Here is a 60948-nt window from a genome sequence, read left to right on the forward strand (position 1 = left end):
ACCTCCATACTCGACTGTGGGGATAGTGTTCTTCTTGTCATAAGCTGCACCTTTCTTGCACCAGACATACCACTTATCCATGGGTCTAAACAATTCCAGTTTTGTCTCGTCACTCCATAAAATATTCTCCCAAAACTCCATAGACTTATCCAAATGACGTCTTGCATATTCAAGTCGATTTTTCATATGCTTACTGGTTAAGAGTGGAGTGCGGCGAGGTGTCCAGCCATGAAGGACTTGCTTGTTCAATATCCTTCTTATCGTCTGTACTGATACTTTTGTTCCAGCTTTCAAAAGGTCATCCTGTAAGCCTTTGGCAGTAATATGAGTGGTTTTCTCAGCAGTTCTTACGATGTGCCTGATACCAGTTGATGTAACTGTACTCTTCCTTCCACGTCCAGGTAGGTTTACTGCTATTCCATGACTTTTAAACGTCCTTATGATGCTGCCAATTGTGTCTCTTTGAACTTTCAATATCTTGGAGATCTTTTTGTATCCATTGCCTTTTTTATGCAATGAAATAATTTCTTCTCTTAACTTTTGAGAGAGCTCCGTTGTCTTTGGCATGTTTGCTAGTCAGCTTCAAATTTATTTGATTTATGTTTCTCACAGGTGAAGCAAACAGTATCGTTATGGATTTCCTAAGGGCTTAAGTGTGTTTCCACAACATTTAGTCACTCTACAGACCAGCAAATATTTTAAAAATGGTGATATTGAATGGGGGTTGAATATTTATGATATGGCTGAAATACAAAATTTACATGCTACCCAGAAATCTTTAAAAAATACATTTTTATTTTGAATTTTAACAGAACACACAAGTGACATACATGTTGTTTTTTTTGTTTAAAGTGTCCCAAAAAGCATACATTTAAAAATATTTACAGTTTCCACGGGTTGAATAATTTTGATTGCAACTGTATGAAATACGTAGGTTTTCAGGATGAATTACTTTAGATTTCATTTATTTTGACCAGCGTAGCGATTGGGCAACAGGCAACAGACCTCCATGCATCCATCCATTGGGATGGCAGATATGCCATTCTGCCAAGTTACGCCTTGGCGGGGCGGCATGCCCCATACCTATACAGCACTTTTCAGGGTTCCCCACAGAAATAACCGCAACAGCCACAGACTCTCAGCCCTTAAAAACATTAATTTTGGTACATTCTGACTCCATTTCAACAGACAGAATTCATTAACAACTTCACATATCCACACAATAAAGCCCCAAACTAAGGGGATTTTGCATTTTCTCCTCCTTTTTCCTGCCAGAAATGCTCCTAGCCCACAAAGAATGTCTACCCATTGGTCATTTTATGTACACCAGCCAATCAAAATGTTGCATACACACGCAAAATGGACATATCTTTTTACCCAAGAAAATTGCCAGTCACTACAGCTAGCCACTTTGTGGCTGAGTGGTAATGTCATGGTCTATGGATCGTTGAGTCACAGGTTCAAGCCCCACTTGAACTGATTTTCTTTACCATGCTTATTTACTCAATAATAATTGTCTCATTTCTCAACTCTTGCTTTTGCACCACATTTACCCGCCGTTCACTGAACATTTACACTCCATTATGACATACCATCTACACGTTCACTTAACCTCCTACAATATCGCCAGGCCATATGGATACAACCGGAGCTCAGCTGTGCTTACTGACCTGTCGTCTTCTTTAAAACCACAGACACATTTGACCAAAAAAAAATAACACTTCCAGACAGCTACTTGACGGTGGTGCACTGCCGAAGTAAAGGACTGCAAAGTGCAATGTCGGACGATCAAATCCCGCCTTGCCCTCAGGGGCAGATCTTTTTGTATCATAAACTAGCATTTTCTTACACTTATATTGCTAACTAATAATTATCCATTGCTTTTGCACTTTTCAAAATATCAATCTTCAATGCAGATGTTTACCAAAAGTTGCTCATGGCCAGCCATATGCATTTCATTTCAGTCAAGAAATACAGGGCGGTACGGTGGTGCATTTGGTAGCACTGTCGCCTCACAGCAAGAGGGGGTTCGAATCTCGGAAGCCTACTTGCATGTATTTGGACTGTGGGAGGAAACCGGAGTACCCGGAGGGAGAACATACAAACTCCACACAGAAAGGCCCCAAGCCGAGTGCTACCCACTGCACCACACTTATATATACGTGAGAAAAAAAGTTCTGCTGGGTCTCAGAAGGACATGTAAATTTATGTGCAAATAAAACAATGAAATAACACAGGAATATGGCAACATAAATACCTGATCGAGTTGACAATTGTTGCCTCTTGCTGAGGACAGGTACCTGTAAATGTAGTTTTCAAATACAGAGCATACATTTAAACAAATTAAATTGAAATTGCTAAAATATACAGAGTTCCCTTAGATTTAACTTGCAAAGTATATTAATCCTTATGAATTGCTTGATTTTTAATCCATATCCAATCCATAATGGGTGAACCATGCAGGAATTACAGCCCTTGTTATACATCGTTCCTCCATTTTAGCGGACCAAAAGTAATTTGACAGTCGGCTGCTCAGTTATTTCTGGTCCAACTGTGTTTCTTTGCATCATTAATTCATGCACAAGAAAGCTAACAAAAGGTCTAGAGATTATTGTAGGTGTGGCATTTATGTTTTGGAATCTATTACTGTTGTCTCTCAACATGAGGACCAAAGAAGTGTGAATTCCAGTACAGCAGGTCATAATGAAACTGAAAAATCTGAATAAATCGATCACCAACATAGCCAAACATTGGGTGTGGTCACTGTTTGTCAAAATAAATTGTTTATAACATTCTTAAGCAAGAATGCACTGGTGAGTAATGAGCAACAAATTAGATGAGTATTAACCTATATCAACATGATAGAAAGAGGAAAGTGTAGCGAGAGAAAGAAACTGCTCATGATTGACAGCCATACCAATCCACATGGGAAACATGGTGGAGGTAGTGTTATGGCTTGGGTATGTGTGGCTGCTGCTGGAACTGCCTCACTTGAATTTATTGATGATGTGACTGCTGACAACAGAAGTAGGATGAATTATCTTGTACAGAAACATCTTATCTGCTCCAACCAAATGCCTCAAAAAAGTAATTGGACAGCGCTTCACCTTGCAAGGACAGGGCCCCCAAACATACTGCTAAAGCAACCAAGGATTTTTTCAGGGCCAAAAATTGGAATGTTCTTGACTGGCTAAGTCAATCAGGCAACCTGAATCCAACTGAACACTTGTTTCACTTGCTGAAGACAAGACTGAAGGCAAAAAGCCCCTAACAGTAATTGGACAAATCACATAATCTTAAATAAAGTTTTTAGTCCTCGGGTGCAAATCCTTTGTATTTGGTATCTGCCTGAAGTCTGTGAACCATAGACATCACCCGATGACTAAAAATTAGATCTTTATTTAAGATTATGTGATTTGTCCAATTACTTTTGGTCCCATAAAATGGGGGAACTGTGTATAAAAAGGGCTGAAATTCCGACACGAATCACCCGACATGGATGTAAATACTCTCAAAGTGAAGCTGACAGCTTCATGGTTGCATTTCAAATCCAGTGTACTGGAGTGCAATGCCAAAAAAAAAAAATTGTCTCCGTCCCCATACTAAGACTGCACTGTCAAGACTTCTCAAGGTATGACGTTTTGTCCCCACTCTCAAGAATCTGTGATTATTATTGTTGTTGTTATTGTTTTCGGGGAAGCGAGGGGAGAAACACGGAATCCAGAGGTTTGTACGAAACAGAAAACCGTTTTATCCTGGGTCAATTTCAGTGTTCCCGGATGCACCAAGAAAGTGACAACCATGAAAAACATTTTTCACACTATGAATTGCCAGCAATTCTGCGATCAATTTTACTGTCTAAAGACAAAGTTTTCTATGTGAGTGCCTTAATTGACTTTAATCAACATCATACATGCATGGCAGTAAAAAAAAGAAAAGAAAAGAAAAGTATTTTTAACGCCCCCCCCCCCCCCCCCCTCCCCCCTCCCCCCTCCCCCCTCTGGTTTTACTCAAAGATAATAATGATTATTGAGACGAACTGGGTAGCAAACATTCAGGACACTTATTATTGTCCGTTGGGTTCATATGAAAAATAAAAGCTCGGACTTAAAAGTTTCCTCACCGTGTGAAAGACGAATTCCCCACAGACAGCCAATCTACACCCACGTCTTCCATCACGAGTGGACACCCAGATCCACGGCTTCGACCAACCGAGAAGCTTGGTTGCTCTTTTGGGAGGCGGGAGTTCCTGGATTCCTTGGTGCGAGTGTGCGGTGATGATCGGTGCACTCTGAATGAGCGCCTATCCCCTCTCCGCTGCTACCAGCCAAAGTACAAGATTCAGAAACTGGAGAAGAGAAGGGAGTTGGACGATCCGCGTTTTCTGCTTCCCAACTGCATCAATATCCGACGGGAGGAACGAGAATTCGAAGAATAACAGACCCCTAGCAAGGAAGCTAGCTAACCGGCTAAGGCGATTTTTTAATTTTATCCCCAGGAGATTTAAGTTTAAACTTCAAATATAAATGGTCGATTCTCGTAACTCGGAAATATTTGGTTTGAGGAATAACGAAGCTTTCTTCATATTAGGCTAGGACATCGTTGCGGTTTATTTACGTTATTTGAACGATAGCTAACGTTATTGGCAAATAAATGTGTAGCTTTGCTAGCTAGCTAGTTAGACAGCTGAATTGAAGTGCAGTCTGAAATCGACGCGGCCCACAACGGTCACCACCAGCGCCGTACGGTCGACAGGTGAGCAACCAATTAATTTTGTTATATATAGCAAGTGCTAACGTTCAACCATCAGCAACCACGTTATACAGGGTAACCTAGCTAGCCAGCCGACTGTGAACGACATGTGTTTTTCAACAGCGCCTTGACCAAAGGGCTTAGCCTAGCCACATTCAGGTAGGCGACAGTGTGGTGCATCAGCCTAGCTAGCCAGAAGTGCTTGCTATAATAACACCAGCTAGCTATCGCAGTAGCTTGGGCGCCGAAAATACGGTTGGTATCATGGATAGCCTGGTTGAACCTTACTGAATCTGCATTTGGAAGGTTTCTGCAATATCTGATTACGAACGTCGACTTAACCCATGTACTGTAGCTAGCTAGTTAAAACGCTGTAGAGCATGTAGTGATGATATATGGCCTGCTTCAGTATTCCATGGACGGGTGAATGCGTCTGACGGAATTGGAGAAGTAACGTTGTGATAAACGAGGAAACCGGTCGAATATGTCGCCTTGCTTTCTGATTTCAGTGGAATGTTGTAGGCTAACTTGCAAGCTAGCTACGTAACTAAAGTTTACATCCAGTGAGTCTAGCCAAATAGTTCTAACGTTAACTAGTCTAGCGGTGTTGATGCAAACATGAACAAAATTCATAAACAACGTTGAAGGAATAATGACATTTTTGCACATTAGCTAGCTAGTTGAACATTAAAAAGCTGTCCAACCGGGCCTGGCTGGAGTTGTGTAGTCGCTACAGTATGGATTGGCAAAGGGGCTTGGGGATCAAAATCACGGAGGTCGCCATCTTTCACAGGATGCTGTTAACTATCTTATGATGTTTTCAGTTATTAGCTAATTAGCAGAGGATTTTTAAGTTATTGAATGTTCAACTGTACCAAACGAGCGAGCTAGTTAAATATCCAATTGGTTGCTATTTGTTGGAATATTTCTGTGCACTTAGTCATTGAAATTCTGTTAAAATGATAGCTAGGTTGTAGATTAATGAACTCCATACCCGTAAATTGGCAAGTAGCCTTGCTATGTGGATAGACTACTGGTTTTATGTTTTATAGGCTAAGCAAGTTGTTTATAGGGGGAAAAAACTCATTGGAGCAACGTAACACACATTTCCTGTTCGTTTGTTATGTATACTAGTTAACCTCGGAACGTTGGGCTACATATGTTACATACAGCTAGCAACTAGCTGTCTACCTTGCTTTTGCTGCAACTTGCTGTTTGTTGCAGGGACCGCCCACCCAAACAGCAAACGCATGGTGAAATGGCACAAATGGTGGATGCTCTAAAACTGGATTGATAGCTGAATTAACGGCGGCTGTAATGGCAGTATCCTCGCTTACGATTTAGACTCTGGCGAGGAAACTTTTTTTTTGGGTCTTTTGTCATATTGTTGCAGACGTGGTCATATTTTTTAAACCTATATTTCCATTACGCGTTCATTCGGAAGTATCACGTACCATGGATACCCCACTCAACAAAAAGTGATGAGTTAGCTATCCCGCGAAATGTTTGCAAAAAAAGAAAAGCTGGCAAATGTAAATTGAGCAACTGTTCTTTGGCAATATTGTTAATCTAATGTGATTCTAACTCCGTAACTTAATCGGTTGCTCAGCGCGGCCATAACGAATGATTTTTAAGAAGTCATGTATCATCCACTGAGACCGGTTTATTTACAGATGGGTTTATCTCTTTCATGCAGAACAATCACCCTGTCGTGACTCATGAATGAAACGTTATAATCTTTGTTGAGATTAGTGGATGTGCAAAGCGAGAGAGTCCTGTGCACACTTCAGGTGTATTTCTGTGGACCTGCATGATTTTTGTGAGAGAGCCGTGTCTTGTTGCTTCTCAGTCTCCGCTGCAGTCACCTGGTTGTCAATTTGATAATGCTGGAAACTTTACGTTACGTAACTGGGAACCGCATTTTGTCCAAAGCAAGTGCCATTGAAATTTACAATATACGGGGGAACGGGATTTTTGAGATTTGGCGTTATTGTGTGAAAATTCTTATGAAAAAATCATAATCACCTTTCATAATGTACAGTTTTTCGTACTGTTCTGATTATTCACTTGACAGTTAAATGTTTATTTTAAGTTGCTGTATAAAACTGCAAATAAAAATTCAGCATTTTACGCTGCGTTAAAGCAGTTTTTCTTGGACGAAGTTTAGTCACCCCCACAGGTAGTAGTAGTTCCCAGATTAAGCGGAAGTTTAGCTGCCCATTGCTTTCAAAACGGCGAAGAATGTAAAATAATGTCATGAAAATACTTTCGTGGGCGTTATTTACGGACTAGGCCACGTTAGCCTAGTATGGCCAATTTAGAGCCAAACCATTTAAACTTTAATGGCCATTCATGCACGATTTAATGACTTTGGAACAATGTAGCTTCGCTATTTCATGCCAGACCGCGTTAAGTGAGACTGACATAAAAATGGCAGCATAGTTCAATCAACCACTAATTAAGCCAGCGATATTTTTATCTTGAAAAATGAACAGTTTATGTGAATGACATGAGGTTGAATAGGATACCAATGCTCAGTCACACACGCTTGGGGTTTTTGCTTATGGACCTTACATTACAATACATTACATTACAGGCATTTAGCAGACGCTCTTATCCAGGGCTACTTGCATAGCATTTTACATTGAATCCATTTATACAGCTGGATATATACTGAAGCAATGCAGGTTAAGTACCTTGCTCAAGGGTACAATAGCTACCCAGGAATTGGACCTATGACCTTTCTGTTACAAGCCCAGTTCCTTACCCACTGTGCTACAATTTCTGACCTGTCGTAAAGAGGAGTAAAATGGCATTGGGGCAAAAATTAGGGTGTGGACTCCTTAATAATTTTAGTTTTCACCTCGGCTGTTTCCTTTGCCTGTAAATGTGTGTATACTCTGCCAGGGCCAAAAGAGAGGTAGACTCATCTCCCTGCTCAGGCAGCCTGACTCACTTGTGCCAGTACACCCCCTTTCATACTCGTATTAGAGAGAGATTGTCAAGTGTGCAGGAGTAAGCTGAACACACAAGTTCTTCGGTTCTTGTGGAGTGTGGTATCCTTTAAGTTGTGTTTTGTGGGGAATGAACTTGACTCAAAAGGTAGTGTCATGACGGTGTAGCAGTATATTTATCTGTTTTGTAACCTGTACATACTACACATTGTCCCCCTCAAATTTCTTTGGATTAATAGGTAGAATAGCATCAATTCTTGGCGGTGCACTTTTAAATCTCAACAAGATGGTCAAGAGGCTTTAGTCCTAATGTTTTAAGTGACAGAGATACAACTACATTTTGCTTTAGTTTGCAGCCTAATGTCTGCATGCCAAATGCAATTTCCTCATGTACAACCCCAATTCCAAAAAAGTTGGTACAGTATGGAAAATGCTAATAAAACAAAAAGGAGTGATAATGTAAATTCTATTCACTCTGTACTATATTGAAAACACTACAACAGAACAGCATTTGATGTTTCACCTTGTGAATTTAATTGTTTTTTGAAAATATACACTCATTTCAAATCTGATGAATGCAACACGCTCCAAAAAGTTGGGACAGTCGAGTGTTTACCATTGTGCAACATCACCATTTCTTTTAATAACACTTATTAAGCGTTTGGGCACTGAAGACACCAGTTGGTTAAGATTAGCAAGTGGAATTTTCCCTCATTCTTCCATTATGCAGGTCTTCAGCTGCGCAATTGTACAGGGCATTTGTTGCCGTATTTTGCGCTTCATAATGCGCCACACATTCTCAATCGGAGTCAGGACTGCAGGCTATCCAGCTAATCTAGCACCCGTACTCTCTGTTTATGCAGCCATGCACTTGTAATCTGGGCAGATTGTGGTTTGGCATTGTCCTGCTGGAAAATGCAGGGACGTCCCGGGAAAAGACGGCGTCTGGATGGCAGCATATGTTGCTCCAAAATTTGTCCATATCTTTCTGCATTAATGGTGCCCTCACAGATGTGCAAGTTACCCATGCCATGGGCACTGACACACCCCCATACCATGACAGAAGCTGGCTTTTGCACCTGACACTGATAACAAGCTTGGATGGTCCTTTTCCTCTTCGGCCCGGAGGACACGACAGTTGTTTTGTCCAAAAAAACATTTTAAAACAAAAAATTTAAAATGTTGACTCATCGGACCACAAAACACGCTTCCACTGTGCTACTTTCCATCTCAGATGAGACCGAGCCCAGAGAAGTTGGCGGCGCTTCTGGACAGTGTTGATGTATGGCTTCTACTTTGCATAATAAAGCCTTAACTTGCATCTGTAAATGTAGTGGCGAATGGTGTTGACTGACAAAGGTTTACCAAAGTTATGTCAAGATATCCAGTACAGACGCATGACGACTTTTAAGACAGTGACGTCTGAGGGATCAGAGATCACGCTTATTCAGAAGGGGTTTTCGGCCTTTTCCTTTACGCACTGTACTTTGACCGGATTTCTTGAATCTTTTAATTATATTGTGCACTGTAGAAGGTGAAATGCCCAAAATCCTACCAATTTGTCTTTGGGGAACGTTGTTCTCAAAGTGCTGGATGATTCGCTGACGGCTAATTGGCGAGCCTCGACCCATTCTTGCTCACGAAGGGCTAGGCCTTTCATGGAGGCTCCTTATATACTATAACACGATTGCCTCACCTGTTTAACATCACCTGTATCACATCACCGTGATATTTCAACGGGTCACATCATAATTAGTCCTAAATTGCCCCTGTCCCATAGCCACAGGAACATGTTTTGTTTTGAGTACAGGGTGCTGCGCTGTTGACTCGACTGACCCCCCCCCCCCCCCCATAGTATCAGCCTACTTTCCTTTTCTGCTCCACTTGTCGTGCAAAACTGTCACCAGACCACAACATTAGCTAGATAGCCAGCTGACTGCATACAGTGACTGTAACCATAGGCGATTTTAGACAAATCAGTCAGGGGTGGCCAAGTCTGAAGTCAGATCATCACGACGAAAAATATCAGCATAACAGCGCAGTAAAGGGTCGGAGGCTGTACTGTAGGAGCCTCCATACAACATTGTAAATCACATCTTGACAGCCCCATGTCAGCCAAACAGTATGACAATATGAAAACGGCATAGTTAAGAATGTACTTTAATAATCAGGATGAACACACTGGCATAGCGTCGAGTCGTCACCCATGACAATGCACACACAACGTCGCTGTGGGCCGCACAATAACAGCAATATTGCGGGCACCAGTGCATGTAACTTTCAGCTTAGCTACTATGTCAACCATGTACAATATTATCGCAGGTCTAAAATATGACTAAATAGAAACAACTCACAGCCAAGGAATAACAAAACATCCAAGCAAGCAAAATAATAAATCAACCTTAGCCCTACCTTTAGATGGTAAACTGGAGCTTCCTTCTTGGTATCTGCATACTTTTGAATTACTTTTGATGTTGATTGTATATGGGCCTTTTCAATCTGAAGGATCGCCAGGTTTGAGACGCGTCTGTCATTGTAGTCTGCAGAATCATTAGGCTACAGCTCATGTTGGCTGTGCTGCTATCCTCTGTGCTTGAAGTAGCATCGACGATGGCGTTGTATTGTTGCTAATTCTTTGGACCGAAGTAGATGTAACGTTACTCACAACTGCTGCTACTGCATCACCGGCAGGGGGTTCCCGGTTTCACCTTTTTGTTTTGTTTTTTATAAATAAATGTTTCGTGGATTTTGGGCGTTTTGCCATCATGTATAACAGTAAATAACATTAGCTAAACTGCGTGCGTAGCACCCATGGATGTATTATTAAAGGTAGCACCATGGGTGAATTACAGAAGCTTAGCACTGGTCCACTGTAACAGCAGCAAGCTTGCGAGAGTTCAAGAGGTCAAAAGTTCAACAAGTTCAACAACACAGCCACGCTTGTTCTGTCCAACGTAAACAAAGATCCTGAATTAAGAAATACTATCCTAATTTACTTCTTAAAAAAGAACAAAAATAAGCTTTAAAATTCGTATTATATTATTATTATATGATCAGTTAAGCCAGGATACTGTTTTGAAACCACCATTTCAGATTTTGTAATGGTAGGCTACCACATAATGACATATATTGTGTTTCTGGTCAAAACTGACCAATGTGATTTTATTCACAAAGAACAGTCTAAACATATTTCCATATGAACATGTATTTCATAAACATAATAAAATCAAAGTAAGTTTGTGGGGTGGGGTAGGTTTAAAACACAATGCCCTTTTTTGAACATTTTCTGATAACATACAGAATAGGAAAGACTGCCATAATGAAATAATATATGAATTCGTATTAAAAAAATAATTAAAAAATAATAATTGAATTGCATCGTGAGATTGTGAGTGAATGTAGGGAATGACAACCACTCCGAGCGTGTGGTTGTGCCTATCAGCTTGGCAGAAGTGTGTCAACCTGCTGAAATAGCAAACATAAACAGTGTCGAAGTAGGTATCTTTCTATCTTGCTGATGGGTGCTGATGAGGGCCAAGCTAAAAGGAAGAGAAGAGAATAGAAACACTTTATTTAGCTAAGGTATAGCCTACACCTAACAGGCTCCTTCAAAAAAAACAACCTTTCAAGGTAGGATAGGCAGAACACAGAGTGGACATACTGTTTGTCATTATTATTACTACTTTAACTATTGTTATTATTTTTCAAAATACTGCATTATTGTACACTCCTGCTTTATTACTAATAAGGAATTTGATATTTTAAAAGCACACCACTCAACTCAATATTCCTACATCACAAAAGCATTGACAATAGAACTTTTTTTCTGCATGGTGGTGGCAGCTTAACAAACGGTCTTACCTTACAAAACTCCAAAAGTGCTTCTGCGCTCTGGGGTGATGCTGATGAAGTCTCTCATCAGGGCATGTACGTCCAAGGTGTCCAGAATGTCACTGTGGACATGCATAAGGGTCAGATGTGTCAGCCTTTTCTGGGTCATTGTGCTGCGCATCCATGTTTTCAGGCGCCGAAGGGTGGAGAAAGTTCTCTCTGATGATGCAACAGATATGGGTAGACAGAGGCACAGCTTTATGAGGTTTTCTACTTCTCTGAACAGACCTCTGGTTTGTGGGTAAAGTTTGGCGAGATATGAGGCAACTTCTGGGACTGTGCTGCGTGGGGAATCTTTAGTTATGTCTCCGAACATTCTGAGTTGGAGCTGCAGGCGGCCTGTGTCCAGCTGCTTGGGAATATGAAGAGACTGTATGTCAAGTTCCACTGCTGTGCGGCCCTTTGCTGCATCAATTACTGTCTCCTCTCTTCTTGCCGCTATCCTCATGCTGTCCTGGTCGAATCTCCTCTCCAGTTCTGACTGCACTATATCCACAGCTTCATAAAACTCACGTCTCCACCTGAGTTCTCCTGTTTTGGCTGCCACCACTTCGGTCTCCAAGGTGTGCCGATAGCGGGCTGGGGTACTGCTCACTCTTTTTTGGAATTGGGGTTGTAGTAAGTCATCATTGTATTTAAAGAACACAACCATCAATCTCTCCTGCTTAATTTGGTTTGGAAAATATTACTGTTTTGTGAATTGTTTGTTCTAATTACATAATTAGTTTGGATTATTCTTGGTGACTTTCTGAATAAATGCATACATTTAATGTGACCAAGCATGACAAAGGAAGAGCTTATGGGCCTGAATTTGAAATTGTTTTCATTTTTCAGCAATATATTTTTTTAAACTGGTTTGTTCATGCTGATACGTGTTTTCAGGAACTGTAGCAATTAAAATTTTGCCATGGCTTTTTCTACAGATAGATTTCTGTTATTACCAGAAACCTATTGCATGATCAGAGCATCAGAGCTCACTGTTACAGAGTTGCCTGTGGAAGGGAATGATATTAAGTAATAATTTCATTTGAAGTCTTTCACTTATGTTTTGAAGTAATGTAAACAACCTTTTCCCCTTATAAACATGTTGTGTTCTATTAATTAGTGTAGAGCATAATTAATTTTTTTCCATCCAAGAAACGGGATTCTAATTGTAGTTTTATTCCTCTTAAGTGAGAATTGGTTTTCATCTTAATATTTCTTTCAAGTTTAACAAAATTATAACCATTAAGTAGTAATAAACACTATTAGATTAGATTATAGTCACCTGTTCAGCTGATATTGACAGGGTGTGCGTGTGTGCGCTCATTAACATTCATATCTATAAGACAACATCGTATGTAAACCATTCCTCGTCCATAGGATAGGGCAGGTTGTCCTGTGTGGAAACATTTGACTACCAGACAAAAAAAAAACAAAGAAAGCAACATTAACTAGTTAAACCCACAGATAATTTGTGTAATAATGTTGTAACACTGAGGTACTGTACACTAACATTAAACTCAACAGCAGTCTCAAACTCCGGACACCCAAAGGAAGAAATGCTTTTGATTCCACGTATCTAAGCTTGAAAGCTATTTACTTATCACTATCTAATGGTAGGCCTACTTACCAATCCACTGCATGTCTGGTATGATACTAGTTCCAGGACAGTCACTAGCAGCAACAGTTGAGAGGGAGATGAAGGAAGGAAAATCACTGCATCCTTTTAGCGAAGCAACATTGTTTTTGTTGATGGTTGGTGGAGTCCTAGCAAAAATGGACACTGGAAATACCAACTATGTAATTGCAATATTGCAGTGCTTGTGGTTATTCAGAAATAAAACCCCTTTCTTGTTCCTCTTAATTTTTGGGGGTAATAAAAGGCCTGTTGCTTATTCCGCATCCAGAGAAGGCGACAATGCTTAGGCATTTTAACTTAGGTTGCCTTGTCTGCACAAAAGTGGCAAGAACATAATTTACATATTACAAGTAGAAAATATTTTGTTTATCTTAGTGTTTGAAAACCTGGTGTTTAGCCAAGGGGGAAAGCAAGTCAATTTCGGCATAGGCTTTTCTTTAGTTTTTTTTTGTTTGTTTTTTTTTCCTTATTTTTGGAAATGAAAAAGTGGGGAAAAGTTTTAAACCATGGCTGAGAACCAAATTTCCTCACTTGGGACCATCAAGACGGATTGATTTGATTGCTTATATTAAAACAATGCATGAGCAAAGAATGTAGCCTACGTCTTTCAGTATCCTGGGCCTTTAAAGGGCCTGGCTTCAGTTCGTTTTTTTGGTGGTGGTGGATACAGGCTTCTTGAACTTTGCCGTGCTGAAAGTCAATCAAGCCTATCGTAGTATTTGTCTATGTAACATTGTCTTTTGATTGGTCCATACAAGTCCACTGATTGACAGCACTGAGTAGCTCCACCCAGTGTGGGGTGAATGGAGGCTTCAATCAGTATCCACAAACAGTGTTCACAAATGTTTTGACTTCGTTTTCCTATGGGGAAAACTAACTGCTGCGACCCTCATGTTGCCCCTGATTTTTACCAGCTTCTTGTTACTGCCCTGCCTGTTCTGTCTGGCTCAGGGGTGTGTTGTTTTTCATTTCTGCAATTTCCCTGGTTTAGGTGGTCCACTTACGTCCATTAGCGAATTTAGTCTACATATTTTCTAAAATAAACTGCATTTTTCACTGGGAACATTCCTCTGCAGCAGTTTCAACACAAGTAAGTAATGTGAAACCATATGATGAAAAACAATAATAAAGAGTTGATGCTGGAACTAAAACCTGTATGCACAGCAGGAGCTGTGAGGAGCTGAATTTGCCCTTGACCTGTAGCTTGAATGCTGGGAGCTCTTGTATGTTGAGTTCTGTGACAGAGGATTTCACTGGATTTCCCCTGCCTTTTGCCAGTGATGTAAACTGATGTGGAAAGGCAGCACTCAGGACAGACACATGTCTTATTTCACTTCAGAAATATTTTAAAGCTGGCAAATGGGTTCACATGAATGTGTTTTGGCTTCGGCTTTTTGTACCAAAGGATCCACGGCAGTCCCCCTTTGGCTTCTGTCACAGCTTACAGTGTATTTTTGTGCAATTCTATCTACAGAAATAATTCAGGTTTGGCAACTTGCTGAGAGTTATAGTGGGCATGGCCTCACCTGGGACTTGTGCTTGCAGTTTCAAGGCCCAGCTGCTGATAAAAATGGTTAGGACGTCTAAAGGGGAATGTCTACGGTTGCTATCCCTTTGAAAATAATTTCCATGGTGCCGAGTTCTGTATATTAAGTGCATCACACAGAACTGAAACAGACAAATGAGTTCAACTGTGGTCCTCAATGTTCCGCTTACCTTAGCCGAATGCTCAATTTCAGTTTTGCAGTGATGTTAAATTTATGTTTAGCATTAAATAAATAAACTGGAAGTAGTTTTGATCTTGCAGATTTACAGTTTTGTTTCCTTTTCATTTTCACTTTGTGCATTGTTTCTCTGTACTTTTGAGAAGAACACTGATAAACTGCTGACACACATTTACTTCACTCAGTGCACATGCTTTGAAGCTTCACTTGTAGTAATTAGGTGATTAATTCAAACAATTATTAAATGTACTACCGTGGGATAATTTCTCAACACGAGGCTGGAGTACAGACTGTAATAATCTCATAGTACTGGGAGGAGGGAACTACTGGTTACAAAGTCAGAATTTGTAAGGCAAATGCTAATAACAAGCCTTATGCTGGGCATGCTTTTATTCACCCAATGTGGTTTAACCAAGTCAGTCCTTGCTGCATGCCACTCAGCTGTAGATGCTTCCATGGAGAGAAAATTCCCAAACTCTCATCTTTATATTTAGGCTAAATCAAAGAGAAGGGTGCAGTGCCACTAAATATTTTATTATGCTGCTGCAGTCATTATGCAAGTGCTTCAGTAAATAAAATTATGTTTAGTAGTGTTGCAGCCTACTCTTTGATTTATATTTCTTTCACCTAAATGTATATATTTTTTTGGCTAGTCTTACCGGGCAGGACTCATTCTCTATGTTCTAAATTCCATCAAAGCAGTCATAGTTTGACTAGGGCAGACTTCTCCAATTTAATATGAACACAATCAGCTAGATGTACTCATTTGTTCCCATAGTAATCAGAATTATGATGACTAGCTAAATCTGATGCGAGAAAATGGATTACATAGCTATTTGTCCAAGTCCTTGTAATTGTAAATTTGGATTATTATAAAGCCATCATGGCCAGTTTGTCTGTGTCATTAAGCTGTTGCAACTGGTCCGAAATGTTGGCTCCTTCAATTCAGATCACTCGCGCTAGTATACTATGCTGCAAAGGATACTGCCACAGCATGCTTTACAGTTGTGTTGTCCTCTGCAATTGTTCTGTTATGATTTCCTTTTGTGTAAGGTTTATTAGTTGTACATTAATTTAATAAAATTACATAAATTGGTACGGCTGCCCCCTGAAAGTCGACGATTCGAATCATCTGTCAGACCTCTCAGTCGACTGAGATTATTTATTTATTTTTTAGACAGTCAATGTGCATTACAATACTGGAATACATCATTATAGAATTTTACAAAAATGGACAGAGGTTATATTACAATATTGAATTATAAATAAAATAATGGGAATTATAAATTTAGTGTTTATTGTCTTGCAACCTGCGCATGCTAGAAAAATTCCACGTGACAACATGCGCGGTAAACTGGAGGGAGAAGCCGAAACCTGAAGAACACTGCATAACTTGGGAAAATAAGACCACTCCCGCTAAATCATTCATTTTATAGGCCCATTATTTGTTTTGTTGTGTAGGAAAAGCCTGAATACAAACGTTTGCTTTCTCATCTTAAATAATTATAGGCTATTCCTAATTTGTGTTTAATTTGATTATCTATAGGCTCTTACACTTGTTTAGATTTAGTAGTTATTTTTTAGGCTGTGTTTAAAGGTAAATAGCCTACAGAAATAGAATATTCTTTTGAAGACGAGAGGTCAGTTATTATTTCAAAGCGGACAATGCCGTGAATTTATTTAAACAGTTTGCATTTATTTTCATCTAAAAGAAGTCTAATCTTAAATTGCTTAATTTGTTAATTTATTATTTTACGCGTTTATTTAGATTTATATATTACTTTTTTGTATTTAAGAGAAATAAAAAGGGTCTCGTTGAAGACGAGACATCAGTTATTTCAAGGCTGACAATACCGTTTATTTAAACTGTTATTTACAAACGCATTATTTTCAACTAAAATAATTCAAATCTTAAATAGCTTCATTTGGTAATTTATTCTTTTACATGTTTGTTTAGATGTATAGGCCTATATTAGCCTTCTTATATTTAAAGAGAAATAAAGACGTAGCCTAGGCTCCTATCCTGTCAGTTATTTCAAAGCGGACAGTGCCCTGAATTTATTTAAGGTGTTTCTTTTGTTTGTTCATTTTTAATGTTTAAAGCAAAATAAAGAAGTTATAAGAGCTAGGTTTAACCAGAAATACCTGTGTACTGTCTCATTATTCCGACATGTTTCCGACAAATCCGCACGCAGGCTAATGCATTGTCGGCAATTCAAATCTGGCATCATATGCAGTTGTCTTAACGGATTTATTGATTTTAAATGCTAAAAAAATGTTCATATGACTCTGTTGCACTTGACTATGTTAACGTGGTCTAAATTAGCACTTAAACGCATGCCAATGTACTATTTTGCCAGAAAGTCTCATGGACCTTTATATATATAACGAATCGTCGAATCGTCATATTGAACTTCCAAATACGATTCGACTAAGAAAATTCTGAGTCGGGCACAGCCCTATAAATTGGTTTAAGTAGTGGTCTGGGGAATGTAATTCTTGCGCAACCTGGGGGCTTACTGTAATTATTCCAGTCTCGTTCTTAAAATAAGCATAATCTGAGGTCACTTTCAAAGTTTTTGATGCTGTACAGCCGGAGAAATTATTGCCACAGTTTCAACTTTGTCTTATTTTGCCCTAATACACTATATGATTTGAATGATGATTGAACAAAACATGCAGCAATGTCTTATAGAAAATGAGTAACTGTTCTACCATGCTCTAATAACAAGGAAACGATTCTTTTTCAGAAGTTTTTGTGATAATGGTTTAGGATACTAACACCTGCTCGTAAGTTGGCTTTATCTGCTAAGTGTCTTGGAAGTATTAAGCTATATTTCACAGAAGCAAGTCATTAATGCAGTTCATGTAATGTTAACATGCGGCACATCCAGCCTAAAGAAAAAACAAGTCCATTTAAAACCTACTGATGGAAAAATGATTGCGCATTTAAAGGGAAACTTACTTCAACCATTAATAATATGAACTGAAAATGTAGTGTGCTTGGGCCCATGGACCGGAAACACTAGGCATTTAACTCACGCTCACTGTGGATACGATTATGCAGATGAAAGGTCATAAACATGACTGCAATGATGCCTTTTCCTGCCCTCTCCCCAGTCTTTCTGTGACACAAGGGCTCGTATTACATGAACATGCATGTGACTGTCACTTCTGTGCTAATAAGTGTTACAGACTGAAAGGGATGCATCATCCACTGATTCTCTGCCATTTTATTGAAAGAAAAGGTAAATTAACATGAAGGTTGTTTAATGTAATGTAAACAAGGGAGAAAATAGCTTAAATCTGTAACTGTAAAAGCCAACCGCAAGTTGGTAATAATAATAATAAAAAATAATAATTTTGCTGATAATAAAATATGTAAGCTCTATGCCTGTGGGATATTCCTTGCCATCCCGCAAGTTGGCGGAAGGCATACATGCTGTCCCGTTAACATTTACCAGACCACCAAATAATGACAATCTTAAATGGATATTTTATTTTTAATTAATTTTGTTGAGCCTAACCCACATAGTGAGAATAGTAGTGACATCAGCAGTCCTTGCTAACGGTTGACAGCAGACCTGGGTCAAATACATATTTAAAGTATTTTAATTACTTTTAAATACTTATTTAGAAATTATTTGAAATTCAGGATTTACGAATACTGAGTATTTAAATTACAAAATGTATTTGACAATACATTTATGGAGAATTTGCATGTATTTGCAATTACTTTAAAATACTTTAAAAAATACTTTTAAAATACTGAATTTTCAAATACAAAGTATTTGATTTCATGGAATTATTTAAATACTTTCACAACATAGTGGTGCAACATGTGCACTTGCATCAAGCTTTGGAAAGACTTAAAAAGCACTGGATATGCGAAAACCTATCAGCTCTGAAAGTTGAGCATTTTGTCTAATTTGAGGACAGTATTTTGACTGCTGACGGCCCCAGGCCAGTTGTACCAATTACCATTGTTAACCCCTTTACACAAGCCCCCTAGTAGTTCATACCTTCATGTATATGCTTGGCTAGCTAACACTACCATCTTTGTTTGTAGAACACAAGGGTCATCATCATGGATGTTTTTTAATAAATGCTGACTAAAACTTTACAGTTACACAGAATATAAATGAAAGATGCTAAATATTTAATTGATGAGTAGTCAGTACAGTACATAACTTAAGGTATGATTTTACCCAAAAATCCAACATACCTGACACAAAATGACAACTGCAAATCCACGTTTCGGTGCCTGGATTCCAGTTGCTTCTGCGAATTGCGGCGATCCATTTGCTTCTCTTTTCTTTATCTTTTGGCAGTCTGTAAAAAGATAGCTCCGATTTCTTGTTGAATCTATTTGTACAGTCAATCACACAACAGCTCTTTCCCATTTTAGGTGTGTTTTTTGTGTTTTCGCGGCATTCAAGCTGAACGCTAACGCTGCCACTCAGAAGTCTTTCTGCCACTAAGTGGGTGTAACCGCAGTGACTTCCACTTACTGTGATGTCATGTGCATACCCTCTATACAAAGTCAATGGAGAGCGATTAATTGTTTCCCCTCCGGGGTGGGCGGGCCTTAATTGCGCTTTGTCTCTATAACCACAGCTAGCTAGTATGACCTGTTGCCAGTGTATGTGTTTTCTGTTGGCGAAGTCACCGGGAAAACTCTTTTGAACAATAATTTTCTTACATATATATCTTTGCCTAGGTCTTATCTACAGTGTGGTATAAAGCATTTGAGTTTTACGAATGGGTGTTTTTTGTAATTACGATGAAAAGGAGATGTGCACTGTCTCTGGATTCCGAATCCCCAGCAGATAGAATAGTATTTAATAGTGTGCTATAACGTGCTGCTTGTGTATTATTTATGATGGCTAAGGTGCAGGGAAAACTCGTTTGAACAACAATATTTTTTACATATATTTTTTTCTTCAAGATCATGTCTGCAGTATGGTATAAAGGATTTTAGTTTTACGAATGGGTGCTTTTTTTTTATTAGGCTGAAAATGGGGACATAAGCCTGGTCGATTCCACTCCCAAACTGCAATGGAATTTTGAAGCTACAGGGCCGCTATGTTTGACATGTATTGCGTTTTGAGAGTACACTTCATTAAATGATGCATCCCATAACAATACATACCAGTAAATGCGTATAGTATATTAGTTTTGCTATATGAATACCACAAAATATTGGTTCATTTTGTTGAAGGACAACGGATTACCCCACCCTAAAAGTCCCACAGGTGATGATGCGTTTCCCTCCAACAACAGTGATTACATGAGGAGGGAAGTGCCTAATTTTTAAAATTGTATTCTAGGAAACAACAGTTATATGTTGTTATTTGATTATACTGTAGCTTTTATGACATTATGAATGTAATAACATACTACAAATACATAGAAATGCCCCTAACAATGCATGCAGGGCTGAATTAGGCAGATTTCCGACTCTCATTCAAATTCAAAAAAGGGCATTAAATTTTATTGAACATCTAAAAATGAGTCCAACAAACTTACAATTCTTGGCACTCCAAGCCCAAGAGCTCAGCCCAGGAAAAATATCCCCTCAGTCAGCTGGTTCTGAACCTCTCTAGTCTAACGTATACTAATGCAAACCAGCTTCAGACCAGCACTGCTTCACAACAGCCCATTAGAGTCAACCAAATTCTAAAACACATCAGAAACTCCTATCTGGACCATTGGAACAAAGAAACACAATCCCAAAATAAACTGAATTGTTATCGGTCCCTAAATAGAAAATACACACAGGCGGAGTATCTCTTCTCTGTCAGAGATACAAAGCAGAGACGGATCCTGACCAAGTACAGGCTCAGTGACCACACGCTTGTAGTTGAAATGGGCAGATACAAAAACTCATGGGTACCAAAAGAAGAGTGAATATGTGGTCACTGTAAGACAGGAGAGGTGGAAACAGAGATGCAGTTCCTCCTTACCAGCACAAAATATTTACAAATTATAAAAAAATATTTCCAAAAATTATAAAAAATTTTTAATTTCATATCAAAAGATGAAAAATGTACATATTTATTGATTTACTTCTGTTGCTGTCAATGCTGTTATTGTTATATATTGTTACATTTATCATTTTATTTTAATATTATTATTATTTTACATATTATATATATATGTTTTGGCAATAATTACATTTGTATTTCATGCCAATAAAGCAACTTAAATTGAAATTGAATGAAGAATAAACTGTCAAAATATGTTTTCTGAAAGATCGCCAAAACAGGTTTGACCTCCCTACACTGCTCAAAATATTTCAGTTATGTACGTTATTTTTGAAACTGAGTCTTTAAATAGGTTGGCAGTATTTTATAATGAGGATATTTCACACTGTAACGTAAGCGTTCGTTGGTTGATCAGTAGTGTTTGTGTTCCATGCTCCTCATATGACGTGAAAGCTGGAACACTTAATATTGTTTTAATGTCATCCATCCGCAACATTACATATTGTAGAGTTAATGATTACACATTTAGGTACTGTACCACATTGTGAGACAATGTTTTTGCATTATTTTTATCTCCGCCAGGCGAGAGCATGAACATGGGGGGGGGATTGCGTTTGGTCGTGTGTGTGTTTGTTTGTGTATCTGTCCGCAGCTAATCTCGCATACTACTGGGCTGATCAGCCTAATACTTGTTGTGCATGCTGACAGCAGCCCAAGGACCTGAATTCTTGAATATTTTGCGAATCGGTCAATGACAAGTATTTTATTTGAATTAATTTCCATCATTGTCCATTGAAGTACATTGAGTGCTAACTCCTCACTCCTCCTAACTGGCCGGTAGGGGCCACATGTGATGAACAACTGCTTCTGTTTGGAATGAAAGAAGACCAGCGATGTAAAATGTCAATTTCAATGTTAAAATGCCGACAAAATAATCTGCAAACTAACGGGGTACGTTAATGTTTGAATCTGTGACCTGATGACGCACTCCACCCAGCTGCTCGTCCAGGCTACGGTGACCTCTCGCCTTGATTACTGCAACTCTCTCCTTGCAAACCTGCCAGCTTGTGCCATACAGCCACTACAGATGATTCAGAATGCCGCTGCCCGGCTCATCTACAACCTCCCCAAATTCTCCCACGTCACTCCTCTGCTGCGATCGCTTCACTGGCTACCGGTCGCTGCCAGGATCCGATTCAAAGCCCTGACCCTTGCCTACACTGCCGCCAACAGGACAGCCCCCATCTACTTGCAGGACATGACTCAATTCTATGTGCCTGCTCGACCACTCCGCTCTGCAGCAGCAGGGCGTCTTGTAACCCCTCCCACCCGCCCAAAGGGATCACAGAGCTTCTCCACCCTAGCTCCCCAGTGGTGGAACGAACTCCCCGTCCCTCTCCGAACCTCCCCCTCACTATCCATCTTCCGCCGTGGCCTGAAGACTCATCTCTTCAGACTATACCTAGAATAACCACCACCATGCTGTGTATATATATATATTAAAAAAAAAAAAAAAAAAAAAAAAAAAAAACCCTTTTCCTTGTCACTTGTTACATGTTGCCCCATCCCTGCACTTCTTGGTAAACTGTATTTGTCCTAATACTCTAGCTTAATCTTCTGCCTAGTTTGGCTTTGCAGATGTTAGACCAGGATAGTGTTCATTGTTCTCAGCTAGAAATAGCTGTACAAAATAAGTAATTGTACCTTACTGAACCCGCGTTCAGCAGTTGTCTACGATCATGAAAATGCACTTCTTGTACGTCGCTTTGGATAAAAGCGTCTGCCAAATGAATGTAATGTAATGTAATGTAATTTTTTTGTTGGCATTTTCATGTTGAAATTGATATTTTACATTGCTGCCCTTTTGGAATTGTTCCTTTCCAGATTTGAAACGAAAGTGCCAGACTATAACCTCAACGTTAGCTCTAACACATCGTGGCTTAGCTAACAAGTCACCACCTTTAGCATTACTTCACTGAATCTGGGTTTTTGGGATTTTCAGTGGCACATGGTAAAAACTTGTAATATTGTATTTGTCTGGTTGCATTGATTGAGTAGCCTCTATTGTTGCATCAGCAAAGCTAACACGCCTGGCGGAGATCTGCACTCTACTGAGTGCAGTCTTCTAGTTTAATCTGATATCAATGTTTCATCTTAGACCTTCACATTTATATGCTTTATAATAGACAAAAAGCATTTTATTCATTTTTGGAGAGATTTTGGATATGTTTCTGGACCCCTAGATATTTTAGATAACTGTACTGACAGAAAGCTTGTAATTCCCACTTGAAAATGATGCAACAGTGAGTTTCACTGGGTACACTGCTTACTTTTTTGCTTCATAGATCTTTAGTAGTTCTACATATCCACCCTTAGATTTTACGCACTTATGGTGTAGGAGTTTTTGATCCAGGACATAGTTTAATCTGTTTTATGTATGCAATCTCTCAGTATTTCATTGCAAACTAAAAAAGAGCAAATTCATTTTTGCTTTTTGGCCTAGAAAATTTAATCTGTGGCACTTTAGTTTATATTCATAATTTATGAAGAAATAATCTGAGTTTGTATTGTAAATGGTATAAATATCTTGATTCATTTAAGCCGTTTTTATTAGCTGCGACCGCAGCTCTATACCTCTGTCGGTCGGTCGGTTGGTCCGTTGGTCCACAAAAGTGTCCCACCCCGTAGCGGCCACAGTTTTCGCCCCTGGAGGCTGAAATTTGGCATGGAGGTTGGTCATGACCGAAGGTAGAGCTGAGTAACTTTCAGGAAAATATTTGTTTAAAGAAATGTATTTTTTAAATACTATTTGTGGAAGTATTTGGTTTTTTGTGAAATAAGTTTAATAAATCAAATAGAAATTATTTCATTTGTAAATGTATTTGAAAATACTTCAAATATGTATTTAACTACATTTTCTAATACAAATACGTATTTGTATTTGACCCAGGTCTGGTTGACATCATCGCCATTCGTCCCAGTTGTCAGGCACCTAAATTACTCCCGTTAATTTTCAGGACCTCTCCATATTAATGGTTTTAAAGCACAAACTAGCCACAGAGGATAATACATCAATATAATGTTTTCTTTTCTATTACACTCCTAATGTAATTGCATATGAAGTGCTAGGGGGTGGGAATAGGAAGATGCCAGATGAATTCCAAGATGCAGTGTGGAGCGGTAGGTCTTCTGTCTGCGTTGGAAGGTAAGCAGGTCAGGACCTTTCCCTCACCTGTCTGCTTCTCTATGTTCCACCGCAGCCTTTCTCTGAGACGGAGACTTCTCCCTGAGGAGGCAGAGCGCAGACGGCTCATGACTTCTGACCGGGACGCGAAGGTCGTAGCTGAACCGCAGGTGCAGCAAGTACAAGAAGCAAAAGAGAGCTCTCACCTGGTAGGTATACCCTCAACTTGGTTGGAGAGATGAATGTGACGCCATTTGATTATTTGGAATAAAAACTGAATCATATTGGCCTACTTTTCTAATTATAAACATGTTGAAACTTGCTAGTTATCTAGCAGTATAATTTATAATAGTACACTCCTTTATGTAGCCATCGTAGCAGGTTACGTACATTATCTGTTTTTTATTAAGTTGAATGTGATGTCCTGATTTATTTATTTTTTCATTCCGTTGTTTTACTAGTAACTAGGAAAATAGACCATCCCCCATATTGCATGCACATGCACACGCACACACACACACAAAAAAACATTTTACCGGCTGCCTGAAAATGTTGGAAAAATGGGAAATAATCAAGGCACTGATCCTCTTAATATACACGGTTTGGTAATACTTCAGCTTTTAAAATTCTTTTAAACAGTGAATTAATTGAAAGATTAACATTTTGACTTCGAGTTCATAATCTGGCATTTGGAATTTCTACTGGTGCCATAGTAAGATTAAACTGAATTGTATCACATCACATCTGAATTGTTTGGGAGCTTAATTGAACTTAATCAGCTGAATCTAATCATATTGAATCAGAGCTGAAACGGATCCATTTGCATCAAATTGTTGCATTTTAACTGTATATTTCCAGTATCATAGACTAAATATTGAGAGGGATGTCAAATTTTCTGAAAGGGTCCATGGAAAGATACACAATCGTTGCTGACTGCAGTATCTTTTTCACTTGCCTTTTCTCTTGGTCTTTGTAATATATTTTGAGTATTTTACATGCATTTTATTTCAGTATTGTATTAATGTTGTGGGTATATTTGACCCACGCTAACGGTTTTGTGGGTCCTAAAAAGAAAAAGAAAAACTATCAAAGAAAACAAAAAACACAAGGTTTTAACTCCTTTGCAGACATGCCATATCTGGCCAATCCTTGCCCATTTAGGGGGTACCCTATTTAAAGCTTTATAACTCCAGATGTGAGCATCACGGAGACTTGAAAAATGGCTTAAATGAAGCAAGACATACCATTTACAATACTAACAATACTAGTCTATATTCATAATTTATGAAGAAATAAAGTGCCACAAATGCAATTGTTTAGGCAAGAAATCAAAAGTGAATTTGCTCTTTTTTTAGTTTGCAAGGAAATACTGAGAGATTGCATATATAACATATATACCAGCAGGTTAAACTATACATGTCCTGAATCTAAGGGTAAATATGCAGAACTACTAAAGATATATGAAGCAAAAAGTAAGCAGTTTACCAGGGTCTCTAAATCTATCCAAATGTCTAAATTATTTGTTGCTGTAAATCACATCATAATCATGTATTTCACTACAAATCAACTGTTTTAACTCAAGAAATTTGCTGTTGCATCATTTTCAAGTGGGATTACAAGCTTTCCGTCAATACAGTGACCTAAATATCTAGGGGTCCTGAAACACATCCAAAATCTCTCCAAAAATGAATAAAATGCTTTTTGTCCATTATAAAGCATATAAATGTGCTCCTTATGAAGGTTTAAGATGAAACATTGATATCAGATAAAACAAATAATGCGTAAACATTATCACACAATGTGGTTCAGAAGCTAAATGTGTAATCATTAACTCTTGTATGTTTTCTGTACTCTACAGTATGTGATGTTTCCTTGTATGAGGATGGGACCCCATTAAAACAATATTCAACCGTCCACAATGTTTTGGCAATGTTCCAGTTCAGGTCATCAGGTGCATTAAACATAAACACTACTTAGCGAACCAACAGACGCTTACAGTGTGAAATATCCTCATTATAAAATACCACTAACCTATTTAAAGACACTCAATTTCAAAATTAACGTATATAACTGAAATATTTTCAGTAGTAGCACTTACATTTGGACGATGAAATCTTATCTGTATTCAGTAGATTGATTCTGTCTCTATGATGTCTTTCCCCAGGTCTAACCTAGTCCAGAAAACAGTATATCAGCTAGGTCTATCAGCAATCATATGCCTTAGCCATGCTCAGAATTTCTCAAGAATTATAATATTTTCCAAGAAATTACGAAAGTCATTGATAAAATTTTGCCAGGTGCAGTGTCTTCACTACCACAGACTGAATGCGCAATGCAGCTATAATGAGAAAAACGTTTAGTTACACTGAGCCATACAACGCTATACCAAAAGTAAAATTAGACATATTATACATTGTTAGAAAGCTTATTCTGTCTCCTATTGGATCGGTTAATTGTTGATCAAGCCAGGTTGTATTACAAAGGATGACAACACCATAAACAACATGTGTGTATTACGCACAGCTATTTTGGAAGGTACCCAGGTGTCACAAATGAGCGTGCATCTTACAAATGGATTGTCCAAGACAATATATGACCACTCTGTTTCGAAAGGGACATATCTACGCGTAAAACCAATGGTAAGGTTGTATATTTATTCCATATTTAGTCCCAGATAAGTGACAATAGAATGACATGGTATAATTTTAGAAACAATCCTCTTGTTTATTTTAGTGTTCAGTGTTTTTCACAGCTATACTGGCATACCTTTGGCTATTGTTGGCTTTATCTTGTTGCTACAACGGAATATTAATTTTTAGTGGTAAAAGAATGTTTTCATGTATGCCCAGATAAACACTATTGTCCAGTGTGTCATGCGTGGGGCGTGTAGTTACTGATGAAACTGCAGGGAGGGGGTGCTTTGTAAATGGACGACCAGCGCGACAGTGGTGGCGCTGCGAAACTCCGTGTTCAGCATAGTTGTCCTGAATCGTCTACTAATAAATCTAGGACACCAAGTTTGTGTTTTCAACTCATAATTTGGTTGCAGGAGCGCAGAATGTCTGAGTTGAGTAGTCTAGGCACGTTGGCATGCCGAACCGTGGGGGCATTGTGCGAAGGGGTTAAATAGACTGCTCCTAGTCACTGGCCATCATGTGACTGTTTCTCTCACTTCCGAACATTAGTGAACACAGTACTTGATCAGGGTATGTGAATAGTTTTTTTGAAAATGTGAAAAGCAATTTAAGGATGTGTTTGGTTTCTCAAGAAAGTGTCTTTGAATACTTCAACACAAAACATTTATGTGGGCCAGTGAGTTTGAAAGGACAACCAATGGAATTTTCAAATACAAGCTTTCAAATAATTAATTTGACCCAGGTCTGCCCTCTTAAGAACTCTCACTCTGTCCTTACATCCTTTTCCCTCACCTCAGCATGCTCACTTGATTTTCTGTCCTTGCTCCTCTCTCTGTCACTCTCACTTGCACTTGCTTTCTCTCTTTCAAATTCTGGTTCAAATGTATTACCATGATGATTAGAAAATTATTTTGTCAAAACATGGTCTAACCGAACTTGAATAGAACTAAAAACAAGTTGACATATTTAAATTGAAAAGCAATGGAGAGCACACAAATCAGGTTTTTATTCTGCTTTCCCAAGTGTGCCTCTCTCACTCTTTTTTTTTTCCACTCTCACACATTCCCTTCCTTAAAGGGCCTACACTCCTTTAGTTTTCAGTGAGTGGCAGGATGCCTGTGTGAAAGTGTGAGACGCCTGGATTCCGTCGGGCACCCCACCCTCCATCCCACTCAAAGAGGGGAACATTTTACAGTGAACACACATTCCATGGCTTCCTCATGCTAATTCCGTGCCAGGGAGGTGACCTGCAACACCACCCCACCCCCTACTCCACACATTTCCTTCCCATTCATGCAATGGCTCAGGGAGTGTGTGGGTTTGTCAGCGAGTTTTGAGTGATGGGAACAAGTGAGTCCCTTGTACAAATTTGAGTGTGCTATTTTCGGGACACGGGTGCACACTTGTGTGCTGGCGAGAGGCAGTATTTCTTTTACTTTGTCGTGGACACAGGCTGGTAGTAACTACGAGGGCTTCAGTTTAGTCATCTGCAGTTGAGATGGGCTGCTGTTTTAGCAAAGAGCTCAGTCCAAATGCAGCCAGCGAGAGCACCAGTCTCCTCCAGGCTGTGATTCCGGAAGAGTCCCTGAAGGAGACCACAAGGGAGCAAGTCCTTGCCATTGCGGGAGCTGCCAAAGAGGCGCCTCTCCTCCATGGAACCAAATATATTGTGGCAAATGCCACCACCTCAGCTAACCCACCAGCAAGTTACCCTGATGGGAGCAGCTTCGGCCATTTGCAAAACGAGACTTTATTTTGGACCTGCCCTGCTCCTGATCACGGGACTGAGAACACCGCTATTAATAAACCATTTCCAAGACACGGAACAAATGTGGATGTCCGCAGGGAGGAAGATGAGAGCTACAAAGACATTTGTCCAAACACTCAAAAAATGGGGGGAATATTGTCTGACTGTAATGAGCAAGGAGCGCCAGGAGCATGTTCACGAGAGGGGAGCGAAGGAAATTCAGAGAGAGATTGTGTTGTTGTGTCAGCACAGAAATGTTTAGAAAATGGCAACGCATGTGTTTTGAACATTCTGACTTTCAAAAGCGTTACCCAGACAGTGGAAGAGAGTCATTTAAGATTGAACACTCGTATTTCTGTGGACTCCGGTTTGAGAGGAAGCCCTTTTCTGGAGAAAAGTGACTCTGATTTGACAGAAACCCTGGGGTTCAATTTTGAGAAGAGGGCTCAGAGCTTCTACAGCATATGTTCTATTGATGCGGAAGACCTGGAGAGTGAGTGGGGGATTTCTCCGAGCTCCGGACGGTCGGCTGTGACTGAGAAGGCCATGTGTGCTGAGGGGCCATGTGCCTCTCTAGACCGAGCATTGAGTAGTTCAGTCTCACCTCCTGTGAGCCGAGTAGCTGTCTCAGAACATCAGGAGCCCCTGGGAGAGGAAACGGAGAGGAATCACCCGGGTAACGCATGCTTAGATGATCTTGCCACACCAAACGTGCTCCAGACCTCACTCTGTGGTAGTGTAGCCAGAAAATTTGTCTTGCTGGAGCAGAATGGAGACAGTGTTGTTGTTGATGGTGCCCTTTTATCTGAGGACCTGGTGCAACCTACTAGCCACACAATGGCTCCTATTGGTGCTGCCTCATTTTCTGATCCTTTAGTTCCAGATGGAAACTGTTGGGCATGTACAGTAAAATCTTGTAACATGGTGGATTCCCAGGGCAGCTGCAGCACAGCCCAGCCCTCAAACCCACTGCACGTTGTGCTTGTTGGTAACTCTGTTGGAGAATGGCATTCTCAGCTGGACGTACAGTATGGTGGGTCTTCTGAGCCCAAAATTCAGTACGAAATCATTGATGGTAAAGATTCTGATTTTCTGAAGCCTGTGAACTATGACCCCCCACCTGTAACTGCTGTGAGCTCTGGTAATTGTGAAGTGCTGGCAGCTGAAGTTTTGGAAGAAAGCTGTTCCAAATCTCCAGGTAATGCAGTGAGTCACAGCAGTGAAAGAGAAGCTTCCGGAGTGAATTTAGTTTCAGCTGCATGCTCACTGTGCCAGTTGGAGCCAGACACTGACCTGAATGTGCATATGTCTGTGCCGGGGGCGTATCCATCTCTATCTGAAATGTCTACTCACCTTGAAACTGCCCAGATAACTGTTAATGACCTGCTGACTGGGAAACAGGAAGTGCCAGCTGTAGAGAGAAATCGGAGAACTGCTGATAGCCCGGGCAGTGATTTGGCTCACCGCGAGTCAGAATCGAAACAACTGGGCACTCTATCCTCTGAATTTGTGGTAGCCAAACCAAAATCAGTATCTAATGAGTGTGACAATTCAGATGACAACTCAAATTGTGGGCATTTTGAAACTTGTGTTGTGAACATGGATATTAGTGAGCAATCTGGAAGTTTGTCCCCTCCTGAAGTGGCTGCTTACTCTGAAAAGGCCATGTTTCTTACTGATGTCCAGTTGTTGGAATGTGTTGATGGAAAAATAGAAGAAATGACTGCCTTGGCATGCAGGCTGGAGAATGCAGACTTTTCCAGCTGTTCATTTAGTGGTGAGCATAGTACAGTAACCCAGTGTAGACCAGAGGGTAGTGCTTTAGTGCCAAGTAGGCCGGAGTCTGCAGGCTTTCCCAGCTCTTCTGTTAGTGATGGGTGGAGTGCTTTAGTGCAGTGTAGCTCAGAGTCTTTGGTTTCCTCAAGTGCTCTTGTTGGTGATGAGGTTAGTGTCTTAGCACAACACAGACCAGAATCTACAGGCTTTCCCAGCTCTCCTGTTACCAGCGTGGATAGTTCTTTGGTGCAGTGCAGGGCAAAATCTACATGCCCTCCTAGCTTTCCTGTTAGCAATGAAGGAACTTCTTTAGCACAGTATAGGCCAGAGTCTCCAGGCTTTCCCAGCTACACTGTTAGTGATGAGGCAAGTGCTTTAGCACAGCATCAGCCAGACTCTGCCGTTTCCTCAAGTTCTCCTGTTAGTAACGAGGGAAGCACTTTAATGCCATGTAGTCCGGATTCTACAGGCTTTCCCAGCTCTCTTGTTACCAATATAGATAGTTCTTTAGCACAGTGTAGGCCAGAGTCTACTGGCTTTCCCAGCTCCCCTGTTACCAATGTAGATAGTTCTTTAGCACAATGTAGGCCAGAGTCTACTGGCTTTCCCAGCTCCCCTGTTAGTGATGAGGGTAGGTCTTTGCTGCCATGTAGGTTAGAGTCTGCAGGCTTTCCCAGCTCTTCTGTTAGTGATGGGGGGAGTGCTTTAGGGCAGTGTAGCTCAGAGTCTGCAGTTAACCCAAGTGCTCCTGTTGGTGAGGAGGTTAGTTCCTTAGCACAACACAGACCAGCATCTAAAGGCTTTTCCGGCTATCCTGTTACCAGTGTGGATAGTGCGTTTGGACAGTGCAGGCCGGAATCTACGTGCCCTCCTAGCTTTCCTGATAGCAATGTGGGCAGCACTTTATTGCAGAGGCCAGAGTCTGCCATTTTCTCGAGTTCACAAGTTGGTGATGAGGGTAGTACTTTTGTGCCCCACAGGCCAGAGCCCACAGGCTTTCCCAGTTGTTCAGTTAGCCATGAGGGTAATGCTTTGCAGTTTAAGAACCCTGGTAACAGCCTAGGAGGCTTGACTGCTGAAGCATGTCACCGCATAAACTTTGAGATGCCAAATGAGTGCCCTGCTCTGAACGGAGAAGCCTGCGACAAAAACAAAGATAATTACAAATGCAGTACTGTTTCGCAAATTCCAGAAAAATCTAAAAAATGCGGTGCCGTCTTGCTTACACCTGAAAACGGAGGCAGCCATGATTGTGACTCCAGGAACAAAAGCAATGCATTTGAAAGTGTCCTACACTGGCCTGCGCCACAGCCAATCCTGTGGCCAGACCCCAGCTTTTCAACTCGCAGTCTTGATCTGAATGTGGCTGCCAGTGCTGTCTCCCTGCCGTCCGCCTGGTTCAGTCAGGTGGGCCAGGGGGGCTTGGAGGTCGGGTACGAACAGTGCACGGAGAGAATAGCAGCAGAAGCACTCCAGGAGATACCATCTCCACAGCTGGCAGACCGTTGGGCAGAACACAGAGAAGAACAGCAAGCATTCGTTATGCTCAGCTCAGTTGCAGGGACACAAGATGAGGGTCTCTTCCGGCACTGTGACGCAGGAGACGGAGTGTGCAGTGACTTGGAGGCCACGCTGGCATTCAGCACAGACACGTGTCAGGATCCCCTGCCTGCTGGGAGCGACAGCAGCAGGAGCATCACCGTTAGCAACCGTAGGGGAGAAGCCACAGTGACGGATGACTCAGAGAGGGCCGCTGATGAAATCCAGCATCAGGATTTTGAAACCGCAGTGGGTAGCCTCTCAGACGTGGAGCCCAACCAGGTAGACGTCTACGCCTCCACGCCCTCTTACGAAATCCATTTTGTCGGCGGGAGAGATGGGCTCGGTCGGACGCACAGAGCAGATGACCCGGAAGGAGAGGAGGGCATGCTGAGCATGGTATCGGACCTGCTGGGGAGATCTGAGGGAAACGAGGAAGGCGAGGCGGACACGTACATGCCCGTCTGGGCCGAGAAGCTGCAGGGACCAATCCCCGACTCTCCCTGGCGCCTGGACTTCTCAAACATTGCGGCAGAGAGCGAAGCCCAACAGGTGGCTTTTGGTGCATCACAGGACCTGCATGCCGCCATGGCTTTCATGGCAGCCTACCCCTACAGCCTCCTCGTACCTGAAAGCACCTGCACCTGGGACTGGCAGGACAACTACACTACGTTGGTGAGCTTTACTTTGTTTTTGTTTCAATATATTTGTTTCAGGATGAATGCAAAGAAGGTATCCGGTACGTTGAGCGTAGTGTGTATAGTCCATGTGAATTTCACACAAATGGACTGTTTGCCATAATGCATTGCTTTTAAAAACTGCATGTTCATCTGCATGCTTTGTCCTATGTGCACATATTCGTCCTGCCTGGCAGTGATGGTAACCAACTATGCAGCACTGGGATTTTTATACTGCTGATTTTTTTGTGTGTGCAGTTTGCCTCCCCAGCGAGTTATTTAAATGCAAGTCTTCGCTAAGCCTGTAACATTGTCTGTGTCTTGTGTGCTTGAGTGCACATTGCACCGTGCCACGCAGGGGTCAGAGGCAACATTGGGATTAATGGTGAATGGAGCAAGATTTGTGGCTCAAGTATTAGAATAGATTTCATGGTGCACAGCTTCTAGGATACGTACAAGCCTGTACACTGCTTGTGGGGATCCATTGTTTGAACATTTAGCTTTTAGGTACTTTACCAGTGTGTTTTTTGGGCTTTGTATTTTGACTCTTAGATGTCTGGTATGATATGAAATGAATGTTCCAACACCCTGGCACCACTCCTGTATGTTGAAACAGAATTGGTTTTATTTTTTTTTATGAAAGAAAAAGGTGCCATGTAAGTGCAGGTCCTCATGATAGTTAGATATGAGAGGCTTGTTCTCATTGAAATTGTATATTGCCTTCTGATAGTTTGTGATGCTGAATATCAGGTGCATGCTGTAGTTGATTCCCTGAATTAGTCACAGAAACAATCCAGGAATGCCAATGAAATGCTATACTCCATCACTGTGCTTACTTTCTGTAGTGAACCTGCCTATGAGCACTCTGAGCACTGGCAGTTTGTGATTTATCTTGGATTAGTCATGGGGAGAGAGAAACTGCCTCTGATTGCAATCGTTTGCTATCGTATATGAAGTGTCTCGTTTGTGGTGCATATTGTTTTGGAACATAACCTGCATGTTTTAGAAATGGCTTCCTTTTTAAAATTCTGTTAATGATTTTTTGCTCCCTGCTGCTAATTACTGTCGAAGATGTTCTTGATAATCATCACACCAAGAGGTGTACAAGACCTCAAATTGCCAAACACAGTTGCTATTATCATGTATGCTGACTTTAGTAGTACATTTAACACAGTATCAGAGTGTTTTATGGCCGAGAAGCTTTTTAAAACTGTTCAAGTCAACCTCCAAGTTGTAATTTTGAGTAGGGATTTTAGGAACTTTCTGACTGCTCTGATATCTTCGACCTGGCAGTAAAAAACAGAAGTGTGTGAGTGCAGCCTGAAAAATGGCTTCCACAGCTGTGAACTTGCCAACCATTCAAGTTAACAAAATCATAATATCATTTAACATGTTTATATTTTATTTTTGCACAATTTTATATTTAATTTACGGATGACCGCCATCTTGAGTTTCCCAACGAGTGTGCATTGCGTGAACACTTCCAAGTCAAAGCAATGGGAAGTCTTCCAATCTTTCAGCTTTCTCCCATATGACTTGAATGCGGAATTGAGACTTTCTAACTCAAAGAAGTCAGCAGGTTGAATTTACTTCCACCATGTCCTCTATGTACAAATACAGGCGCACCCCAGGGGAGTGTCTTCTCATCGGTTTTCTATGCAGTATACCCATATAAGAAAAGAATATGACTAATGCAGATCTCGCAACTAAGGCACCATTTCATTAATAATGCAGATAACAGCTATAGTCAGGTATTTAAACGCCAGTCAGCAGTCGATGAATTGTTTTGCAATAGAAGTTTCATTGTGTAGACTGGTGTGAATTAAACATTATTTACTAATGTAGGAAAAAAACAAGTAAATGGTTAGTAACTTTAAGGGTAAACAAGGTGCACAATCCCTCCACTTCAGTTCAAGGTGTGGATATCAAGAGGGTTGTCGAATAGAAGTACAGTGGTGTTGAAATAAATGGTAAGCAATGATCTAAAATCTTAAAGACTGCAGCTAAGTTTTTGCTTTTTATGGCAACTCAAGTAAGTATATATGGCATATGGTTCTGAAGGAGCTCTTCTATAAAAGTTCAAATTTTCATTACCTTCTTTCTCATTTGTATTTGGTAATATGTGGAAACAAGTCAAAAACAAACTACAAAGAGCTGTTAGGGCAGCGAACAAGATAACTGGCAGAACCAAGTTACAGAGGCTGTGCTATACAAAAATCCAATGTGCAATAATGTCAGGCAAGTCTTTGGCAATATTAGCCACCCACTAACTGGTGCACCACAATAAAAGACGGGGGAGTGGAAACTCTTGCAACACAAAATACACACATGGAGATATGAAAACACGTTCATTCCAGGAGCCATCAGGTATTACATTGAGAATCGTGTTGTTGATGTGGCATTATTATTTTTGTTTTACTTTATTAGCCTATTTCTTTGAGGCATGAAAACCACAACCAAATGAATTTCCCCATATGGGATGATAAAGTATCACTTAACCTGAACTGTGCACATGTTGCATACAGGTTTTTCTGGACAATATGTCAGCCCCACCACCCTGCACATCTGGGCTACAACAGCTGAAGCTGTTGGTAAAGAACGTGAAGCACTTATTTTACAGCTTGAGTAAAGTCTCATGTTAGCAAAATAATTATTCAAATGAGGTCATATACGGGGCATTATCAGTCTTCAGTGATGTGTGTTGTGCCAGAAACTGTGCAACCAGTGCTGCAGGGGTAGCAGTGTAGAGTAATTGTCGGGGAAGCGGCCTAGTAACCCTAAGGTTCCATTTTCAATCCCAAGGAGTTTGAGAGGACACTGCTATTGTACCATTGAGCAAGGTGCTTAACCTGCATTACTTCAGTAATCATCCAGCTGTATAAATGGATAAAACAGTATGTAAGAATTGTAAGCTGTATAAGTCTCTAGATAAGAGCATCTGCTGAATGCCAAGTGTATGCATGTAATCCGTTTACTCCCCTAGTGTCTGCTAAGTGGCATCACAGCATTAAATCCTGGACCACCAGACATAGACCATTTCCACCAGGCTTTTGAACAATGCAGTCCACCTCCTAGCACCTTAATCCCCTTAGCACTTCACACACCCACAGTTATACCACCATTGCGCATTTCACACACTACCCTATGTGGAATAATACTGTTGCATTTGTATTTCTTTTCACACTTTTTCATATAATGATGCAATTGTATTTTATTGCATTTGTATTTGTCTTTTCTTGCTTCTTCTTAGTTCTTTTTTACTGTATTTGTGTTCAGAGTGTACCATCAAGTAAGCTTTTCATTGCACCATATACACTATCTTGTGCATACGACAAATAAAATAATATAAGTAAAGAAATGGGTGTAAGTTATTCAAATTTGTTATGCCTCAGTCATTAAGGATTTGCCAGTAATTAGTAATTGTGGTCACTGACCGACACCATAATAGTTTTGCGTATTGTGTTTGACGGGGACTTACCAGGATCTGTGCATTCAAATGCCTAGTTTGATTTGTTTGTTTGGTGGTGGAGCGGACAGATTGAAGCTCTTTGCATGGTCTGTTGCAGGACGCAACCAAGGTTTCAGAACTGAACCCAAACGCCAAAGTATGGGCCAATCGCATGCTTAATCTGAACCCTGCCGAGACCACAGAGTCCAGTGTCCTCAAAACATGGGGGGAGGGCCCAGACAGCTCCGTAGACCTCTGTCCAGAAGGTAAGCCCTGTTTGTACATTATGATTTCAGCACTTTTTCCCCCCTCAGGTAATGGTTTGCTTGAGGGCGTAATCGGTTAATTAATATTCTGTTTGCGTTTGCCGCCGACATTTCCCCCATGCGGTCTTGGAGCAGGAAAGAAAACCTTATTAGACCTAATTCGTTCTTCTTATTCATGGCCTCGGACTGTCTCCGGTGTTCTGTCATGATGAGACAGACAGGGCACTGGGATTACAGTTCTCCTCCTACCACTCCTCTACCTGGGGTTTTAGAGGTTTGAGCACGGTAGTCTTTTTCACCATCTGTGCCCTGCGATAAAGCAGATTTGCAGACACCAGTTCAGCTAGGTTAATCTGTACTGGGTGGTCAGCGTTTCCAGAGTACAATCATTACAGAGTCGTGGTTTTTAGGATGCAACGCCAAAGATGATGGAGAGGGGAGGAGGGAGGAGCCGCTGTCTCCTGCCCCGGATCAGCCACCCCCAGCAGTGTCCACAGAGCCACCAGATGTGAGCGCCACTGCCCACGAGTGTTTGGACACCGCCTACGTAGTCATGGACACCCCACCTGGATCAGAGTCTGGTCAGACGGGTAAAGCTGTGGTCCTCTTGGTCTTGTATGTGTTACGGTAGCATCTATTCTTTCGCAGGAACCAGCCAATGATCCTTTTCTGCTGTTCAGCTGGCACCAGGCTAGTGCAGCTGGAGCAAAAGCTAGACTGGATAGCATATTATTGTTATTAAATGCGGGATATTTTGAAATTCTCTCTACACAACGAGAAGCTGATTTGTCCTTGCGTTTACTCATGTACTTAAAAAAAAAAAAAAATATATATATATATATATATATATTTATTTTTTGGGGTGCCTCTAGTCGTGTTTACAGTAGCAGATTTGCTTAAGACTGTGATCACAAGGCTGGGATGAGGATGTGTTTTAACAGCTAGGGATGCCTTTTTTCTAATTATTTTCATCGTGTTTGAAGTGCTTTCTGCGCTACTTTTGAGCACCAAATGCCTTAAGTTTATCCGCCCTGGGCACCTCGCTGTTTTTTTATGCACCTGGAGATGAATATGATCCTATTTTGATGTGCTCTGAGAAAAAAACGTTGCTCTACGTCACTGTTTTTTTTTTCTTTCTGCTTTCCTATCACGTGAAAATGTAGGCGGGCCCAGATTCTGCCGTTAGCTGTTGCTGTAAATGAAGAAAAGTTAGTTGTTACAGTTTCTGCCCACTTGAAGTTGTACGATTTCACAAAACGTGACTACCATGACAAAAATAAGTGGCCGAAGGCACTGCGTCAAATTACTGCCATGACGGACACAGAAGTTATTTTCAGGTGGAATTAGTTGGATAATGTCGTGAAATTTCTAACGCAAGTGATTGACAGAAGCAGAGTGTAGTTACCTAGCAACAGCAAAAGACGCTTCCTGCGCCTTTTTCGGAATAGGCTTCATAAAAAAACAAGACCGGTAGCGCGTCTCACATTTGCAAACCAATAAAGCACGTCCAGTGTAACTGCAGCCTAAAGGCATTGAAGAGTATTTCCTCTGGCTTTTTTTCACTTAGATTACCAGGACAGGAATAAGTAAATAAGCACCCGACAGCTGTCCGTCTCCTTTCCAGTAATTATCAAGTTTTAGATAGATGTTTTATTTGAAAATGTGCATGAAATACACAATTAAGAACACAAATTCATGATTCTGGAAAAAATGCGAGCCTCTACTATGCGTGGTATTATCTTGTCAGCTATACCTGCATGTATAACTTGCTTTGATCTGCAAAGAATAAATGTGTGCTGCAAGAGAGAGGCTCTTGAGGATTTGTAGGCTATCCTATTACGTTCTGACATCAATGTGACATTTTTGTATACTACTTTCACATTACAAGCCTGCCTCTTTAATAGCCCATGATAAACTGTGGCATGTTAACGCAAGGCTGATTTAGACTAACAGTGCACACCTAGTCTAGGCTACTATTTGTTAGTCTTCATCAAGGCAGTTGCTTTAAAAGTATTTCATTTTAGGCCAAAAAAATTACAAGACCATTTTTAAAATGGTGATTATATGTTTTTTTAAATTTATTTTTATAACAGGCATACTTAATGAAATGCCTTTTTTTGTTTAAAGTGTGGTTGGGCGAACAGGGTATTAGTTAGCAAGCTGGTCTTACTGAGCTAGCCAACTGAATAACATTGAACCCACAGTAACATTACAGCTGTTGAGCAAACTTGCTGTTTGTAAGACACACTAGTAGCATGCATGCAGATTTTTTTTTTCCGGTCTGTTCATTTAGTTAGCTAACATTTCTTCACTTCCAGTTCTAATAGTGACATGCTGCTCCTGCGCAAGAATGCTACAGTTGATATTTCTCTCAGTGAATGCCCCAGGTGCCTCCTAGTCATTTTCTGGTGAGGTGTAGCACTTTTGAGACTGGGATAGTGGGCGGAAAAATGCCAAGTCTCCATATAGAGAGGTACACTTTGTTTTGAACCAAAATCTATGAAATAACAAATAAACTAGTATAACATCACCCCTCTTTGGTGTTTGTTATACACAGTGATTGGCTTTCTGTGTTCATGTCCTCAGATTTTAACTGACACTAGTTCTGCTGAATTTTTAGTCAGCACTGTTAACGCCAAAAAAAAAAAACCTACAGAAAACCATTCTTGTGGAGCTTGATGGAAGTAAAACAGTCTGGGTTCAGCCCTGCAGTGGGGAAGTGATATATAAATGGCAGTAGTAGCAGGTAGTTACCAAGAAGTTTTTCGCAGTGGTTCACAGCTGAGGACTTGTCAGTCTGCACTAACAAGGAGCCTACCATGTTAGGTGGCTGTTACTCTTTCTTTGGAAGCATTGTGTGTCAAAGCAGCACTTGTATTTCCCCTTTCCTTTCAGGTGGAGGAGACTCGCAACCCCCTGACCTACAGGAGGACCTTCGGGAACACCTGAAAACGACCCTGGAGTTTTGCCTGTCCCGGTACGCCCCCCTTTAGAACATTCTCCAGTTTTCTGGAGGTGCCCAGTTGAGCTTTAAGCATGGGTTAAGTATAGTGTAGTAAATGCACATGTAACATTTATATATTAAATTATGATCCTAGATGGGTTTGAATGCCTTGTTATATGTATTAAATTAACAATAATATTAACACACAGCTCAGCCAAGTGCGGATAATAAATTTGGGATGAGATGCTTCACTTTTCGTCTAGAATCCAGAGAAGAGCTCCACCCATCATGAAACATATTGATAGTAAAAAAACTGAACAATCCTGACTGATTGGTGGATAGTTTTTGGCTATACTTCTAGGAGCCCCTTTTCAATGAAGGGTTTTTAACCAGAAGGTATCCACCTGTTACCTTTGGCTTTGTTCTGTTTGTTGTTGGCAACATACTACATGATTAGTGTTGGTGCCAACATCCTTTCCCAGTTTTATTATCCTTTAGGGTAAACAGGAAGTTATGAGGTTGCTGGTGTATGAAGCATGGGACCCCTCCCCCATGTCTTTTCTCAAATTAAGGTATTTTTGCTGGGAACAGTTGTTTTTGCATACTATGTACTCTGCATACTATGTACTGTTCCCCATCTTTCACAGCTGACTCGTGCTTTTTCACAAAAAGGAAGACCTGTAAAATAATCATAACCTAATTTCCATCATTATTTTCAGTAAGTCTTTTACAAATTTTATATTGAAGTGTTGATGCCCTTGCTAGAGTCTAGCTCTGAACAGCCGCAGCTGCTCAGTGGCAAGGTCTCCCAGCGACCAGCGTGGGCAGCTGTTTCTAAATGCGTGCTTTTATTGTGACAGTGAAGAATTCACTGGTGGGTGGTGGATTTATGGGTTTCCAGCGGGAGTGACTTTGAAGGGGGTGGTGGATTTTTGTTTCCTGTTGTTCCTCAGGGAAAATCTTGCCAGCGACATGTACCTCATCTCTCAGATGGACAGCGACCAGTACGTGCCAATCACCACGGTGGCGAACCTGGACCACGTCAAAAAACTCAGCACTGACATGGACTTAATCGTGAACGTCTTAAGGTGTAAGTGCCGTCCTGCCCCCGCGTCTCGCGCGGAGGTCCGCTTTGAGACGGGCGAGCTCATCGGTCTATGCAACTGAACCTTCAGCTAGCAGTTCCGAGGGTTGGAGCAGTGTTGAGTCACCCCTGCGGGAACTACGCGTGCATTCCTGATGCTTTTTTTTTTTTTTTTTTTAAAGTTTTTTGGTGGTGGTTGGTGGAGGGAGGTGGAGGGTTGATGATTTTCAGTCACTGTGGCGATTTCCCCTCAGCGTTGCCTTTGGTACAAGTGGATGAAAAGGGTGAGAAGGTGAGACCGAACCAGAACCGCTGCATCGTCATCCTGAGAGAAGTTCCAGAGTCCACTCCCATAGAGGTCAGTTGCTCCCCTAAATGCTCTTCTTTTCTGCTGTTCCAATCTGCTTATATCAGTTGTGGCGCAGATGTGCTTAAAAGACTTTTGGGAGTCCCAGATTGCATTTTTAAATCCATGATGATAATACAATAAATTGTGAGGTAGGAAACTTCAGGTTTGTTACCTAAGTCACAATTTATGCTGTGTTGTTTGCTCCAGATGATCATGTCCATGTGTACTGCATCAAATGAACCCCACTAGTGACTTTGGCCCATAAGTCATTTTAACTGGACTTTTATTTTGGATTAATATATACGATACAAATTTGATTCCATAATGTCACATGGATGTAGATGTGGATTGTTTGTATTTTCTTATTTGAACACCTCTGGGGGGCTACTAGTGGTGGCAGAACAGGGAGGTTTGAACAAATAACAGAGCGGTCCATCCATCTGTCTGATAGGCTAGCACCAAGGTTTTGAATTCGGTTTGAGTTGCTTGTTTAGCTTGTGGAGGGAGATGAGAATTAGTGATCTGGCTGAGCCTGTGGAGGTTGTAGATCACAGGAGCAGCAGCCTTCTGGATGAGGTACTGAGGTCTGATGGCAGATGCACTTCCTCCAATATTATAAAACCTCCTAAATAATTTGGTGGGAGCAGTTGCTACTGAGCTTCCCTTCAATTTAAGGGACTTTTAAGCTTAGCACTGTGGAACTGCACTGCGCAGTTAAATAGTGCAAGTTAAAGTATGGACATCAATCCGGCAATAAAAGACGTTGGTGGATGTTGTACCAGAGGAGCAGCACATATGCATGAAACACAGTGTGATAGGTAAAGATACACCCTAATGTTTTTCCTGCAATAGAAGTCTTATTTCATAGCAGGATTTATTGACCTATAATGCCAGCCTTTCACCAGACCAGAACAGAAATGGACTTGTAATTGCAAGGCCCTGTCAAAGAGTAAGGCCTATGATCTCATCTTCTCTTGTACGATGTGTGAATCATGTGTTAATTTTTAACAGGAGGTGGAAGCTCTCTTCAAAGGAGAGAACCTGCCCAAATTCATCAACTGTGAGTTTGCTTACAATGACAACTGGTTCATCACATTTGAGTCTGAAGCAGATGCACAGCAGGTAATCTCCCTCAGTCAAACTATTCACTTAAAGCGAGAAGCATTCAGACGCCCTGGAGTATCAGCGCTGTAATTGTGCTTTATGTTGTCTGTTAGCTTGTATCATGTATTGCTAGTTATATTTTTAGATCCAGTTTCTCACAGGGTATACAGTTCCCTCTTGTTATTGACATTCATGATAAACAAGAACAAAAGAGATTTACATGTACTGAGCTGTAGTTTATACTCGAAAACTGTTAAGATAATTGTTTTGTGTCTGTCTGTCGATCAGAGGTCAGGGATAAAAGCAGAGAAGTGGGCAGTAGAGTAGCAGGGCCTATGACTCCTGAAGCAGGGCATCCTTCAGGAGTCATAGGCCCTGAGGAGGGCTTTGGCCAGAGTGGTGATGCTGTGTTAAATTTCAAGAAACTGTATTGTCTGCTCCTTCCATCTGTCCTCTATCAACCTGGAACTTACTTTGATTCTGTGTGACTTGGTAATAAAAATTCTTCATGTATAAAGAGCCCAGAATGGGGCCCAGTAAAGCAACAGTGATTCAGTGGCATCAGCTGCCCCAGTAATTAGTGTAGTTCAGATGGAAATCAATCAATCGGTCAGTCTTTATTTTTGGACAACAACACTGACATAGATTATCACACATCACTTCCCAACAAACATTTTCCAGATTGAATGAAAATCGATATAATCTCAATTTAGCTAGTGTGGGTAAAAGTGAGAAAATGATTCCATGATCCCTTAAAAGGCAGTCAAGCTGTACTCCTGGAAAATGGTGTAATACAGAAAAGAACCGCTTGGTAAATTAACAGAGAGAACAGGCCAGCACTTCTAAGGGTGACTAGGTGACTGCGATGGGCAACTTTATGCAGTGTTGAATTTAAACTACTGTGCAGGGAGTGTGCTATATATCGCTTTGGAACAGAATTTATTTGTTTTGAGCCTGGTTAGAGTTAGAAGTTTCTGTTGCAGTTAGTTATTGTCATTTGCATTCATCCAGCATCACCTGTAGACCACTGTTGACTGTCCTCATCTTGCCCTGACCACTGTGTCCTGCTTCCAGGCCTACCGATATCTCAGAGAAGAAGTGAAAACGTTTCAAGGGAAATCTATCAAGGTAAGCCATAGACTTAAATCACAAAAGTCTTGGTCCTTTATGGCAAAATGTTGCTACCTTTTAGTGTCTTAATAACAGTATATGAATAAACTGGTTTGCGGAACCACTTTTTTGTGGAGGAATCCACATCCACAATAAATGCCAGTGCATTGTATAGTTCTGGCTAAAAAAATAAAAAATTGCTGCAATTATTGCCTGAATTGTCGCCAACACAATCCAGGCACCATTGAGAACTACAATAACCACATTGCCACAAGCTGTACAGCCATGTTCAGTCAAAGGCTTGAGCGAATTCTTGCCTAAAGACCTTTGCATCATGACGGATTCAAACTTCTGCTATTCCTACTATATGATTGGTTCTCAGAGGTGCCTGCATCTCATCCATCTGAATCCCTCCCATGCAATGCCTCCTTGATTTTGTAGGCACTTGTCCATGTGACTGCTGATTTCCATATATGATAACAAACTTCCTGTGATAGCCTCACTCAATCAGTGGGTTTACATGATGTTTGAAAAAGTCGATTTATTGTATTAGTCCGGCTAAAACTGGACTTTTAAAAATCATGTAATCATCGTAGTCCGACTGAAATTGTACAAAGTTGAATTTTTCAAAGTCGGACTAACATACCTAGATAATGCGGTTCGGGGTCGATTTACTACGGCATGTATACGCTTCAATCGGACTACAATTGGCCTAGGCGCTCTGCACGTTCCGTAATTTACATAGCAACTTTACGCTCACGGTGGCCAAGCGGAATCGATAACGTTTCAGAAAATATATAACTTTAAAATATTTAATTCAGTCTTCTACTGGGACTTTTGCCTTTTATGGAGGGTGTGACTGAAAATTTCGGTGCCGCTGACTGTAATCGAATGTTTTTCACATTTACCGTTCGATTGAGCAAGTAGCCTGCCATTCACAGTACATTTTTATGGGTTAGAGCTGTCCAATTGTACTTCACAATCACCTTGTACGGCGATCAATAAAGGCTAACAGCACAGTACCACTTAATTATTGTCACTTCTATCACCACTGTAATGAATTTAAAAAAGGCGACAAACAACCTTTTCTGTGAGAAATGCATTGTCAAGCTCACACGCATACACTGCTGGCGACATTCTAAAGCTCAGTTTTGCCCTCCTTAGTATCATGGCGAAAAAAACACATTTCTGGACAGACAAGGAGACCAACTTCATGCTATCGCAACTAAAGGAGTTAAATATCCTAAAATACATGGGTGGAAGAAAAACGCGGAATGACGAACTATTCAAAAAAGTTGTGACAAAATTGGAGGAAGCAGGATTAATAAGAAGCCTTAGTCAGACACACCTCCATCAATAGTTCGATTCTTTCCGAGTCTTGTATATTGGGACAACGACAGTAATCCAATTTAATCTCATCTTTGGCCAAATCAAGCTGCTGTTAATATAGCTCTATTTCAACTGTGCTTGTAAACGTACTGATTGACTGTACCCCTTTACCCTGACTGGCAGTGTTTCCTGTGGAATCGATCTCTTGGTGTGGTGGTGGGTGGGGGGGGGGGGGGTGTAGCAAAGGCGAACTATGAAGACTGAAAACATGAACCTCTTGAGATTTCTTAAAGGTTTTTTTTTTTTAAATATCTAAATCTATCTTTTAGCTCTGACGAGCTCTTGATACAAGGTATAGCAGTTTGCAAGAGCTAAAAAGTAGTTTTAGATGTACTTTAAAACCATAAAAGGTTAACCCTTGTATTGTTTGTAAATATTGAAGCAAAATAGGCCTGTATTTTGAGTTATGGTGGGGTGAGGACAATTAAAAGAGAACATTGTCCATCTAGAAGTTCTATCTTCAAGAATAGAGGACTATATAACCAAAATTGATACTTAAGAAAAGTTACATATTGCACTTTAAAAGGGACATTCTTCTGCTAAATTAACTCAATTACAATGACAAAACAGTTAATTAGTTAGGATGTTTTACCTTTTTATTTAACAATATAATTTGAGCTGGGTCCACATTCAAAGCCCTCTCTCTGTCTCTCTCACACTCAGTGATGGAGTTTACATGCATTGTCCATGCAAAAAAATAGGAAAAGGCGAGAAAAATGGCTTTAAAGATTCTGTTCTGTTACATTCTAATTCTACTGAGAAGCATGATACAAAAATTTCCTAACTAACTTAGATAATTGATTAATGTATTTTTTATTAGCTAGTGTTATCTGTATTCATTTCTGGACACTGCAGCAGCTTGTGAGATTGCTCCTCTCGTTATAATCATAATCGTAATTAGAATGCAGCCCTCTTTGTCAGCTGTAGCAACTGTAGCCTAACTCAGTTTTGCTAGCTCACTACATTCACAAAACCTTAAAAATAAACACTTCCCCTTTCGTTTTCATGGAAAAAAATCACCATGTTGTAGTATGGAAATGGAAGTAGTGGAATCACTCAAACATTTTAAATGCCCTAAAAAAATCTTTTTTAAAAATTCGCACTGTTTTGACGATTTGCCAACAATTTGCGGCCGCGACAAACACTGTTTATTTTCAGATAACGTTACATATTTATCACATTTATTTTTTACTTGTCTGATCAGACAACTGCATGAGGCATTCCACTCACCCGAACAGAGTTAGGATCCGCCAGTTGTCATCACCGAATGATAGTTCATGCCAGTGCTTGAGATGGGCAGGAGCTGTCGGGACTTGTATATGAGTACCGACTCTTATTTTGATTACCAACATCAATTTATTTTAAACAGTATGTATTTTGAGGAGTAGGTACCGATATGTATTTTGGTCCAATTCAAACACTGGTTAACACTGGTATTTTTGTAATATTTGAAGCGTCACTACCTACCTTTTCGTTGTCTTTTGGTCACTGCAAGTCTTCCGACCACCTCAGAAAGGAGCAAGCACCCTAGGCTCTTTTTGAAAATAAATATGTGGACGCGACAGTATGGTTTTGAAAGCGCATTTAGGCAGAAATATTTAATATATAGGCTATATACAGTATATATATAATTTATTATTTTAGAATTTTAAATTTTATTTTAATTATTTTTTTTATTATGGTGTGGCGGCAAGGATTTTGCCGTCACGCCACTGCAAAACCTTACCAGCGGAAACGTTGCTGACTGGCTTTGTGAAGAACAAGTATTGGAAAGGCCAAAAGCACTGACCTGAGTCACCAAGAAGGTGTGACTGCAGCACTGCTGAAGCCCAGAAGCGACTGTGGAAAACCATAAAACACTGGCCTGCATTAGCATGGCTGTGGAAATTTGCCTCATGAAAGCTGACTTTGCACGTAGATGTAATTTCCGCCAAAAAGGTTTTCTTTACATTTTGATGAAATGGTATGCCTACTAAGTATATGATTTTGTAAAAATTTTACATAGTTTGTTTAACCATGGCAGTTGTTAAGGGCATTAACCACTGTTAACTTCAAAATGTGAATAAAAATGGCTGAATTTAAAAACATAAGTGCTCAATGCCTTTAAGAATAAAATAAACAATCTTTAAAGTTGCAGTTGGTAACTATCGCAATGGTCACAATGTTGTAAAAAAGTCTTAAATCAAAACGCCTGATGGCCCTGCCCACAGAGAAAGGGGCACACACCAACCCCCCGCTTCTCTGCGCGCCTCCTGAGCAGGTATCTGCATTTATAGCTATGACTCTTTGACAAGGAGGATTACAGGAGTACAGTACATTATAGATTACACTCAAGCAAATTAGTGTTTTCCCATCAGTCTCCCATCAAGACATGAATATTAGTATGTTTGCTGTCAAGATGGTCTATTTTTACGTTTAATAGGAGGTCATGTTGGTCTGCAATGAATTGTTGCAGCCAGGTGAATACATGAAGGTTTCCTTCCCGCCAGTGTGCTGCTTCCGCTCTTCTCTTTGGAAAGATTTCCAGCACACTACCAGTGCCAAAAGTTAAAACTCCAAAATGGATATATTTGTGAACTGTTCGGAAATCTGAATCCCCTGCCATCTACATCCGAAAAAGAACCCGAGCGAACAGCAGCCAAATGACGCAAGCCTGTGACAATACAAAGACCGCTATCTACAGTACGGTGTGGCGGTGTTGTGTCCCACCCCGGCATGCCCGATCTCCTGGGAAAAATTATCCAATGCAGCCATATGGCCCAAAAAATAAAATAAAGGCATCTTGATACAAAGCATCCAAGCTACAACTCAAAATCAAAATATCAAGAGATATTTCAGACGCTTTGGAACACTAAACGAGAGGCAGAATGAAGGCATGATGCCATTTGCATGTCTGGCGGCCGAGTTGGTGGCAAAAGCAAAGAAGCCACATAGTATTGCCAAGTTCCTTATTCTACTAGCGTGCAAGAAGATTGTAGGCACAATAATATGGCCAGATGCTGTCCAAGTAATTGATGAAATCCGCTTATCTGACAATACTGTGAAACGATGCATTGATGAAGTGTCTGTCATACAGTAATCTTAACTTAGTCATCAAACTACAGCAGAGTGGTAGATTTGTGGTACAAATAGATGATTCAGCAGACTTCAGTGGCCACTTCAGTCGATGGTGGACTGCCATAAGTGGATGGTGATGGTATTGATGAGAATTTTTTATTTTGTAAAGACTCATGCCACCTGCAATGCGATTAAGGTGACGGATCAGTACCTGAGAGAGCAGGGTCTTGACCGGGAAATGGGAAAATAATATCCTGACAGTGATCAGACAAAATCTGATCCAAAATACAGCTGTGAAAAGAGAGTGATCAAGAAAAACACTGATATGTTCCCATTGGTATCCAACGGCACTGCTGTTAAGACAGTAACTTTTTACAAATATATAGCTTCTCACCTGACAACGCTGAAGGAGAGATTTGAGTCATATTTTCCTGTCACAGATGAGCAGCTCTCTGATTGGGTCCGGGATCCATTTCACTTGCTTGCCACAGCGTCAGCAGCAGGCTGCTGTACATTCACGGAAGATGAACTCGCTGACTTGCAGATGGATCGCACACGCATATTACAACACGGCGATCTTCCTTTGGATATCGTTTGTCTGCTAAGGAGACAGGAATATCCCTCCCTTTCGTGGTGTGCCATCAAGGTGCTGATACCATTTTCTACCTATTTGTGTGAACTGGCTTTCTCCTCTCCTCAAGAATAAGATGAAGCAGCGGCTGTCAGTGGAACAAGACCTCCGGGTCATTTTGTCCTCAATCACTCCTCAAATCAAGAGGCTCAGGCAGGCACATGTGTCCCATAATGTTTTCAGTTATGTTCTGATTAACATTTTAAAGAAAATGTTTAACAGGCAGAGTTGATTGCTAGGCCTATTTTTTTATTCATTCTCATTCTGTTACTATTACTTTCTACTGAGAATTACCTAAATATGACATTTCTACTATCAACATGTAATTTTTTGTATGAAATAGATTTCATATTTTGACTCGTTTGTCTATTTCTAATACAGATTAGCAAAAATTATAACCAGTTTATAGTGTGCGCCGTTGTTTTGAACTAAAAACATGTTTATAAGATGTCATTTTTTAGTGCTGTGAAAGTAGAAATTATTTTCTGTTTGCCTGAAAAGTTTGGGAACCACTGGTGTAGACCATAACCAATACTGGTTACAGCTGGCAAACAGGATTCAAGCTGACTCTAGCTAAAATAATCTATCTGACAGGTATCGTTAGCTTACCGAATTAGCCTAGGTACTAGGTACCTACCACACAGATAACGCTTGCAAACCTTTCATTCTTCCAAGTACTTGCCGCCGAAAGTAACATTATCAGTAATGACTACGTAGGTTCTGCAGTGGGTTAATTCATTGATGCTAACTTACTTAATTGGCTGGCAGGTAACTTACTGCTGAAATTTAGACCTATCTGTCGTGCAGAAAAAAAACGCAAGCTCCGCGTCAGTCCTTAACTCCATCCACTCTTGAAGCTCTCGTCACCTTCTGCTTTGCACAGCCTGAGCATATTGTCTATCCACCATTGGTGAAATGGTTTCTTTTTGAACAGGTCTAACAACGTGTACTGTTATGTGAACACACACTCATTGTTGGTTGTTTTATGTTGTAAACCACTTTTTATATTGTAAACATGAATTGGTTTTGGAACACAGAATTTACGGGCATAAACACAGCGTATGGAGCTGGTTATCTCTCACAGGAGCTCCTTCTGTAACTGCTACCAAGTAAGCATGACTGTTCCTGGATATCTTTTTTAAAAAGTTACCAACTACAACTTTAAGAACCAAATTAAGACAATACAATTGTGAAAGGAGCTCCTACTATCATGAAGTACATGCCATACACTATCATGGTAATAACCAATAGAACAACACACACAGTGATTGGTGGATTCTGCTTCCTGGATGCCCACAGGGTGCTCAGGAATATAGGTAGAAAATATCCCAACAGTCACAGTCAGACTTGTATTTGCTTTTGTATTAAACAGGAGTTCAGTTTCTCCTTAAAGGCATCCTCAGTAATTTGTCTCATTTTCATGAGCACTATCATAGCATGTATGCATTGTGCTCTGGGCATCTTTAAATATAGGATGCACATGATCTGTATGTGTTTATTTTTATTTATTTATTTATTTATTTATTTATTTATTTTTAATTTAGCAATCCCATTAGCTTACATAAGGATGTTGTTAATCAGAATTCCATTAATCAGCTTCATCTGGTAAACATATACCCCGCTAGCAGATAAGCAAATTTCAGCCACAAGCAGTTGTGCAATGCCCATATGAAGCTGTTGGCAGCATATAAAAAAGTACATCAATAAATCAAGTGGGAATGAATCCTCAAACCACATAAAGACCACAGGGACCTAGATCACTGCCTGAAATTATCTATTTTTGCAGCAGTTGTGTTCAGCATAAATACGCACTAATAAAGATGCCAAAGTTATTTATGTTTAACTCTTCAACTCTTCTGATGCAAAGTATGTCATATGGGTTTTTATTTGTGATGGAGAGTGAGGCTTGATGAAACCACAAAATAGGCAGAGCTACTATTTGTCAGTCATTGGTTTGAGCCAATCACTGTTTTGCTTTGGAGAGAAAAACCACTTTATTAGTTCAGACAAATCAGTGATTGCCAGCTCTTTAAAGCTCTGCCATGGAGCTTTTTGATTGCTACTTTTTAACCAATAAGAATGTACGTATCCAGGAAAATTAGGTCTTGTCTCCTCCCTCTGCTCTCCCTTCCCTAAATCCCAGGCCAGGATAAAAGCAAAGGCAATCGCCATCAACACTTTCCTGCCAAAGAACGGGTACCGGCAGGCGGATATGAACGCCAGCATAAACGCGACGGCCCAGCAGCGCTACACATCGTTCTACATGCCCCCCGTGTACAGTGCCCAGCAGCAGTACCCCCTCTACAGCCTCATCAGCCCCCACACCTGGACCACCACGCATAGCTTCTTGGACCCAGCTCTGGTCTGTTCCCTCTCTTTCTAATCATTTAGAAAATGATTCTTTTTTTTTCTAATTTCATTTAAACTGCCCTTTTATTAAACCGTGGCTTATAACTGCCAGGCCAACCTCTACCAGAAACTTCCTCCCTACTTGTTCAACTCTAATGCCAGATTAGGCTTTCACAAGAACTTTGATTTGGACATGCCTTTGAATTATGCGTAGGAATAGGAATAGGAGCATGCAATTTTTGTGCGAGTAATCAAGAGATGTCCTGTTGGGGATACCCTCCCCTTCTAGGCCAAGCCAGGTTTTGTTGTTGTTGCTGGTTTGTGTCGAATTAAACTATGGCATATTGTTTGTGTACTTTTTTGTGATGTTTGCATTGTTGTTGTACATTTGTCACAGACTCCTATTGAGGTTTCAAATGTTGTTCAACAGGTAACTGCATTTCCCAGTGCTGGATTCATAAACGGGTTTCCCTCGTCTCCTGGTTTTAAGCCTGCCACATCTCCTCTGACCATCCGGCAGTACTCCGCCAGGAACAGGTTTGAGCAACTCCTCTCGCCCCCTCTGTATAGCTGTTTTCTCCCACAGTTGTGATGGCTTGGCACTTGTAATGCCAGTATGAACAAGATATATCCCACCAGTTATATTTAGTAGCTTTGACTTTGTTCTTGTGAAGTGTAATAATATTTTAAAGCTGTGTTGGGATTGGTCCATTAACCTGAGATTTCACTATTGCAGTTTAAAACCAAGCCTGACTGTGAAGTAGCTACATTGCTGCTTTTCTCATTTTCCCTAAGCAGCTAAGCAATGTGGTTTTGTTTCACAGGAACCACAGTAAGACTCCCCTGCAGCCCACTTTACCTAATGTGGACCGCAGCTCTGGGCTTCTGGAAAGCCCCGCCATCTTCAACTTCCCAGAACGTGTTCTGAATGGGGTGCGTGGCCCCCAGACCCGGCCCCCAGGCCAGAGCAGGACAAGGTTACCCAACACAATGGCTTACACCAGGCGGGACAGTGGGACGACAGGACGGTTGGAGCCAATCAATGCTGACTTCTCACCTACCATGGGCAGGGGAAGGTAACTACTGCCTCTTTTTCAGCCAGTAGGCACATACCTCCTGCCTCCACTTCAGCCAGTAGGCACAGACATGTCCAGAAGTTACAGCCAAGCATTGTCCCAGGATGTTGACCATCTGGCTTGCTACAGTTTTGATTAGAATTAACAAAAGAATAGGGTTTGTAACCTTGATGAACTTGATGGATCTCACTACTTCTGTTAGAAAGGTTTCTGTTTTGGATGCAAGTTCTGTGTTTGGATCTAATGGGCAGGAGAACAAATTGTAACAAATTGTAAATCTGTGTGATACAGAATAGCGCAAGAAAGGATGTGTATTAACCATTCAACTGTTTTTGTTTTCTTGAGGAAAAACATTTATGGGTATAGAAAGAAGAGGGAGGACAAGTTTACAGTAAGTACAGTGCATGTTACAATGTCTCGGATAGGTAGTGTTCATTTGAAAATTGGTTTCTTATTTGGCGGGAGTTTGTTTTGTCTGTTTTTTGGCTGGACCGCAACAGCAGCATAAACGCGAGTGTCTGTGACTGAGTGACTGAGTGAGTGATGAAGTTACACCGCGCATGTCTGTGACTGAGTGACTGAGTGATGAAGTTACACCATTGGTCGGCCGGTTTGGTCCAGCCATAAACTAGGTTTGACCTGGTCTTGTTTGTATAACAACCTTCTCACCCAGTTGAAGGTGTGATTGTTTCTAATGAATTTGTCTGTGCTGTTGTAGACCTTATTACTATTCCCAGCATGCTTATGTTGAAGTGCTATGTGTTGATAAAGTCTGTCGGTGTCATAGTTAAACTCCTGTCAATGCAATATTTTCATAATGAACGCCTGGTTTATCCATGTATGAATAATATGATTTGCATGTAGTGTTTTTTTCTCTATGTGGGGGTCCAGACTTACTGTAAAGTCCAGATCAGATCAAAAAAAACTTATGCTAGATGAAATGTGGTTTCATTAAATAGAATCTTAGAATGAGTAAAGACATTAGTCCACATGTAAACACTGGCTAATAATTTTAACGACTTAAAGACTTGACATGTTGAATCCTGGAGAGCACAGTAGCAGTCAGCAGATGTTAAATCTCAGTAGTTTTCCACACAAAATGTCTTCTGTCAATGTGTGAAAACAGTCATTTTCGGTTTAAAATCTGAACCGGCCTTGAGTGGTTGAAGGGCTGAGCTTCCCTGACGTTGCTGTGGTTGAATTTGTGTGTGACAGAGGGCGCCCGTGCAGTCGCCCCCCCCTCCTCCCACCCAGAAGCCCCCCTCTCCGAGCTTCGAACTGGGCCTGTCCAGCTTCCCCCCTCTGCCTGGCGCTGCTGGCCAGCTCAAGACCGATGACATTAGCGAGAGCCGGCTGTCCAGCATCGTCGTAGGAACCGCGAAGGACAAGGGAGCTGGGGTAATTGTTTCTTTGTTCTGGGATAATTCACAAAGAACACAAGCGGTTTCTTTTTCCAGTACTCCCTGAGCCTGTTACAATAACCTCTGCCCCATCACAAGCGCAAAATCAACAAGATGCGACATTTATGAAAAATAATTGCCGTCCCTGTAAGCGTGTGATGTTTGCCCATGAGGCGTTTCAGGAGGCAATGTATTTATAGCAAGATGAGAGTGGGGGCCAGGGACCATACAAGTCTAGCTGACCTCAGGTTGTCTCGGGAACAAACTGGCGCTTCTTTTTACAAGTTGCTCACCCGGCTACAGTCGAGGACAGTCGCACCCCTAAAATGTTTGCTCTATGTTCTGAGTGCTATAACTAGCATGCTGTCCGCCCCCTCTCAAATGGCCATAAAAAAACAGGTGGGGCAGAGGAAATAGATGGGTCTTTGAGTCTGTGCGTGGAAGGGTGACTCATCCCAGGTGACATTGTGCAACAGTGTCCTCAGTGAACAGACTGTGCATGTTCTCATCCGTTTGGATGTTGTGTCAGTTATACCAGAAGTTGCCCCATTTGAGAAAGGGCTGCACTGACTTCTTTACTCCCCTCTTTTTCTAGAATGTGAACTTGGACCCCAGCACCAACTGCGCTCCTTCAGGGATCCCCAAAGAGCCGCCCCCGACTGTTACCACCCCAGCCCTCCACCGACTAGAGGGCCCCTCCTCTCCACCCTGCTCCCCTGAGTGAGTGTCGCCCCTATCTGGCGCCACTTACCTGCTGTTGAACTCTTTTATTCAAAAATGCAAATTAAATGGCCGCTGCCCAATGAACGACTTCAAAATCTGCAAACTGCGACGGAACTGACGGTCATCTTTTCTCCATAAGTAAAGCAGAGGGTCATCTGATCACACAAGATTTGGAATACAGGAGAAAGCTGTGCTTTCTGGCTGCATGTAGGACTGAGTTTTTTGTGCTTATGAAATTTTAATGGTATGATCACAGCATGAAGATGCATGTATTAGTATTAATTGATAAGACTAGGCAAGCCTAGTTCAGTTGGACCCTGGGTACTAGCAGGGGGAACAATCTCTCCCAGAAACTGAAGTGCTTGACTTTATGGCCATAAATGGCACTGTATCCTTTTTTTCCCCACATTCCAGATGACCCTTACTCATTGAGACTCAATAAGACCCTAAACCTAAATTGGACAATAGATTCTGGCAAATACATATTTTTTAAAAGTCATGGCCCCAAATGTAGCTTCTGTTATGCAAAATGTCTGTGCTTGCACTGATTTAGACAGTGCAGCTTATGTTGGCCCACACTCCTGTGCTCAGCAGATTCGAAGATTCCAAACATCTTTATTTCACAGAAGCAATCATATTTTCAGTCACGTAACCAGTCTTATCACATTTTCAAGCACCAGATAGATAGTCTACTTTACAACTATCCTATGATAACATCCTTTTGGGTGGCTAAAAAAGAAGATCTGCTGATCTGTGGGGAAAAAAGCCCAAAGTATATGCATCATGTCACCAATTTTCCAATCGGAACAGCCAAATGAATGCCATACGAGAGAGCTGAAAAAAATTGAGACTAGTGATAAGTTAAGTGTGTCAAGCCAGCGCTGCTGCTTGCAACTGTTTTTTGGTTTGTAATTGCTATATTGTTGCCAACATTAGCTAGCTAGCTAAATCAGATCTAATTAAATTATCTTTAGCTATCAAATCTATCAAATTTAACGTTAACTTAATTCTTAGCATGATATCACTAAAGTTACCTATCTATAAGAAATATTTGGTGTTTTGTTATCCAAATTGTCCTCTGATTTCCTGTGCCTTGAACATGCTGAAATACTTTTGTAGACAGTAAGAGTAGGCTTCTTGCGTTTAATGGAGGTTCAAAAAGAAGTGTAGGTGCATTCCGACACCTACTCGACTAGTGTGTATTAGCCGTGCATGCGCATTTCAACAATGTCACTCTCAGTTACGGACAATGACTGTTTTAGGCTGCCCCCCAGTAGAACCCGCCCTGTTCTCACATGGTAGATATTGTCTTTATATGCAGGCAGAACGTCCCACTTACGGACAACTCGTATTTACGAACGGACTGCCATAAGGCCTATTATATTAAACATTTTAGTTAAATACAATGGTTTGTAATAACGAACACACGCAATACTTTGTGACGCTCATGAAAACTTTGCTTGGCTTATATATAATAAAATATATACACTCCTGGGCAAAAAAATGGGCCAAGCCCAAAATGGCAAAATATTAAGCTTTTAAAGCAAATCATTGGTCAGAAATTTAGCAAGAATAACTGACACTAAATAAGAACCGTATGTACCTGTTCCGACTTACCTACAAATTTGACTTAAAGACAGACTTAGGAACGGATCTCGTTCGTAACCTGGGGACTGCCTGTATGTGCTAAATATGAGAAGAGAGCAGGCTGTACTTTTCAGTTTTCTGGACTCCACTTCAGCCCAGCACCATCTGACGGTGTGCTTATGACTACAGAATACATTGGCGTCAACGGAGACACATGTACGGTGTGGGAAGCTGTATCTGCAATGACGAGGCACGATTTGAACAGCACTTGGTTCCCGATTGCGCGTTCGCATGTCTGTTTTTTTTATCCTTAGTTGCTTGCTGCTATGACAGAAGGAACGACCTAAGGCTAATAGTTTGAGTACGCACCCAGCTGCGGGAACGCAAGCTTGTGTAAGTGGCCCTTGATAAGGGCGTCTGCCTAGCAAATGAATCACGTCGTGCGGAAATGCTGAAATCGGGCCTGTCGCTGTTAATCGAAGCCTAGTATGTGATGATTGGTGGTGTTGTTTTGCAGGGAGCCGAAGGTCCCAGCAGAGGCCAATCGGAAGGAGACTCAGCCCCCTATGGAGCGAATACCTGCAGCCGTCGTCGCCACCAGTAAACCAGTCCAGGTCAACGGGGCACCTGTGGTGAGAGAACACGGCCTCTTTCTCTGCGTGCTTAACGTTATGCTTAGTTTGCTTTGTCTCATTCATACCCCAATTAATACACAAGTGGCAGGAAATGAAATGCGTGGAAAGGCAGATGGCAGTTAGTCAGGTCCGACCTGTGCCTTGGCAACTCTGACAAGGTGTACAGGAGAACCTCTTTGACACAGATCTCAGAGTTAAACCGACCGGTCAACCAAATGGCTATAAACCTGGACATGCCGTATGCTGTCATGCCTGAACACGTTTCTTGTTGACTCAAAAAGGCGAGAGCATTAAATGAAATGGTATTATTACTTCCATGATATAAAAAGCATGGTTTGACACTTGATAAACATTAAATTGTGTTTGATATAAATGGCCAGAAGAAAAGAACTGTCCATCAGTGAAATATAATGTTCAAAAAAATGCTGTACTGAAAGTAGATCATAATTAATCCTGATTCCAGTTGTTAAAGGAATCTGAACTGAATGAACCTGTTCCCTGCATGTTCATAATTCAGAGGTTATGTGTACATGTTTCCTTCTGGTTTTTTGTGAACTGCAGCCCAAAAGCCCTCCTCCTACCTTGGGATTTTCCCAAGACAGTTATTATTTATTCAGTTATGCAGTACGCAGTGATTCCCCCAAATTATTGTATTTATCAGTGAGTTTACTATGTTCACAATTGTTAGGAGGTTCGGAAACCCAGCTACGCAGAGATCTGCCAGAGGCTCGGTAAGGACGGGCCTGTGGTGCAGCCGGCAAGAGACGCCAGGCCGACTGCTGCCGCACCGACCGATACCCCAGCCGGAGAGAGGGCGGAGCCCAAGTACCCAGGCTGGCCCAGGGAATCCAAGAGACCGGCGGGGGCGGGGCGGCGGACCTCCCCGCCCCCCGACCGTCCTAACAGTGACCTGGGCACCCACCCCAAATCTCCACGATAACCTGCGAGGCTGCGTGAAACCCAGAGAATGTGAGGGCTAATCGACACACCCCACCCACCCCACCCCAAGGTCAACCTCGTCAGCACAGAGGGCACCGCCCAGGATACAGCCTTGCAAAACAAGAGCACTTTTAGCATGTAGAGCACAGTCATTATTTTACTTATTTATTTAAGGCCCCCCTCTTTTTGGCTTCATTTAGTGTTATCTGGAGCTTTCTCTGGTTGTGGTAGCAGTGGTATGTATGAATCAACTGGTCCACTGGCTGAGGAAAACCCCCTCCAGAAACAGCTAAGCCAGAAGTAGAGCTCACAGAGTTAACAAAGCACACTTGCTGGGAATGGAATTGGATCAACCCCTCATTTTTATTTTATTTTAATTGTTTTGTTTTGAGTTGCTCTTTGAAACAGGCTGTTGATTATTCCTGAGAAGGCCATATGTTTTACTTCAGATTTTGTATTAAAATTCAAATCGTGGAGCCAAGCTGGCTGACATGATTGAAAGGTTTTTTGCCCCCCCCCACCGCTTTCCTTGTTACACAAGTCTTGACCGGCTGTAGAACCTATGGCCATCCGTAAGTGACCAGCACATGATGTATATTTTCATGAGGCAGGTGGAAGGTGGGGGCCGGCAGCATCAGAGGAAGACCTCTATGTATACCACAGCAAATCCCAAATCTTGCCCTGCACAGCGATGATTGACTGCTACTTGGTATCCACATCTAAAGGCAAAGCCAGGATGAAGAGGTATCTGGAAGAGCCTGTCTGGAGTGTTTTTTGTTAATCTGGTACTCTCAGGCCACTTGAAGCATGGAATCTACATGGGACGACACTGGCACCTTTAGGTTCACAAAGCACTGTAATGAAATTGAATCCCTGAAATGAATCTATATAGTGAAGTTAAAGGGAACCAAACTTGTGGACCGTGCCAGTTTTAACCTTTTTTTTTTTTTGTTGCATGCTACAGGTGATTGGTATTGGCCGGAGTCCAATATCTACCCTGTTTACCTGTGTGTATATGGCTCCCTTCAGCTTTAAGATCTAGTACTGGCCACCTCTCGCACCACACTTTAGGATTTACCCCTCAGGAGTATTAAATATGCTGTCTGGTGACTGTAAAGGGTTGGAATGATTGTTGTGGCTGCTTAGACTGTGTGGACGTTTTCAGATCTGGATCCAGCCAAAGGGTCAGTTGGAAGTCAATTCCGGAATCATGTCCACATCCTGAAGTGTCGTCGTTGCAGTTTTTGGCTGGAGGAGCTTTCACGTTCTTTGTCATTCATCCTTAATTTGATTGCTGAAGAAGACTGAGTGATCCATCTTGTCTTGTAGGCGAACTGCCTCCTGTTGCACTGCTTTGGTTCAACCTCAATGGGGCACTTTTTTTTTTTTCTTCGTAGTGCACATTTACAGGCATGTAGTTAGAATGCCAACAGTGTGTAAGATATGAGGTCTTTCTCAAAGCCGTATGAAAACCTCTGTGTGCAGGAGAAAGGTTTGGTTCAAGTAATCGGCTCCAAGTGCTTACTTGCCAGCGCAGTCACCTTGTGCGGTTGGCTCAAGTGTGCTGTCGTGCACAGACGTTTCTTTTTTTAATTGGTGGCATGGGGCATTGCTCAAAGGTGTAAGACATTAAGTGAGATGGGTTTCTTCCAGAAGGGTGGGGGTCCTTCCTCCCTTCAGTAGTTCTGATAATGTTGGGTGTCGGTACGGCTGAATGGTGGAGTCTGAACCTTCCCTTTGCTTTGCATTTCAGGTTAGTCTCTGCTCTTCCTTCTGCCTGTAGTTATCCAGGTCTCCCTCACTCACTCTGAATTAATAGTGAGCCCTGGTTCCATGGACTATTTGGCTAAGTGCCTAGATTGCAAGAACGGATTCCCTTCTGTAACATCGAATCGGGGCAGATATTTTGTTCTCCAAGCGTTACACGATTGATCTCATTTTTCTTTTGGAATAATTTAAGGATTGAAAAGTACTGCAGTGCACTTGGTTTGGCAGTCTGATTCAAATACTGATTTTATTTGAACCCTCCCTCCATAATGGTGTTATCTGAACCATGCACTGCATGAGCTCAATAAAAAATGCTGTTTATTCCAAAAAAAAAAGGTATTATTTAAACAAGCGTTTTTTTTGTTTTTTTGTTTTTTTGTTTTTTTGTTTAGTTTTTTTAAAAAACCTCTATGGATATACAAATACATCATTTTCATCCAGCATTTGAAAACTTGAATTTTATTTAAACTTGAAAATGACTTTGCCTTAACTTTTATATAAGACCGCTTAGTTTTTTGCTTTTCAACTCCCAAAAGGGTTACCAAGAGTGACATAGTACACATGGGCATGTCTACTGTCACTGGTCTTACTTGGTCTAAAAAAAAAAGTACAAGTATAGCAGAAAATGACGTTTTTGTAATATAATACAAGAAAAGCTTTTGACTTTTTGTTTTCACTTTTGTTTTAGTTTGTTTTGGGGAAAAACAATTCCTGTAAATGCAAATAGTCAATACTGTATTAAATATGTGCACTTGGAAGTGTGTGCTTTTGCTTGTACAGTTGTAAATAATCAGAAAAAAATATAAGAGATACCTTAAAATGAACTAAAAAAATATTGATCTCATTGAAAATAAATATTAATGTTGCTGTTGAGCTGGATGTAGATTAAAACCTAAATGTTGTGGTTTGATTTTCTTTATTTGGTGTGTTGAGTAGTCTACCATTACATTGTGATGTGCGCAACAGGAGGTTTGATTGTAATTTTAAAACGTGTTAATGTCTCATTCCATTGTAATATCAGAACGCAAGATCTGGCTCGTGGTGGCAGATGGCTCAGTGGATAAATTTTTCGATTAAACTGTCCTAAGGTTTACCTTAAATTCCCATAAAATATTTACTTTCGGTCTTAACAGAAAACAGACGTTCTACTTTACTCTCAATTTAGCGTGGTTAAAAATAAAAGGGAAAAAGGTCATTCCCACAAAATTTATTGTGAACTATAAGTATGTTGATCACTTTTAATCCACGTCAGCGTGAACACTTGTTTCAGAATGGAAATGGTTTTCTGATTGTCTGCATTACGTACAACTTTTAATTTCACTTGGGACTTAACGCAGCTTCGCAGTAAAGATGGACAACTGCTTTCCATCTTAGCATTTGCAATTTGGCAGTTGACATAACCAGTTCAACAGTAACTACATTGTTGTCAGTTATGGCAGGCAATGGCTACAGTCGGGTTCAAATTCCTTACATGCAGGTCATCAACCGGTATGTTTTCCTTGGTTTATCAAGTCAGAATTTGCTGTTGTGTTGAATGTTTATGTATGCCAATCTGTTGTCCTGAAAGTGTCAGTACAGGAAGTATGGATTTTAATACTTTTTGCATTCAAATCATGCTTCACACTTGGTTGGTGTCTGTAGGGTTAATTAATCTCACGGGAAAACAAAAATAAAGCTAACAAATAAATATAGTTTTCAAAACGACATGAACAATGATTCATTTATGAAAGATATCATTGTCATAAGATATTGCTAAAAAGTAAAATGGACTGTAGGAAGGAGGTGGGAATAGTTTGGCCGAACGATGCTACTTAAGTCTGAAAGGGTTGTTTCCCAATAAAGCATTGTGCTATATGCCTTTTTTTTTCTTTTATTGACGGTTCTATTTTACGTCCATTATCTGTTTACCACATATCAAGCGAATCTCCACCATCCCGGTTAATTTGCCTGGTCCAATTATTTGATAAGTTGGCACCACCATGCATTTTCGTGGGGGTAAGCTCGTAAATTTACCATGATTAAGAAAGTTACGCTGTGTTAAAATTCACCAGCGGAATGTACTGATGCGTAGCCTACCGGACTGTCTGTACCAAGATACTGTATTTTAAAGTTGTTTTTAACTGTAACGTCACACTTACTGCAGTGGACAATTGGCAATTCCCGTTAACTGCAGTAACCGTTGTTGATGAATGTCTTAACCAGGGCTTTTTTTTCATCAAGACTGGAATCAAGAGTACATGTCAGCTATTAATAATTTACGTTTCTCTTGTGTCGGGATGTAAACAGTCTACTTTGGAAAAACATGTAGCTTACTGAAAGAAATAAAGATTTAGGCACTGTTCCTGAATACTGTTGTTTCTGAAAGTCGCAGCCTACTTAACTAGTCACCTTCTTGGAACTATGACGGTAAATCCTTGCCCGCGGGCCTTTCCCTAGTTGGAACATGGCGATGTATAATAGGCTACTACTACTACAACTAAACATTTATTATTATTATTATTATTATTATTATTATTATTATTTGGGGCTAGATAGCGTGTTTTTATTTCCTTGCTAAGGAATCCGTTTTTGTTTTAAAACATGGTCATTAACCATGCAGTAG

The 60948-nt window shown here is 40.8% G+C and overlaps 1 protein-coding gene across 1 annotated transcript; it reads left to right on the forward strand.

Annotated features, from left to right (window-relative positions):
- The first annotated feature begins 4218 nt into the window (after positions 1-4218).
- Positions 4219-60687, forward strand: LOC118225513 (la-related protein 4B-like). The gene is made up of 17 exons (XM_035413984.1): positions 4219-4755; positions 24190-24322; positions 36055-36202; positions 36613-36792; positions 39098-39179; positions 40100-40236; positions 40485-40588; positions 41591-41701; positions 42758-42811; positions 50014-50232; positions 50650-50756; positions 51044-51295; positions 51641-51686; positions 52511-52693; positions 53291-53415; positions 55523-55637; positions 56329-60687. Exons 2-17 carry the CDS (start codon positions 24242-24244, stop codon positions 56578-56580), a joined length of 2196 nt encoding a protein of 731 aa, XP_035269875.1. The 5' UTR covers positions 4219-4755; positions 24190-24241; the 3' UTR covers positions 56581-60687.
- The last annotated feature ends 261 nt before the right edge of the window (positions 60688-60948 follow it).

The sequence above is a fragment of the Anguilla anguilla genome, chromosome 4 (assembly GCF_013347855.1).
Source record: "Anguilla anguilla isolate fAngAng1 chromosome 4, fAngAng1.pri, whole genome shotgun sequence".
NCBI classification, from domain to species: domain Eukaryota; kingdom Metazoa; phylum Chordata; class Actinopteri; order Anguilliformes; family Anguillidae; genus Anguilla; species Anguilla anguilla.

Excerpts from the sequence above, each read along its gene's own strand:
- LOC118225513 (XM_035413984.1), top strand. The coding sequence starts at position 24,242 with ATGACTTCTGACCGGGACGCGAAGGTCGTAGCTGAACCGCAGGTGCAG. Across the intron at positions 24,323-36,054 it reads CAAAAGAGAGCTCTCACCTG|GACGCAACCAAGGTTTCAGA; the intron begins GTAGGTATACCC and ends GGTCTGTTGCAG. Across the intron at positions 50,757-51,043 it reads CAGTACTCCGCCAGGAACAG|GAACCACAGTAAGACTCCCC; the intron begins GTTTGAGCAACT and ends TTTGTTTCACAG.